Genomic DNA, 60948 nt, shown 5'->3' on the forward strand with positions numbered 1-60948 from the left:
GCGCATCTGATCACAAAGCTGCCAGGCCCTTCACCAGCAATGCCGTGTGGAAACACTGGGACGTGGGGTCCTGGGAGCCGTGACTGTGAACCCTGCCTCTGCCTCGCCCTGCCTGTGACCTTGGGCCATGATTTCACCATATCCCTCTGAGCCTCAGCACCCCCATCTGCAAACTGAGCCAGTTCTGTGTGCTGTACAGCTGGGGATGTGTGCCTTTTAGTATGTGGCTTACGTTTGTAAGCTTTTATCGTGCAGTCAGCGACCAGCCAACCAGCTGCGATTTGCCTTCATTGCAAGGGCACAAGCAGCAAATTCTGACTCACAGAAATGAGGCTGGGCTTGGATTCCTGCAACCAGAGGTGGCCACAGATTATACAGTGTTGGCCTGGACCCCCAGACCAAGCTTTCCCTCCCGCCAACCAGCTGCTCGGCCTATGTTTGTTCAAGTTAATTCAAACACTATCCAAGCCAGGGAAAAACACGGCCGCTCTTGTAAGGAAGCATGAGACTAGCGGAAAGAACGCGCTAAACAGTCCTGGCGGGTGGCTGGGCTCTGCTGTGCGTGTGGAGGGGTAAGCCTGCAGAGGCGGTGGTCCCCCGTGGGCCGGAAGGGGCCCGCCATGCCCCTGGGCGCGGGGGCAGACAAAAGACGGCTGGCTGCCCTTCTTGAAGCACAGCCCTCTAAGACCCCACTGTTAGGCCAGGTTTCCGCGGAGGACCCAGAGATGCCCCAGGCCTTTGGGGGTCATATCTGCTTTCCACGTGTCTGTGTAATGTGTCAACTATGGAAACCAGGAGACCTCAACTGCAGAGCCTGCCTGAGGGCAGATAATGAGGAAGAAGAAAAGGCCAAAGGGATCATAAAGCCCAGAGGAAAAGCCCAGAAAACTTCACAGACTAGTGAAGGGTCGTTGCGTTAAAAGATAAACTGAGGCATATTACAGATGATAAGAGTTTGTTTGAGAAAAAAAAAAGGGAAAAATCAGTCCCAGTCAAATCAAATCCCATCCAGCAGAGAGAAAGGGACTCCGAGGAGCTCTACAAAATGAAAGACCTTTATAGGCAGAAGGGAGCAGGACGAGGAAGTTCTGCTAGAAAATTATTACGCTAGGCTGTGACAACGTCACTTTCCTTTAGGAGAAGGTGGGAATTTATCAGGCTTCCCAAGTGGCATGGTGGTAAAGAATCTGCTCTGCATTGGGAAGATCCCCTAGAGTCGAAAATGGCAATCCACGCCAGTATTCTTGCCTGAGAAATCCCACAGAGGGGCCTGGTGGGCTACAGTCCCTGGGGTCACAAAGAGTGACCACTGAGCACACATGCACAGGAGTCTATCAGGCAAATGACCTCACAATTATGCTGATTCCTAATTGACTGGTTTAAGACTTCATTTCTTGGAGAGGCTGAAACTAATCAAGTTAAGTCTGGGTTTTGTCAAGTAGGATTTAGCATAAGTGACTTCATTTGGGGGTCAGTTTTCTTGTTTTTAACCATTGTCATGGAAAGATCATTTCTCACCTGGTAGAAAGCCTGCAGTCCAGTCACTAAAAAGACCGGCCCACGCAATGGGTCTCAGTGTTTCTCATACATAAAAGGCAAACCCTCAACTCTACCATCTTTTGGTTATTTTTCAGCTCTCACACCAGTTGTGTCCCTCATTCTAAGTAGAAAGAAACATACCAGTGGTAAGCAGACTAAACAAGTGAGTTTGAAATATTAATCAGTCGCGCTTTTCTTTTTTGTGACTCTTTCTTGATCAGTCACAGTCATCCGTGTGGCCCCAGGGAGAATTAGGAATGCATTCGTGTGGATGCAAAAGGAAAGAAATATCTTTTTACTTTCAAAACAAGCTTTTAGATCTCAAAGTGAAGCTCTCAGGGAAATTGGGAAGAGTCTTTGTTATAACAATGGGTTGGAAAGAGGACTAGTGGTTACTGGGTGAGGAGTTACCTGAACTGGGATAGGGATCAAGATCCGGGATCAGATGTCAGATGGGGTCAAGAGGACTGCAGGCCAGGTGGGAGGGGACAGCACCCCGGGAAAGCAGTCATTGTCATAAGTGGGGACCAGACCCACGGAGTCTCATGGAAGCCAAGTTCTCCTTGACTCCTGTCTTCACTCACACCCAACACTGACTCCATCAGGAAATCCAGACCTACCTGCAAAAAGGATCCAGGATCTGACCACCTCTCACCACCACTGCTACCACCCTGGTCCCAGCCACCAGCATCTCTCACTTGGTTTATTACATACCACCCAGGGGGCCTCCATATTTGTCTTCTTCCTCCCTTCCATCTATTCTCAGCACAGCAGCAATCAGAACCATGTACAATGTAAGTCAGATCGTGTGATGCTTCTGGGCAAATCCGCCAATGACTCTTCATCTCAAAGCCCACTTAAGACCGCCTTGGGACTCCTGTTACCTCTGTGACCTCCTGTCCTTCTTGCTGCAGCCTGAACATGATGGACACGCTCTCAGCAAGGGCCTTTGGGCCAGCCCACCCCTCTCTGGGTGCTCCTCGCATATCCTCCTGGCGCTGGCCTCACCGCCTTCAATCTCTGCTCAACTGCCTGCTCTCATCCTGCTGCCAACTGTCCCCTGAACACTCCTGACTGGGCTTGCCCTTCTCCTATTGTGGTCGTTCAGCTTCTAATGTGTCTGGCTCTCTGTGACCCCATGAACTGTGGGACACCAGGCTCCTCTGTCCTCCACTGTCTCCCAGAGTTTGCTCGAATTCATGTCAGTCGAGTTGGTGATACATCTCATCCTCTGCAGCCTCCTTCTCCTTTGCCTTCAATCTTTCCCAGCATCAGGGTCTTTTCCAGGGAGTCGGCTCTTCTCTGCTTTCCCCCCTCATGCAGCACTAATCACCTTCTAACATACTACACTATTTAAGAACTTATTATATTTGTATGGATGTTTGTCCTTTTGCTTATAGAGATCTTTTTTCAATTCACTAATGTATCTCAAGTGCCTAGAAAGTGCTTGATAAATATTTGTTGAATAAATGAAGGAATGAAGACCATCCTGTTACTCGAGCATCATCTGTGTGACCCAGGCTGAACAGCCAGGAAATCACTGTTGGTAGGAACCTTCAACAGACCCCTTCTCATAGACTAGCCAGTATGATGAGAGGCTCACCCGGATGCCGAGACTTTTCTGAACCTCGTTCAAACTTACCCTTTATGAATACTCCCCGTTTAACTGCTCAAGAGGCTATGGTAAGGAGGAAAGGAGGCAGTCTGGGGATGAAGCTCATCCCAAGGCTTCAAGTCTGATGGTGCCCTTTTGTTCTATTTATGTAGCAAAATTTTACTGAATGTGGTAACCAGTAGTGCAGTGGTCAGGACTATGGAGAAATTTTTAGTTGAGTCCACACCAGAATATATAAAGGGCTCTTGTAAACCAAAAAGGAAAATCCAATAGAACCCAATAGAAAAGAGGACAAATGACTTAAACGCTCCTCAGAATATGATGTCCAAATGGGCAATAAACATAAGGAAGGTGTCCATTAGTCATAAAGGAAGTGCTGACTACGGCTACAATGTGATACCACTAGACTCCACCAGAATGACAAAAATTAAAAGCAGGAAATTACCAAGAGTTGGCGAGAGATCAGAGCAACTGGAACTCTACAGTAACTGGGGCAATTACGTGGGAAACTGTCTGGCAGTACCCTCTAACAGCAGACACGTTCACACCCCATGGCCCAACAATCCCACGCCTACGTGTGTCTCCAGCAGAAGTGTGCCGATGTGTTTACCAACACTTAGGAAGTCAGACAGCTCACAGCGGCACTATTTGTAATATCATAAAACTGGAAACTACGTAATTACCCATCCACAGTAGAATGAATAAGTAAGTGATGGTCTATTCACACAATGAAATACAAAAAGCATGGCCTACAGCTACATAAAAATATAGAACGGATGATTCTCTCAACAGCCAGAGACAAAAGAGCATACACTAATGTGGTTTTATGAGCAAATTATGAGAGTGGGCAAAATTAATCTGTGGGAGTAAAAGTCAGAATGATGTTTATCCTGATGGGGTAGTGACCGGAAGAGAGCATGAGGGGGATTCTAGAGTACTGGTTATGCTGTTTGTTGATCTGAACACTGCTTACACAGGTGGGATGAGCTTCTTAAAGTTCATCAAAGTAGCTGCTCACACTATGTGAACTTTTTTTTGGTAAGTATACTATACTTGTTAAGAGAAAACCTCAGATCCAAAATGGTGTCATCTGCGCTAAAGCCCATGACACCAAACCAAGGCTTAATACATGACTTAACCAGAAATGTCATCTTAGTCAACCCGTCTGGAATTTTCTGGGCAGTGCCATGTGGGCCCTCTCCATTCCCTGCCCCCCACCCAGAGGAGGAAAAGCACTCTGTCTGCTGACATCCATGCCATCCCCTCCTCCCGTCTCCCCACGAAGAGATGGCCTGAGCTAAAACTAATCCTTTCTCTCTTTTTTGCTAATAGCTCTTTTGCCCCACCCTTCTTCCTATAGAAGCCTTCTATTTTGTACAAATGCCTGGAGCACCCTGCTGTTTTCTAGATGGGGTGTGTGTGTGTGTGTGTGTGTGTGTACGCATGCATGCGCACACACTCAGCCATGTCCAACTCTGTGACCCCATAGACTGTATCCCGCCAGGCTCCTCTGTCCATGGGATTCTCCAGGCAAAAATACTGGAGTGGGTTGCCATGCCCTCCTCCAGGGGATCTTTCTGACCCAAGGATTAAACCTAGGTCTCTTCCATCTCCTGCTTTGGTAGGCAGGCTCTTTACCAGCTGAGCCATCAGGAAAGCCCTTTACGAGGTTGTATGCCACCCATTCAGGAATCATTGAATAAAACCAGTTAAACCTTCAAATTTACTCAGTTCAATTTTTTTTTTAACATCAGTCAGTCAGTTCAGTCACTAAGCCGTATCTGACTCTGCAACCCCATGAATCACAGCATGCCAGGCCTCCCTGTCCATCACCAACTCCCAGAGTTCACTCAAACTCATGCCCATCAAGTCGGTGATGCCATCCAGCCATCTCATCTTCTGTCGTCCCCTTCTCCTCCTGCCCCCAATCCCTCCCAGCATCAGAGTCTTTTCCAATGAGTCAACTCTTCACATGAGGTGGCCAAAGTACTGGAGCTTCAGCTTTAGCATCATTCCTTCCAAAGAACAACCAGGGCTGATCTCCTTTAGGATGGACTGGTTGGATCTCCTTGCAGTCCAAGGGACTCTCAAGAGTCTTCTCCAACACCACAGTTCAAAAGCATCAATTCTTTGGTGCTCAGCTTTCTTCACAGTCCAACTCTCACATCCATACATGACCACAGGAAAAACCATAGCCTTGACTAGGCGGACCTTTGTTGGCAAAGTAATGTCTCTGCTTTTGAATATGCTATCTAGGTTGGTCATAACTTTTCTTCCAAGGAGTAAGCGTCTTTTAATTTCATGGCTGCAGTCACCATCTGCAGTGATTTTGGAGCCCAAAAAAATAAAGTCTGACACTGTTTCCAAGTTGCTGTTGTTTTTTAATGAATTGCATGTGGCAACTTCCTTCTGTCAACTGAAGAAAAATGCACAGTATGAGAGTTATGAGTTGTTTTGTTTGGGGGTAAAATGAAGACCATAGCTTAGGAGACAGCCTCTCAGATAGGTCTGAAGAGCTGCTCCAAAGAGGTAGGGGGTAAGTCAGTACATATGTGATTTTGATGAAGTGAGATACATGTAATCAGCACATTTTGGCCAAGAGTTGCAGCTAGCCACGAGGAGCAGACGTCTCTGGCAATGATTTCAGTGCCTTTCTAGATATGAAGAAATTCAAGAATTTGAACTTATAAAATCTTCTCTTGAAAATATCTAACTGTCTGAAGACCTGTTCTGACAGGTTTTCCCAGAACACAGAGTGCCTCATTCCTGATCTCTGCCCTGAACTCCTTTCAAGGTGTATTGAAGGTCAGAGACTGCAGTAGCTAGTGACTTAATCTCTGAAGAGGCAGATAGCAAGTATCCATTTTTACTTTAAAGAATTCAGATCTAAATAGAGCTACAGGTGCAGCAAATACACTTATGCTTACCAGGGGTAAGGGTGGGGGAGGGTTGGAGATTGGAAGGTTAGGATTGCCATACACAAACTATTTTATATAAAATAGGTATCTATCCCATGGATAGAGGAGCCTGGAAGGCTGCAGTCCATGGGGTCATCAAGAGTTGGACACTTACTGAGCGACTTCACTTTCACTTTTCACTTTCGTGCATAAGAGAAGGAAATGGCAACCCACTCCAATGTTCTTGCCTGGAGAATCCCGGGGACGGGGGAGCCTGGTGGGCTGCTGTCTATGGGGTCGCACAGAGTCGGACACGACTGAAGCGACTCAGCAGCAGCAGCAGCAGCTAACATGGACCTACTACTTATTGCCCAGGGAGTTCTCCTCAGCACTCGGTAATCACCTATGTGGAGAAAGAATCTAAGAGAGGATGGACGTCCGTGTACGGGTGACAGTTACTTTGCCATACCCCTGACACTACTGTTTGTGTGTGAGTTCAGTCGCTCAGTGGTGTCCAACTCCACATGATCCCAAGGACTGTAGCCCACCAGGCTCCTCTGTCCAGGGAATTTTCCAGGCAAGAATACTGGAGTGGGGTGCCATTGCCTTCTCTGACACTTGAAACTAACACAACATTAAATCAACTGTACTCAAAAACAAAAAAAGTTTAATAAGTTAATTAAAAAAAAAAAAGAAGTTACATCTTAGGAGAGGGACAGACACACGGGCCACGGGCCATGCTGTAAGGAGGAGCAAAGTCAGCAAAAAGCGCATGCAAGTGATGCACTGAGAAGACCAAGGATGGGGAAGGGCTGCTCTTAGAGGAGAGGCAGTTCACGCAGGAAGCTGGGCTCTAGAAAAACACAAAGAACAGACGAGCAGAGCTATGCGTGCGAGGGCCAGAAACACACCATGGAGCACAGCTCACGTGCAGACTGAGCGCAGAACGAAAAAGCTGGAGCAGAGGGTGGGCAGGGGGAAAGCGCACACAGACTACCTCCTTGGTTCTGCTCACCCCGACACTCAACACCTGCCCCTGCGCCATGTGCTAGCTCGCCCTCACTTCTACAGAACCACAACGTGCTCATAAGCGCTGAAAAAAACCCACACACGGCCAAAGACATTTACAAAACACTGTCCGCTGGATCGCGTGGAGATTCGTAGCCCATTTTAGCCTATAAAGTCGGTACCGTCCTGCAGCCAGGAAATCCGCTAAAGTCAGTGTTTCCCAAATGTAGCTGACCAGTACATCTTTTTTATTTTCTTTTTTTATTGGGTACTTACTAAGGTACTGCCCTGTCACATCTAGTACGTTTGTTAGGGTAACGTTACAGCTGCTGTAACAAGAAGCCCTAAAATTTCGGTGGTTTCCTCAATAAAAGTTTCCTCCTGACTCACACGGTGCTTTTAGCACAACACAAAGCGGTAGTCTCAGTGGGCGCCCTTCACGAGGTGACCCAGGCCCAGGCCCTCTTCCATGCTTTTAAAAAATTGAAGTACCGTCGATTTACAACGTTATCTGAGTTTCAGGTGCACAGCAAAGTGATTCAGTTATGCACATATTTTTTATACATTCATACTCTTTTTCAGATTCTTTTCCATTAGAGGTGATTACAAGATATTGAATGGAGTCACCTGCGCTATACAGTAAATCCTTGCTGCTCATCTATTTTTTTATACAGTAGCATGTATCTATTAATCCAAAGCTCCTAATTTATCCCTCCCCAGATTACTTCCATTTTATGGCTTTTCTCTTCCATAGGGTGCAGAATCCTCAGAATCCAAGTTAAACAGATGTGGAAGAAAAGAGAAGCAGACTCAGCTCTTGAACACCATGCTGCTGCTGCTGCTAAGTCGCTTCAGTCGTGTCCGACTCTGTGCAACCCCATCGGCAGCCCACCAGGCTCCCCCGTCCCTGGGATTCTCCAGGCAAGAACACTGGAGTGGGTTGCCATTTCCCTCTCCAATGCATGAAAGTGAAAAGTGAAAGTGAAGTTGCTCAGTTGTCTCCAACTCTTTGCGACCCCATGGACTGCAGCCTACCAGGCTCCTCCATCCATGGGATTTTCCAGGCAAGAGTACTGGAGTGGGGTGCCATTGCCTTCTCCGCTTGAACACCTTAACTGAGTACTAATCATGTGGTCCATCTATATGCAAAGGCTATAGGGAAATATAGTCCTTGGCTAAACTAATCTATGGTATTAAAGAGACAGCACAAATTTTAATGTCCTATCTCTACCATGTCCAGCAACTGAATACATTCCCTAAACCATCACTTCTTCTCATCCTGCCTTTAATCATGTCATTCCTCCTACCTAGATAGCCCACCCTTCATGCATGCGTGCTAAGTTGCTTCAGTCATGTCTGACACTGCGACCTTATGAACTGGAGCCCGCCAGGCTCCTCTGTCCATGGGATTCTCCCGGCAAGAATACTGGAGTGGGTTGCCATGCTCCCCTCCAGGGTATCTTCCCGACTCAGGGATCAAGCCCACATCTCTTACGTCTCCTGCATTGGCAGGCAGTTCCTTTACCACTAGTGCCACCTGGGAAGCCCAGATAGGCCTTCACCTCCCACAAATCCTCTTTCTCCAGTGGGCAAATTCTTACCCATCTCTGGGGCCAGCTGAGAGGTCAGTTACTCTGGGAGCCCTTCATTGACTTTGACTCCATTTCTCTTCTCTGTGTTCTTATAAGACTTTGGAAAGTGACCATCAAAGCTTTGCGTCTATTTCCAATCAAAACGGGACTCCCATATGCACAGGGTCTATACCTCAGTCACCTTCATATTGCCAGTGCCCAGAGCTGTGTTTGATAAACAGCAAGCCTGGAAGGAAGAAGGAAGGAAGGAAAGGAAGAACAAATGAAGAAACCTGGAAGGAGGGAGCAACCTCCTATCTGTTACTCTGTAATTAACAAGGGCAAAGCATTGTTTTAAATAAGAGTTTTGCTCTGCTTAAGAGCCCAGGAGTTAAGCATATGCCACTGTAGGAAACTTATGCTCTCATCCTTTTTTCTGTGTGTTTTTTTATAGATGGCCTTTAACAGGATGGAGATGAGTGCCCCTTTTTTCTTTTAAACTCGTGATAGATACAAATATAGTAAACAATTATTGAAGTTCCATATCTGGACGATGCCTGGGTTATTGTTTTGCTCTGAATGCAGTCAGCCTGAACCTGATGGTATGTAAATTTGAAAAGAAAAGAAAAACATAATTAAAAGAGTTTGAAAAAAATCTGGACAAGATTTACTGCTACCAAAAGAAACCTTCCAAATGCACTCTCACAATCTCTTGACTGATATTCTTGAGATAAAACATTACCCCCAGAGAGGGATGTCAGTCTCTTCCCCACTTACCAGAGAGGCACTCGACCCAGTGACCTTGCCTGCCTCAACCCAGGGTGATGTGGGAGCTGGCTGTCCCCACCCGTTCCATCCCCCAGAAGCCTTGTTCCAGATTCAGAGTGCATACAGATCAAGCAGGATTCAAACCCAAAACCACAGAGTGAGCCCTTGTCAGGGCTTACACTGAGTTAAAAATGAAAAAAAGTGCAGGTCCCAAGGCCAGGGAGGTGGGCGATGGGATTCCTGAGGGATTCTACTCAGACTGGTGGCAGGGAGAACAAATCAAGTCCCGGCCTTGGTCCTGGGCTTCCCTGGCCCTATTTTCCTCATCTTTAAAAAGGAGCTAATGTGGAATTCCCTGACAGTCCAATGGTTAGGACTCAGTGCTTTCACTGCCGGGACCTGGGTTCAATCCCTGGTCAGGGAACTAAGATCCCTCAAGTCATGTGACACAGCCAAAAAAAGAAAGCTAACCATTAATATATCGTTTCTTCCAAATCAGACTGTAAATTTACACTAAGTCAGGAGAGACCAGGGGCTTCCCAGGTGGGGCTAGTGGTAAAGAACCCACCTGCCAATACAGGAGATATAAGAGACCTGGGTTCAATCCCTGGGTCGGGAAGATCCCCCGGAGGAGGGCATGGCGCCCCACTCCAGTGTTCTTGCCTGGAGAATCGCATGGACAGAGGAGCCTGGAGGGAGTCACATGAGATCACAAAGACTGAAGCAACTTAGTACACACGCACACAAGAGAGACCAGAGAGAAGAGGCGCAATGTCCAGATAGCCTTCCAAACGGGGGTGCATGCCACTCTCACCCACCCTAGAGTGTCCCCTCTGGCATCTCTGTTTCTACCCATCCACACAGAGACAACCCATTCAGAAGTTCCACCGTGAACAAGGAGCCTGACTTGATTAATGGCCCTCAGAATTGACAGTGGCTGTGAGTCTGACCAGGTGTCATGTGGAGCACCGATGATAGTGGCATCCTTAAGGCCTGGTCCCTCATTCCCCACCTTGACCCGATTTTGAACACAGCCATCTACCAAACAAGGTCAGTTTGGTCTGATGCTTGATGCCTTGTTTTCGGCAGCTTTTCTTCCCAAGACACACTGGCTTCATTGATAAGTGTTGCTGGCTCTTTATCTACATCATTTTAGAATAGGTTGCCAAGGCAACAGGATACAGAAATGATTCTCATTACTGTACATTCCCCAACAAATGAGTGTCTGCATTTGCGTGGTCTCAGCAGGCATTAGCTCTCCCCTCTCTGAGATAGAATGCCAGCACTTACAGTTTGCAGCACACAATTCAATGTGTAATTATACATTGTCTCCTAATAATTATACATTGTTTTAGTGAACAAAACAGCTGCGGGCACCCGTGCCAGCCCACATTAACACCTCCTACATTAACACCCTCCCTCCAATGGGCCAATAATACACTATTTTTGGATGCCAAGAAGAAAAGCGAGATATTCCTAAGAGTGTATTTACAGACCGAACCTGCACTCTGATCCCTGAGCACTGCCTCAGTTTCTATTATGTGAAATGCTATGATCCCTGGTCCTGGAATGGACCAAAATTGTTATTGTTTTCTTTTACTCATTGCTTTCCCTAGAAGGAAATAACATTGCTCTTGGTGTAGCCAGGGTTTGACAAAGACCAAGGGAGCCAATTCAATCTAGGACAGATTCTTACATATTTCCTAAAAGTATGCAATGGGGCTGAAACCACAATGTCAAAACAGCCTCCAACGCCATTATAGATGCTTCACTTGAGTCACGTGCCTGCTCTGTACTCCGGACTACGAAACCCACACTAGTATCTAAGAGACGTCACTCTGCTTTTCCTTTCCTCTGGGCTGTCAGGGAAATCCATGGTGACAGTAGAGCTGAAGGGGGAAAATAAAGAATAATTTTAAATCTCTCTGTAGATTATAATACAGGTCTTTCTCTCTCCCTTACCCTCTTCCTCCCTTTAAAAGCAAGCTGTGAAGGAGATAACCAGGCTACAGAAGGTCTGGGGTTGTGAGCACTGAGTTGCATTTTAAAAGAATTAGTGGCTCCGGGTCATTTTAATCAAGTTGCATGTCAGCTTGCAAATTTTCCAAATTAGCCATAGCTGGAGGAGAGCAAGATGCTGTTCTTCTTTCCTAAAGAATAAAAACAGATTGTTGTGACATGTTCTCAGTCATAATGACAGATTGGAGCCGCTGTTTGCGGTACAAGTCAGAAAACAAAGCAACTTTTTCCTCCCAAAATCTTAACACTTGATTGATTTCTGTTGAGATTTGGGCATCTCTCAGTTTGTCAGCGGTGTTGATGAAGTTCACAAAAATCTTGCAGGGCAAGTGCAGACACAGAGGCTGCTTTAAAACGAGGTTGATTTTTCACTGGGAAAGGAAGCCCCTGGGTCTTGAGGACAAGGCTCGGGGATGCTTCTGTTGGATCGCATTGCTCCACTGAAGAGAAAGGAGGGTAGTGAAGAGGGGATCACTGACACCCCCTCATCCCAGGTGCCTCTCTGGCCCCGAAGCAGGAACACTCCTGACTTGTTCGTCAGTTTCAGCCATCCTCAGTAAGGATGGCTCTGCATACCACATAGTGGGTCACTGCCCAAACGGGGGTCTGAGAATTCTCCCCTGGCTATTCAAAGGCCAATCCTACATCACATCTAATCAACATGGCTGGGGCACAAACGATGCGTTTTCCCAAACCAAAGAGGAAAGATTTGGAACTGTCATTCAGCAGTCAGGCAACCAGTAAACAACAGAGCTTAAGACTATGGTTCCAGAAGCCAATAAAATGGAATGTTTAATCAATACTTGCATAATGTAAGACAGGAAACAGGAATCCAGGGAAGGAATAACTATGGGATACACTGGCACAATCCCTTAAAGTGCCGAGAAACTCAAATGTAAACTAGCTCTTTCGGTATTGTCAATATCTCAGTTTCCTCTACCAACTAAGTCTTCCTAAACCAACTCTGAGTCCCAGTCCAGCCCTCTTACCCACATACACCTCTTTGTCTGAAGAAAGCAAAGACCAAATCTCATGGAAAATGCAAGGATTTCCCTTCTCAACTTTTTGTATATATTCGCAGTGAATGGGAAATCTGATATTTTATTATTTGGCCAAATTGCTAACAAATCTTTTTTAAAATATATTTTCATTGAAGTATAGTTGACTTACAATGTAGTGTTAATTTCTGCTGTAAAATGATTCACTGATGCACATATACATTCTTTTTTATATTATTTTCCATTATGGTTCATCCAATAGTGAAGGCTTGAGTAAATATAGTTCCCTGGGCTATACAGTAGGACCCTGTTGTTTATCACCAACAAATCTGTATTGAGATTGTACTGGAAGTAGCATAACCTTATGCTAGATGCTCTGGGGGTATAAAGGAATGCATGACGCAGTCATTACCCTCAAGGAGCTCCCAGTCTTTGGGGAAGGCTGGGCTTCCACTGACCAGACAATTGTACATGATCAAGTCCACTAACAAAAGTCTTGGAGTGTGAGTCCTGTAGGCATTTGAGTGTTGGTGAATTACCAAGGGCTCAGAGAGATACTAGGAGCATGAGAAGGAGACCTCGTGGGTGAAAGGTGAAGATGGATATGAGCAGGGTGTATCTATAGAACACGGAGCCCACCTGGAACAGAGTGAGTAGGTGAGGGATGGGATAGCAGATGGAGAAGACAGGTGTGGATTCAGATTGTGGAAAACTTTCTCCTACAAAAAACAGTGAAGACATGAAGAGCAAATAAAACTAAGGCTTGGAGAATATTAGTCTTTCAGAAAAGTGCAGGCTAGATTGAGTGGAAGAGCCCAGAAATAAGGATACCAGTTCAAAGCCAAGTGCACCAGCCCAGCCTGAATCACCAGGTAAAGCAGAAAGGCTCAGAAAAGGAGGTGTGAGATGCGGACACAAGATGGGATGGAGGAAAGAGAAATATGTCCAGGAAACTCAAGTCTTTGGAATATATGGTCAGTAACATTGACCAGGCACTAGTCAAAGAACATTATGTGTATTTTTTCAATTAATCCTTACAACAACCCTATGAAGTCAGTTTGACTATTATTCTCATTTTACAGATAGGAAAACTGAGGCAGTGAGGGGTTCAATAATTTGGCCTCTATCACATGGTTAGAAGGGCAAGACAGTCGTAGAACATAAACAGCCTGACTCAGCGCTTACACACTCAACCATTCCTCTTCCTGCCTTGACGTGATAACTGTTTTGCAGATTAAGTCAGCTCAGCTTTGACCACACGCACCTTGTAACATGTTGGAAGCCTACCCATGTGGAAAGACTCTTGGAGTTTTTTGAGACAGAAGCCCATAACTTGGAAAATAAGTCAAACTAGAGATACAGCTTGGGCGGTCACCCTCCCACAGGGCTTGTAGACATGAGTTTTGAATGAGAGACAAAACCAGTCAGAAGTTTGGAGAGAGCTCAGAGTTGAGTGTCATAGAGGCCCATGGAGGAAAGAGTTTCAAGGAAGATGGGTTGTTAAGAGTGTTCATGTTTATAGAGCACTGAGTGATGAGCATGGGGCAGCTTGACCTTTGGAAGGACACCTCTGACCTTCAGGGGTGCCATTTGAGTAGATTCTAGGGGAGGTAGCCATTGAGGGTCTGAAGGGGTAAAGAATCCATCTACCAGTGCATGAGACATAAGAGACTTGGGTTCGATCCCTGGGTTGGGAAGATCCCTTGGGGAAGGGAATGGCATCCTACTCTAGCATTCTTGCCTGGAAAAATTCCATGGGAAGAGGACCCTGGCAGGCTACAGTCCACGGGGCCACAAAAAGTCAGACCCCACTGAGCAACTGAGCATGGACACCAAGGGGTGAGAAAGCCGTGGCGACTGATGTGGGTGACTAGTTAACCAGAGAGAAAGTGAGACTATTCAGCCTAGAGCAGAAAACCCAAGACCCAGGCCAGAGAATGGCATCAGAGGCTGCCTCTGGTGAAGAGAAGGCCTGCTTCATCATCTAAACCTGGAAACATTGGGATGGGGCGGGGGGGATTGACAAACCAGAGACGAACTGAAGTGGAAGGATGATGTCCAGGGATCACTCCAGTGAGTCTCGATCTTCTTGGGAAACCAAAGGCAAGGTCTTCTGCTGAGGTGGGACTGAGTGAGAAGTACATGGTGAGAAGGGAACAAGTCTCCAAACACCTTGGATGGAACAGAATGGAAGGTACCAGAAGAAAGTTATAGCATCAGATGGTGAGGATCAGATGAAGAATCAAAGGGAGCTGAGTAGGAAAATAAATACATTTTAAAAACTCGAAAGCTCAGCAGTTAATACTCCCGGGTTCCCCCCACCCCTCCCCCCGCCTCCCCCCACACTTCCCCACCCTTCTCACACTGGCCTCCAAGGAGGCCACCATCCAATCCTGCCTCCTCATGGCCAATAAACTCAGGCACACATGGGCGGCCCCTCCTCTGGGCTCAAGCCCTGGACTCAAGCTTTAATGAGTCACCTGCTCCATATTCTCCACTTCAGGCCCTTGGCATTCTGGGACCTCAGTCCACTCAGCTGCAAAATTGACTTAGGGGATCGTGTCAATCGCCAGCTGCGGCAGAGCAGAGCCGAAAAGGCGGATTTCTGCAGGTGAACGAACTGCCTGAAAGGAAATGAGCAATGATTTCCCAGGGAGTCTCTCCTGCAATGTCGTTATAATGTCAGCTTCTGACAGCAAAACTATTTCAGTGGAGACTCTGGAGTACCCGGGCGGGCAAGTGCTGGAGCCTTATTAAAACGTTGTCGGTGCAGGCCCCGTTTCACGGCTCACACACATCAGCATCCCAGGCTGGGAGAACTCAGCCGCTCCAGCGAACCACCGTGATGCCCAGACCCTTGTGCACATTTGGCTTTTTTGTCCCTTGTTGTCCCTCAGGAGTCTCAGGTGGAAGACCATCGACCCTAAGCTCAGAGAGTCCTCCAGCCCAGAGGGGGCGCTCTTGGCTTTAGCTCCAAACGCCGGTTTGGGAGAGTATTGTGAAGGTCTTCCGTTTTGCCGCCTCTGCATTCTTTCCGGGCAGTAGAGTATGGGCTGTGCTCCTTGCGGGATTGCTAACTTATGTTGAGGGACTTCTTGGGAGGCTCTGCTCTCAGCTTTGTCTACATGAGCTCATGTTATCTTCACCACCATCCCATGAGGTTGGTATTATCATCCCCGTTTTCACAGACGGGGAAACTGGAGCTCAGGGAGATAACCAGTGGGGGGAAGTATTGAACTGATGTCTTCCTGGCTCCAAAGTGCCTGCTCTTAGCTCCTATGCTCTGGAATCATGATACCATGGTCGGGGGTGGGTGGTAGGTCCTCTTCTTGGGTGGGGGTGTATGAAACCCAGCACCCTGTGCCCTCCGAGGACTCCGCGGCCACATCCAGGTGAAAGCTATCCGAAGATACTGTGTAAAGCTTGTCAGGTTCTCTAGGATCTTCTAGCCGGTGAAAGTGAAGTCGCTCAGTCGTGTCCGACTCTTTGCGACCCCATGGACTGCAGCCTATCAGGGTCCTCTGTCCATGGGACTTTCCAGGCAAGAGTACTGGAGTGGGTTGCCGTTTCCTTCTCCAGGGAATCCTCCCGACCCAGGGATTGAACCTGGGTCTCCTGCTTTGTAGGCAGACGCTTTACCATCTGAGCCTCCAGGGAAGTCTAGCGGGTGAGGGAGCGCCGTCTTGTAGTAGTGGGTCCGCCCACGAAAGGCCAGCCCCTGGCGGGCACCAAAGCTGTCTGCATCCCGGGTCCCCAGCGTCATAGCGTCTGCCCAAGGAGATGTCCTGGCAGTCCGAACACCGGTTGGAAAAGAATTTCCAGAGCCACAGTAATGCAGAAAAGGAGTGGGTTTTTTAAGAACAAAGAGCAGAGATAATGAGGGCACTGTGAGTACAGCTGGCCAACCTCCTGACAGACCAGGGTGTGTCCGAAGGACACTGTTAGAGTGTCTCTCAAGGGAGAGCCGATGCTTTTCATTGGGTTAGTAGCCAATTTTTATAGCCTGCTGGAAGGGTAGCATTAGGTTAGGGCCTATAGGATGAATAACAGGGTGGGCATTTTTGCCTAATATGGGGTAAGGACCTAGCCAGTGACTCTTGAGGGTGGCGGGGGGGAGCTTCTGGCAATAGTCACAAAGGGTCTCAGTCAGTTCCAGAGATGACCTTGCTTCTGGGCTCTGCTCCTGTGGCCTTGGTACAAGGCCTCGCACCTATGACCTTGGGGTGGGACTCCACAGGAAACAGATAAGGTGGACTAGACTTGAAATCTGAGCACAAGCAGGTTGCCATCCACCCCCGAGGTGTCAGCTTAACTTCCCCAGTATCCCAGGGCAGCTGTGAGCAGCCCCAGCCAGCTGGGCCTGGGCACGATGCCTCCCTGCCCAGGACTCACGTGTGCCCGCTTGGTATAAAGAGGCAGCAGTCCAGAGACGCTGCTGCAGGGCTGGGCACCGGGGTCCCCTGTCTACAGCAATCAGGAGAGAGAAGAAAAATAGCATGCGGTAACACTTGACAGTATCTGCCCGTCTACTCTCCATAGCAACCGGGAGGCTATTATGGGGATTGTAGCATTAATGATGAGGAAATGGGGGCTCAGAGAGGTGGGATCATTTGTCCAGTGTCTCCTAGCTGGTCAGTGATAGAGTCAGAGTTTAAACCCTCAATTTTCTGGCTCCAAAGCCTAGAGCCCCAGTCCCATTCTCATCCTCCCCATGTTGTTGTTCAGCCCCTCAGTCATGTCCAACTCTTTGTGACCCCATGGATTGCAGCTCGCCAGGCTTCCCTGTCCATCACCAGCTCCTGGAGCTTGCACAAACTCCTGTCCATCGAGTTGGTGAAGCCAACCAACCATCTCTATCGTCCCCTTCTCCTCCCACCTTCAATCTTTGCCAGCCTCAGGGTCTTTTCTAATGAGTCAGTTCTTCGCATCAGGTGGCCAAAGGATTGGAGCTTCAGCTTCAGCATCAGTCCTTCCAATGAATATTCAGGATTGATTTCCTTTCGGATTGACTGAGCTTCCCCATGGACTTGCCCAAAAGACAGTTCAGTTCAGAGGCTCAGTGCTTACTGCAGCCTTTACCTTAGCCCTGCAGGAAGTGGACCAGCCTAAGATTAGCTAATTCAGTATCTGCGTCAACTGCTCAACAAAAAACTGATCTTTTTTTTTTTCCAAAGCACCTTCCAGGCTATGAGGATAATCAAAAAGAAGTGATGGTGTGTTGCTTGAGTCTAAACAGGTGATGTCAGGATGGGGAGCACAGAGTGGCACGTGGAAACAAAAGAAACCAGGCTGGCACTGTTCCACGGGGCACTGTGTTCCACGGGGCTGGGTTGGAGGGGGGCCAGGCAAGTGTTGTTTGGAGAGTCAGCAGCATGTGGAGGAAGGTGGTTGGAGCAGGGCCCTGAGGCCAGGCCTTGACCTGGAGAGTCAGCAGCAAGCGGAAGTGGGTAGGTGGGACGGGGTGTCATCAGCCCTTCAATAAGGCTGTGCTCCACTTTCTTGGGGAAGGTGGCATGTCCCAGGGATGCAAATGACTCTGGGAGAAAAGAGGGTTTAGGGGCAAAAGGTAAATAGTGTAAAATAGAGGAGCAAGGAGAAGGTGGAGGCAAAGAGTGGCAGGGACAGAGGAGAGGAAGGTGAAGGAGGAAGAGAAAAAAGGCCTGCCCTGGGAAAGGCGTGGAGGGCTTGGGATACACAGTCACTGAGCTTGTGTGCTCAGTGCTTCAGCCGTGGGGAGGCGGGGAGAAGCTTTTTTCTTCAGAAAAGTGAAAGTGCAGTCACTCAGTCATGTCCAACTCTTTTCGACTCCGTGGACTATAGCCTACCAGGTTCCTCCATCCATGGAATTTTCCAGGCAAGAGAACTGGAGTGGGTTGTCATTTTTCTTCAGAAGTGGGGGTATTGTAGTTCCCTCCTTGTCTCTAGGACACCTTGAAGCCTCCCTGCTCAGAGAAGGTTCTTGTGTTGAATAATTTGCATGCCTGGGCACTGACCACTCAGGATCCATGCTGGACCTGACAGCCCTACGGCCAACCAGGGTGTGGCACCCCACATTAGCCCTGGCTGCACATGTGCCCTGCACACACATGCACACACATTCAGACACACATTCATAGCACTCATGCCAGGAAGCGCTACCCCAGCTTACTCATTGCAGAAGGACTGAATACCACTCGCATTTCCTCCAGTTTAATTAAGTGGGGCCTCGTGATTGTCTAAAATTAATGTTTCAAGTGAAGGCTCTTAATCCTCCCGCTGCATCTTTTTAGACACAGCTCCCCTGACCTTTTCAGATTCTTGCTACACAATTCGCCTCTTGCTCAAATAATTTGCAATTACAAGACACCAACTGGTTGCTGATAAAGGCTAAATGTAAAACACCCACAGTATCCAACTTCAAAGTGGGGCTTAAGATCAGAGTGGTTACTAACAGTAACTACTAGCACCAACGAGATGGAAGGAAAAACCTTGAGTTTAATGACCTGTGAGTGCATCACAGCTCTAATAATGTGCCCCAGCTCCCAGCAAAAGAACCCACTATCACCCACTCTCTGGATGGCAACTCAAATCCATAGGGTGTGTATATAATACCAGTTCTCTTAGGCTTCCCTGGTAGCTCAGACGATAAAGAATCTACCTGCAATGTGGGATGGACCCAAGTTTGATCCCTGGGTCAGGAGGATCCCCTGAAGAAGGGAATGTCTACCCACTGCAGTATTCTTGCCTGGAGAAGCCCATGGACAGAGGAGCCTGGCGGGCTACAGTCCACAGGGCCACACACAGTCATAACTGAGTGACTCACACAACACACGCAGTTCTTAGAGCCACGTTGGCAAATTGCTGTTGGACTAGTTGGAAAGAACAGGCACTGGGTGCCTGACCCATGGTTTTCTCTTTCCTCCAGCCTCCTGCCTTCCCTCCTCTCCTCCTTCCATGTTTCTCCTCCTCCTCTCAGTGTCTCTCTCTACCTCTCCCTCTTTCTCCTTAGTTTTTGCCCATGTTTATAATTAGGTGGATGCTGTACGAGACAGTAGGAATGTAAATAAGAATAGCTATTCCTGCCCTTGAGGAACTTGCAGCTACTAGGAGGAAAAGACACAGAGGAAATTCAAATACCATTTGAAGTACGGAGACCTCCAGGAACACCGAAGAAAGATACCCTAATCAGACAGTAAGGTCCAGCTTCGGCATAAGAGAAAGCCCCTGAGGAAGGCCCCAGCCTGAGAAGGCTCTGGAAGGACAAGCCTGCACTGAGTTCTCTGAGCACAGGGCTCCAGGCTCTGAAAGATCTCGGAAGCAGAGGCAGAAGGCAGAGGTATCACCAGGAAGATGCTCGGTGTCCTCAACCCAACCTCCAAGGCGAGACAAAGCCCAGTCAAAAGCAGCAGTGGGGTCTTCCATGATGGTCCAGTAACTAGAAGCTCCACGCCCCCAATGCAGGGGGCCCAGGTTCCATCCCTGGGCAGCGACCTAGATCCCATATGCCTCAACTAAAGGTCCCACATGCCGCAACTAAGACCTGGCCCAGTCAAATAAGTCAACAAACATTAAAAAAAAAATCGGCAGTGCCCAACCACTGCACCAGCCCTACCCAATACCTCTACCAGAAAGCTTCAAGGTATCCGAAGCAGCGACCTCCCGCATCTGGAAGGTGACAGCATGCTGAAAACCTGGTGGAAACTGCTGTTCCGTCTGAAGTTCCACCATTGGAATGTCATTCTTTGGAAGGGAGAAGCCTTGCTTTAATAAGAAGCCTTTAATAGAGGAAAGTTGCCTGGAAAGCCTTGGCCTCAAGTTAAGAGAGAATGCCCCTTGAAGAGGTGATCTGAGAACAGTGAGACCCCAGGGAGGTCAGAGACGCCTAGGAGGGTCCTTGGAGGAAAACAGGAAGCTGGGCAGAGTGGGTGGGGCTAGACGTGTATTGGGTTGGCCCAAAAGTTCATTGGCGTTTTCTCTTCAATCTTTATGGAAAAACGCAAAAGAACTTTTCAGCCAACTCAATTCCTTTGGAAGCCAACATGAAAAGAAAAGGCATTTTTCTTCTATAATTTCAAGAGGTGTTGCGTGGGTGGCAGTTTGTAGTTCTCCCCTTTATCTCCACCTGAAGCAAATTGTAGACACTTAAGGCTCACTGCTTCAGAGCACTTCATCCTGCAGACTTTATGCAGCGCCCACCGTGTGCCAGGCTTTGTGCCAGGGGCTGGAGGCAGGAGCAGGGGTGTCTGGAGGGCTTCTTCCTGCTCTCCCATCACTTGGGGTTGAAGGGGCCTCACGGGGACCTGGATCAAAGGTGCCGTGGCCGTGGGCGGTGCCCTGCAGACAGGCTCCCTCCAGATGACCTCTGTGAGAGACCACGCTGAGAGCACCCAGCAGAGAGGGCTGGCTGACCACAGGACGCATCTGCACTCAGCACTTTGTCAGAAGCCTCACCTGAAGCCCAGTGCCTGCAGGTTAGAAAAATAAACCAACAGGTGAAATGAACATTATAGCAGCAACCTGCCAAGCCTCTTAATCTGTCACTTAAATGTAGAGCTTTCAGCTATAATTGAACATCCTACTGAGACTATTATGAAGAGGAGGAGGAGGAGGAGGAGGTGTCGAAGTTGTGGCTTAGGAGGGCGGAGGAAAATAAATTTCACTTCAAAACTAGTCAATAACAATGCCTTTGTGTTAAAAGAATGGAGTGCTGGACTCCTGGCTGCAGAGGGAAACAATACATCCACAGCTCAGGAGGCAGCTGAGTCACTACCCAGGCTGCCGGAGGAGAGCTGAGAGCCCCCGAGACTGGAAAATTACCACTGCATCTTGAAAACCTTAGAAAGAAGCAGCTTGGGAGATGGCTATAAGCATACTGTTGTTCAGTCGCTCAGTCATGTCCGTCGCTTTTTCGACCCCATGGACTGTAGCCCGCCAGGCTCTTCTGTCTATGGAATTTCCCAGGCAAGAATACTGGAGTGGGTTGCCATTTCCTTCTCCAGGGGATCTTCTCGACCCAGGGATTGAACCCACGTCTCCTGCATTGAAGGTGAATTCTTTACCACTGAGCCACCAGGGAAGCATGTTATTAAGAAGAAAAAGAAAGAAAAGGAGGAAAGGGAAGGATGGATGGAGGGAGGAATGAAAGAAGGAAGGAAGGGTGCGCCACATCATATGTCTTCAGAGAACTGCCAATCAGAACAGCAATAAGATACCATGAATGGCCAAAATCCGGATCACTGCAAACACCAAAAGCTGGCAAGGATGTGGAGCAACAGGAACTCTGGCCCATTGCTGGTGGGAATGCAAAACGGTCCTGCCGTCTTGGAAGACCTCTTGGTGGTTTCTTATAAAACTAAAACATACTCTTAGCATACAGTCCAGCAATTGGGGTCCTTCCTGTTTACACAAAGGAGTTGAACACATATCGGCATGAAATCTGCACATAGATGTTTATAGCTACTTTATTCATAATTGCCAAAACTTGGAAGCAACCAAGATGCCCTTCAGTAGGTAAAGGGATAATGGGGTCCATCTAGATGATGGAATTTTAGTGCTGAAAGAAATGAGCTCTCAAGCCAAGAAAGACATGAAGAAATCTTAAATGCATATTGATAAGGGAAAGAAAAGCTGAAAAGGCTACATACCGTATAATTCCAACTACATGACATTCTGGAAAAGGCAAAACTATAGAGACAGTAAAAAGATTAGGGACTGGAGGGGAAGGGAACAATGAATAGGTGGAGCATAGAGGATTTGTAAAAGTATTTATCTGGCTGAGTCAGATCTTAGTTGTGGCACACAGGATCTCAGTTGCACCATGTGGGATTTTCATGGCAGCTCACTGATCTCTAGTTGTGACATGGGCTCCACAGCATGCAGGCTCAGTAGTGGCCGTGCACAGGCTTAGATGCTTAGTTGCATGTGTGATCTTAGTCCTCTGCATTGCAAGGTGCGTTCTTAACAATTAGGCACCAAAGAAGTCTCCACAGAGGATTTTTTAAAGGCAGTGAAAATACTCTGATGGCATAATGATGTCAGTATACATCTGTCCAAACCTATAGAGTGAACAACACCAAGAGTGAGCCCTAAGGTAAACTAATTAACTGGATGATTATGATGTGTCGATGTCGGTGCATCAGTTGGAACCAATGTTCCACCCTAATGGGAGAGGGTGATAATGGGGGAGGCTAAGTGTGAGGGGCAATCTCTATACCCTCCTCTCGATTTAGCTGTGAACCTAAAATTTCTCTTTTTTAAAAAGCCTCAAAAAAGAGAAATGGAAGGGAAGGAAGAGAAAAGAAAAACTCTCAATAGAAGGTAGCATCAAAAACTCCCATTTACTAGCTCCGAGAAGATCAGTGTGTGGGGATGGTTTTGTGAAGATCGAAGACCATCAGGTTAATTGCACCCAGCCTCCTGGAAATTCTCAGGTGCCTCGCCTTCTGGAATAAGAGGGAGTCTTCAAAGCATCCCATCCTTCTGGAAAGGCAGTGTGACATAAAGACAGGAGGCAGTTATGGTGCCTGTATTACTATTATTAGTGGACTGAATTGCCTTTGAGAGATTGTTCTGCTGACGAAGAGAGAAATTAGACAGGAGTGAATTGTTTCCCAGCATTTCTTCTTTAGAGAAATCGGGCCCCCGGGGTCTGAAGAGACGTAGTAGGAGGGCCTCGCAGATACCTCAGCAGGCATATTCGTTGTTTCCTAATCTTCACAGAGAACCAGCCTGAGCGCTGGATGCCTGACCTTGTGAGAAGTTGGGTGGAACTCATTTTGCTGTAACTCTCCTCAGAAAGGATCCAACAACAATGTACTCTTCTTATCAAAGCTCCCTCCAGGAGCACCAAGCAAGGGCCACTTTCCTGCCCATCCACAGTAGCTGCCTTTCAAATGACCGGATCAGATGCCGAAAAAGTCAACAATCATGGTCTGACTCAAGGCTACAGGAGAGCTGGCTTGCTTCAGCGCTCCTGTGAAGAAATGTGAGCCACTCAGAACACTGCCTTCAGTCCTCAAGACAGAAATACAACTGTCGGTGGCTTGTACACAATTCAAATCTTAATTCTCACCTCCTATAACACCTCATTGATCCCTTCATTGTCAGGGGATGAGGCCTTCTGCGGGAGTGAATGTGCCTTGTAGTTTAGGCTTACCTGTTAAAGCACTTAATCATAAAAAAATAAGAAGGTCGGCTGTACTGCATACTTCACTGCTAGAATAAACAGTACCTTTCGTACTTGAAATTTTATGACTCAGGCCATCATCTTGATTGAGAACTACATGCTGTGGTTGTAATTCATATATGGTAGGTAATAAAAGGTTAAAAGCAGTGGTGATTTCTGCCTGACTGGCTGATGCTTTCATGTAAATAACTTGATTTCTAAGGCATCACGTGTTATTAAATTCTTTTCTCTATGTCTGCTTCAGGTTTATCAGGGTTCGTGAAGCAAGTGTTAAAAAGACATAGCACAGGTAAGAGGCTCCATTACAGAGATTATAAACTGTGCTAGACATTAGTCTCCAAGGACACATGAAAAAAGTGTTCTTTTATATAATAATGGTGGTAGCCATAGTAAGGAGGGATAGTAAGTATGTGTATCAGCTAAGATTCTTTGGTGTAAGCAACAGAAACCAACTCTGAGTAACATAAACCACAAAAGGGGTGTATTGAAAGAATTCTTAGTAGGTCTCAGTGCTGGCCCCGGAAGGACTGAATCGGGGCTGGCCCAGCAAACTCTAGGGCTTAGACATTCTCTGACTCCTCCCTAGACATTTCCAGGGCCTGTCTGTCTCCACCCTGGAGACAGCTGCTGGGAGGAAATGACCTAATTGATCCATCTGGGGTCATGGGTCTATCCCTGTGGCCATGTGGGTGAATCCTGTGAATCTTATGCCTGGCAGCCCCTAAAAACCCCAGAGAATGAAGCAGGGGAATTTCCACCAAAGAAAGAAATGTGTGGACAACAACAGGAGTCCACTAGAGACAACCTCACCAACCCAATATATACATAGTCACATTCCCTAGTGTCTAGTTGCTCGTGGTTTCATAAGAGCATGGCTTCCTGTCCCAAAAGTTTGCCTATGCCTACTCTACTCTAGAGGCTGCAGGAGGCAGAATGTATCCCTCCATGTCCTAATCCCCAGGGTTTGTGAATGGGGTTCTTTGAAGATGTGATTAACAGACTATAAAATGCAGAGATTTGCATGGATTATCCAGGTGGGCCTATTTCATCACATGAATCAGGTGCAGCAGAAGAGGAAGTTGGAGAAATTCTTAACTATGGTTGGGACTTGATCCCCTGTAGTTGCAATAGGGATCACACAGAAAATACAAAAAGGAATTCCAGCAGCCTCTAGCAAGGATCTCTAGTAAAGATAGCCCTCTGGCTGACAGCCAACACAAGGACTTCAGTCCTACAACCTCAAGGAACTTAATTTAGCCAACAATCTGAATGGTCCTAGAAGAGGGTTCATACCCAGAACTTTCAAAAAGGAGCTTGCTAACTCCATGTTTCATCATTTTGAAGCTCTAAGCAGAGGACTTCGTTGAACCACACCTACAGAAACATGTAACAAATCAATAACCTCAGATATGCAGATGACACCACCCTTATGGCAGAAAGTGAAGAGGAACTCAAAAGCCTCTTGATGAAAGTGAAAGTGGAGAGTGAAAAAGTTGGCTTAAAGCCCAACATTCAGAAAACGAAGATCATGGCATCCGGTCTCATCACTTCATGGGAAATAGATGGGGAAACAGTGGAAACAGTGTCAGACTTTATTTTTCTGGGCTCCAAAATCACTATAGATGGTGACTGCAGCCATGAAATTAAAAGACGCTTACTCCTTGGAAGGAAGGTTGTGACCAACCTAGATAGCATATTCAAAAGCAGAGACATTACTTGGCCAACAAAGGTTCATCTAGTCAAGGCTATGGTTTTTCCTGTGGTCACGTATGGATATAAGAGTTGGACTGTGAAGAAGGCTGAGCGCCAAAGAATTGATGCTTTTGAACTGTGGTGTTGGAGAAGACTCTTGAGAGTCCCTTGGACTGCAAGGAGATCCAACCAGTCCATTCTGAAGGAGATCAGCCCTGGGATTTCTTTGGAAGGAATGATGCTGAAGCTGAAACTCCAGTACTTGGGCACCTCATGTGAAGAGTTGATTCATTGGAAAAGACCCTGATGCTGGGAGGGATTGGGGGCAGGAGGAGAAGGGGACGACAGAGGATGAGATGGCTGGATGGCATCACTGACTCGATGGACGTGAGTCTGAGTGAACTCTGGGAGTTGGTGATGGACAGGGAGGCCTGGCGTGCTGCGATTCATGGGGTTGCAAAGAGTCGGACATGACTGAGCGACTGATCTGATCTGATCTGATCTGAACCATTAAATTTGTGGCTATTTATTCTGGCAGCAATAGAAAATCAATACAGAGCTCTTGCAGATGTTTCACCTTCTGCAGCATTCATACTTTCATCTTATGATTTTCTTGCTGACAAGCTGGCAGGTTAAGCTCCCTGGGTTTATCAACCTGGCCATAGTTCTTTTGCATCTTTGGCAATTACAACAGTTGCCAATTTTGTTTAGTCATTAAGTCGTGTCCAACTCTTTGTGACCCCATGAACTGTAGCCCTCCAGGCTCCTCTGTCCATGGAGTTCTCCAGGCAGGAATACTGGAGTGGGTTCCCATTTCTTTTTCCAGGGGATCTTCCCAACCCAGGGATTGAACCCGTATCTCCTGCACTGGCAAGCAGATTCTTTACAGCTGAGCCACCAGGGAAGCCCTATCTTCAGCAATAACAATTTTTTAAAAAGCAATCAAAAAAGTATTTACTCAGGGCCTATCATGTGTTAAGTACTTTATAGCCTTTACCACATTAAATCATCACAAAAAAAAAAAAAAAATCTTTTTAACAGATTAAAAGGCTCTGCATATCACTGCATCCTGGAACATGGGAAGAGTGCTGATGCGTACTTCATCAGACTTTTCTAAGGATTGAATAAGATATTGATACAAATTTACACAAACAGTAAGAGGTAGAGCTATTCTGTCTGACCCAAATGCTTGCTCTTTCTACCACACCCAACAGCACCACTGTGAAAGCACCCAAGACAATCAGTTAAGTTCAGTCCCTCACCTGTGTCCAGCTCTTTGCAACCCCATGGACTGCAGCATGCCAGGCTGCCCTGTCCATCACCAACTCCTGAAGCTTACTCAAACTTATGTCCATTGAGTCTGTGAAGCCATCCAACCATCTCATCCTCTGTCATCCCCTTCTCCTCCTGCCTTCAATCTTTCCCAGCATCAGGGTCTTTTCCAATGACTCAGTCCTTCGCATCAGGTGACCAAAGTATTGAAGTTTTGGCTTCAGCATCAGTCCTTCCAGTGAATATTCAGGAATGATTTCTTTTAGGATTGACTGGTTGGATCTCCTTGCAGTCCAAGGGACTCTCAAGAGTCTTCTCCAACACCACAGTTCAAAATCATCAATTCTTTAGCACTCAGCTTTCTTTATAGTTCAGCTCTCACATCCTTACATGACTACTGGAAAAACCATACCTTTGACTAGATGGACTTTTGTTGGCAAAGTAATATCTCTGCTTTTTAATATGCTGTTTCGGTTGGTCATAGCTTTTCCTCCAGGGAGCAAGCATCTTTTAATTTTATGGCTGCAGTCATCATATGCAGTGATTTTGGAGCCCCCCAAAATAAAGTCTGTCAGTTTCCATTGTTTCCTCATCTATTTGCCGTGAAGTAATGGGACCGGATGCCATGATTTTAGTTTTCTGGATGTTGAATTTTAAGCTAGCTTTTTCATTCTCCTCTTTCACTTTCATCAAGAGGCTCTTTAGTTCTTCTTCGCTGTCTGCCGTAAGGGTGGTGTCATCTGCGTATCTGAGGTTATTGATATTTCTCTCAGCAATCTTGATTCCAGCTTGTGCTTCATCTAGCTCAGCATTTCTCATGATCTACTCTGCATATAACTTCAATAAGCAGGGTGACAGTATACAGCGTTGATGTACTCCTTTCCTGATTTGGAACCAGTCTGTTGTTCCATGTCCAGTTCTAACTGTTGCTTCTTGACCTGCACACCGATTTCTCAAGGGGCAGGTAAGGTGGTCTGGTATTCCCATCTCTTGAAGAATTTCCCACAGCCAAAGGCTTTGGTGTAGTCAATAAAGCAGAGGTAGATTTTTTTGGGGGGGGAACTCTCTTGCTTTTTCTATGATCCAGCAGATGTTGGCAATTTGATCTCTGGTTCCTCTGTCTTTTCTAAATCCACCTTGAACATCTGGAAGTTCATGGTTCACATACTGTTGAACTCTGGCTTGGAGAATTTTGAGCTTTACTTTGCTAGCATGTGAGATGAGTGCAATTGTGCGGTAGTTTGAGCATTCCTTGGCATTGACTTTCTTTGGGATTGGAATGAAAACTGACCTTCTCCAGTCCTGTGGCCACTGCTGAGTTTTCCAAATTTGCTGGCATATTGAGTGCAGCACTTTCACAGCATCATCTTCTAGGATTTGAAATAGCTCAACTGGAATTCCATCACTTCCACTAGCTCTGTTTGTAGTGATGCTTCCTAAGGCCCACTTGACTTCACATTCCAGGATATCTGGCTCTAGGTGAGTGATCACACCATGGTGACTATCTAGGTCGTGAAGATCTTTTTTGTATAGTTCTTCTGTGTATCCTTGCCACCTCTTCTTAATATCTTCTGCTTCTATTAGGTCCATACAGTTTCTGTCCTATATTGAGCCCATCTTTGCATGAAATGTTCCCTTGGGATCTCTAATTTTCTTGAAGAGATCTCTAGTCTTTCCCATTCTATTATTTTCCTCTATTTCTTTGCAATGATCACTGAGGAAGGCTTTCTTATCTCTCCTTGCTATTCTTTGGAACTCTGCATTCAGACGGATATATCTTTCCTTTTCTCCTTTGCCTTTAGCATCTCTTCTTTTCTCAGCTATTTATAAGGCCTCCTCAGACAACCATTTTGGCTTTTTGCATTTCTTTTTCTTGGGGATGGTCTTGATCACTGCCTCTGTACAATGTCATGAACCTCCATCCATAGTTCTTCGGGCACTCTGTCTATCAGATCTAATCCCTTGAATCTATTTGTCACTTCCACTGTATAATGGTAAGGGATTTGATTCAGGTCAAACCTGAATGGTTTAGTGGTTTTCCCTACAGGACCTTTTGAAGGAGGTCGCCATTATCTTCATTACCTCCACCTTGGCCTCAGGTCAAACAGAAGGGAGGGAACACAGCCCCGCCCATCAATAGAAAATTTGATTAGAGGTTTATTGAGCATGGCCTCTCCCATCAGAACAAGACCCAGTTTCCCCCTTAGTCAGTCTCTCCCATCAGGAACCTTCTATAAGCCTCTTATCCTTCTCCATCAGAGGGCAAACAGACTGAAAACCACAATCACAGAAAACTAACTGATCTCATCACATGGACCACAGCCTTGCTAACCCAAGCCAATAAGCAGCTATAACTGACAGCCAGTGTCGCATCATGGCCTCGAGATTCTCTAGGGCCTCCAGTGTGTGGGGCAGTGGGGTGAGCGCTGAACCAGGAGTCACCTGGCCATGTCCATCCCTCTACCAGTTAGATCTGTGTGGGGCTGAGAAACAAATTGGAATTACAGTCAGATCTCAGTTCTCCTTGATGTTCAGTGTTCCCTCTCCTGGATCTCCCCCGTGCCTGCATAATGGCCCAGTCCAGGAACACATGGAGAAGTCTCTGAACTTCTCTGTAGCACTCTTTCATCTCCAGGACTTCCCAGTGAAATCTCTGGCAGGGCTGCCACTCACTCCAACCAAGAGCTCAATTTGGGGTTGGCAAAATCTCAGGTTTTCCTCATTCATTCCGATTAAAGTCCTCCACTTTCAACCAGCAAAAACACAGGTTCACACACATGCTCACATACACACACACACACACACACACACACACATGCACGCACACACACACGCACGCACGCACGCACACGGACACCAAATGGAGTCTGTCCTTCCTGCAAGAAAATTGCCCGTTTCATGGCTGGCCCCGCACTTTGAAAAGCACAGTGCTCTGGCCAGTCTGGCTGGCAGAAGGACCACAGGAGCCCCGGGCCAGGAGCCCACAGTCTCCTGCTGTGCTCCCCCAAAACTCCAGCAGGTTTTCAAGAGTAAAAGCTTTTCAATTTGTCGTGTGCTTTCGGTCAATTTACAGTGCTTTGAAATAGTTCTGGACAATTTTTCCAGTTTTATGCACATTTCATAGAAAGGAGCCACCGATGCCCACGCCACTGTTTCCAGAAGTCTCTCCCCCCCAGCTTCTCTCAGAATGCAGCCACGAAGACTCAGGAACCAGCAGCACTGGGGCTCCCCGTCTGCCCCATGTGCCTCTGCATCTGCCCAGATCTGCCCCAAAACTGCTCCAAAGAGGTCCCTGCCCTTCAGAACCTTCTGCTGGGAACTCCTTCTCTCCCCACGTTTCCCAGCTCTGCCGTGGGGTAGGCAGGACTCTGTCGTTTGAATTCCTTCTGTCATATGCATATTATCCAACCTTAGAAAACACACAAGTCTGGCTGCCTAAGCTTCAGCTTTGACTGTCACTCTGTGTTTTTGACTGCAGTTAATGAACCCTAACTGCCCCCAAATACTCTGGCTTTCAGACTATCGGAGCCAGCATTCCCAACTGGATATCGATTTACCATTGCATTTATATGAAAGAACAAGAAAGAGCTTTGTGTGTGTGTTTTAGCTACTTAATCCTCATTCCTTTTGGCTGAGAGCTTCTCCTTGGACCATTTCAGAGAGAGGACCAGAGGGATTTAGCCTGCTGATCCTTTTTATTTTTATTGTATTATCTCTGTATTAGCATCTTCCTTTTGGAATGCTCAGAAAATAAGGGAAAACAGCAACAACCCCCTCCCCCAATGGCAGTGGACATGAAAGGCATCTAGCAAAGTGATGAGTTATTGCAAACTGTTCATGAATCTAAATGCCAGCCAGACATTATTTGAAGTCTGAATTAATAATATAGGTACAACTGCTTTTTGAATGCATAAGCATCTCCTTTATAAAGTGCTGGTCTGTATACAGTAGCTGGTATTATTTTACATTTTCTCTAACATTGAATATCTATACATAGTCTGCAGAATCTGTATCATCCTGGAAGTGGGGGACTGAAACTTATTGATGTTATTAATAGAAAGTATTCCTCACTCTCAAAAAGATTGGGAATCTCTACTCCCTAAAAAAAGAAAATAAAAACAGGGAATTCTCTGGTAGTGCAGTGGTTAGGACACCAAACTTTCACTGCAGGGGTCAGGGATTCAGTTGCTGGTGAGGGAACTAAGATCCCACAAGCAGCATGATGTGATAAAAAAATATATATATATTTTAATAAAATTAAAAAAGAACTTCCTAGGTGGTCCAGTGGTTAAGAATCCGCCCACCCACGCCAGGGACATGGGTTTGATCCCTGCCCTGGGAAGATTGCACATGCCGAGAGGCAGCAGCCCTTGCACCATGACTGCTGAGCCTGTGCATCCTGGAGCCTGCACCCCGTAACAGGAGGAGCCCAGCACCCCAGCCAGGAGCAGCCCCTCTCACTGCGACCAGAGAAGGCCCATGCACAGCATGAAGACCCAGAGGAGCCAAAATAATAAAAATAAATAAATAAGTAAATGGGTAAATAAAATTAAAAAATAAAAATAGAGTTACCGTACAATTCAGTAATTCCACTCCTGGGCATATATCCAAAAAAGAAAAAGATGAAAACTCTAAATCAAAAAGATACGTGACCCTAATTTTCAGAGAAGCACTATTTACAGTAGCTAACATGTGGAGGCAGCCTGAATGTCCACTGACAGATAAATAGATAAAGAAGATGTGGCATATTTGTACAATGGAATACTACTCAGCCATAAAGACAATTAAACAATGCCATGCACAGCAATAGGGATGGACCTAGAGACTATCATACTAAGTGGATCCAACAGAAAGAGACAAATATCCTCTGGTATCACTTGTATGTGGGGTCTGAAATATGACACACATGGGCTTATTTACAAACAGAGATACATTCACAGACATGGGACACAAACTTAGGATTACCAAAGAGGGGCAGAGGGAAGAGGAATAAGTTGAGAATTTACGATTAACAGATACACACTTACATAACAGATAGAAAACAAAGTTCTACTGTGTAGCACAGAGAACTATATTCAATATCTTGTAATACCCTATAATGGAAAAAAATCTGAAAAAAATATGTATGTATAACTGAATCAGTCTGCTGTACGCCTAAAACATTATAAATCAATTATAGTTCAATTTTTTTTTTTAACTGGGAATCACTGTTTCAAGGAAACTGGATCTCTAGCAAACAGCCTCTCTCCCCATCTGGGGGAAGGAAAATGCCAGGGACAACGTCCCTTCTCCACCCCGCACTGGCTCACACTCGTGTCATGGGCCTCGTGTTGGGTATGGTGCCCTCGAGGAACAGGCAAGCTACTGTCTGCACATCTGAACACTGAGCTCCTACTCTGAGGTCTGCTCTTGACTGGCTAAAATATCCTGGGTCTTTCACTTCACTTTCATGGGCCTCCGTTACTTCAACTATAAAATGATTTCACAAAAGGTGTCAAAAACTCTTGCCAGCTCAGCCATTCTTTGACTCAACACATTGTAATTCTAGGCACCTTGCACATGTGTTACTGCTCATAAATCCTAAAACGGCCACAGGTCTTTTACAGATAATTGCACTTCCCAGCTAAGGGCCAACAGGCTCTTCATTTGGCTACTGACTTTATAAAAAAAAAAAAAAAAAAGATGCAAAAGGGCTGAAAGGATTAGGGCTCAGGCTAAGGAACATGCATTGCCTCACATGTTCCAAAAACAGGCACCACCTACCCAGCACTTGCTGTGTGTCAGGCACACTGAAAACACTTTCTGTGGATTAAATTGTTTGATCCACCAGATAACCCTATGAGATATCATCTGTTACTTATCTCCCTTTACCAGTAAGGAATCCCAAACCCTTCTCTGGTCCAATTCTGTATCATCTTTGTATCTTTCAGATCATCTTCCCCTTACTGAGAAATAAGGAGTGTATTTGTTCTTAGAATGTAATTCATAAACACATAAGCCATCACCATGTGGGTCTCCATCATGAAACACAGCAAGATGCAGGAAAGAAAATAAAAGGCTCATTTAGCTAGTACCATTTAATATTTCCTTCTCTGAGACAAACATTAAGTGTCTGTGTAATTATCCTTAACTCTCACTGGGAGAAGGGAAGAATTCAATGATTCAAAGTTTGCCACTTTTTTTTAGTTAATCTTAAAGGGAGGACACATAAAACAGTGGGAAAGACTTAAATTGGGCTAAGTTCTTGGCAGCTAGAGGCTTTCAATGATGAGAGAAATCTTGACCTGCATCCAAGTCAGCCCCATCCGTAACCTTTTTGCTACCTGTCTCACCAGTATCCAAGCCAAGGAAAATTAGCAACACATTATACATCCTAATTAGAGCAAATATCTGCAAAAAATATCAACACACTAGGTTGGTGACATTGCCATAAAAAGCCACCCTCCTTATAGCATTATTGGGCATATAATATGTATATCACTAGATTGGTGCAAATTTTGGAAAGCAAAATGACAAAACTAAACAATTCTCAGCAAGGCCACTCCTGAATGTCTATCCTTAGAAAATATATCATAGCAATACATCAATAAAAGCAGGAAGAGGGCTTCCCTGGTTGTCCAGTTCACCTGCCAATCCTGGGGACACAGGTTCAATCCCTGGTCTGGGAAGATCCCACGTGCCTCGAGTCTACTGAGCCTGTGCTCCACAGCAAGAGAAGACGCGTGCGTGCCACCCTGGAAGGCAGCCCCTGCTCGCTGCAGCTAGGGAAAGGCCCCCACACAGCGATGAAGACCCAGTGCAGCCAAAACCGAATTAATTAATTTTAAAAAAACCCACAATAGGAAGAGTTATACATGTGAATGTCCATTGCAGCATTATCTACAATAGCAAAATTGTAACACAAACACAATTTTTTCAATGTTTATTGAACAGCTATTTTGCGCCAGGCACCATGCTGGACCCCAACACAGCGAACATGAGTCTCCTAAAGTATTGTGCTGAATAGGAGGCTGTTTTTCTTTCTTTTGGATCCTGTTCTTTAATAATTTTTCAGAGGAAAACCAAGAAGGGGCTTCCGGCTCAGTAGAGACATTGATTAAAGCTTGGTGAAAAATGGGCAGACGTGCAGATCCTGGGTAACACAGGTCAAATTCAACAGACCAAAGGAGTGCAAGATTTTATGATGGAGTTCTCACCACCCACTGGTTTGGGGCTGGTTTTCCATAGCCGCCCCTCCCAGCATCATAGTCCTAAGGCTACTCATCTCGTTCCTGGCTCCCAGAACTCCCACGGTCATACTGCCTGCCCTCCTTAAAGCCTGCATCCCAGTCTGTGCTAGTGATCGATCAACCAAGTAAGTTCCATTAATGTACTGCGTGGCATTTTCTGCAACTGCTCTTGAATCGTATCGCACAAAGCAGAACCCACATGCTGTCTTCTTCATTTTATCCAGGCCCAAGATGATTTTCTTTATGCCACCACTTTTGCTGAAGAGCTCGTAGGTTTGTTCTTCAGCTGTGTGAAAGGAAAGATTCCTTACATACAACGTGCAGTTTTTCCTCAGTAATTTTCCCTGTTCTTCACTGTCACCCCGGAAGGGCTGGTCTTGGTCCTGGCTCAGGTCGACATAGAAGTTGCTGGGCAGTGCCTTCAGGAGGCCACCTGACTTCAGTGCAGAGGCGGTCAAGGGTGCCACTTGGAGAATGAGGCTGTTTTGTTTTTTGTCTGTTTATTTTGAGAAATCTGTATTCACTTCTTTCTGGTTCTCCGGTGTATTACAGGGTTGGGAGGTTGGGAACTCCATGGCATATGGGCTCCTGGATGCAATGTGAATTCTGCCAACAACGTGTGTTTGTATGAGATTTGGGAGGCAGAAGGGAGGCAAGAGGACCTAGTCTCCTTTCTCCAGAGTGGACACATGGGTTTTGTCAGATGTGAGTTTTTGCAGAAACCAGTGAAGCTCTTAGCAACCACCTACCTGGGTGTTGTGGGGCAGCTGGGACCGTTAGCATTTTCTTGCAGTTTTCTGGTCTTTGCCCTAAGCAGTACCCCCTGATTCTCTGAAAGTCGGCAATAAATCTGAAAACCAAGAAAACCCATCCCCCACATCCACTTCCCTGCTGTTGATTTTTATTCCTCCAGTCTTAGCTTTGTAAGCTCCTAATTCCCTGTGTCAAATCCCTCTCTGACTCAAATACCTAGAGTGAAATATATTTTCCTTAATCCTTAACTTATTGCAGAGAAGCAACAATCTAGAACAGCTCTGCCCAGTAGGAAACTAATGTAAGTCACACATGGGAGACACTTGTAATTTGAATTTTTCCATCAGGCATATTAAAAAAAGTAAAAAGAAACAGGTGAAGTTAATTCAACAATATATTTTATTTAACCCAATATATCCAAAATATTATCTCAATGTGTAGTCAATATGAAAATATTAATTATATCACTTCCTTTTTGTACTGTCTTCAGGATACAGTGCATATTTTATATGTAAAGCACTCTTCAGACCAGCCACATTTCAAGCACTTAATAGCTACACGTGACTAGCGGCTCACCTAATTTCTAAACATAGATCTATATAAGGTATACATGCGTGCTAAGTTGCTTCAGTCATATCTGACTCTTTCCGACCCTATGGACTGTAGCTTGCCAAGCTCCTCTGCCCGTGGGGTTCTTCAGGCCAGAATACTGGAGTGGATTGCCATGCTCTCCTCCAGGGAATCTTCCCGACCGAGGGATTGAACCCACATCAATTAACTCTCCTTCCTTGGCAGGCAGGTTCTTTACCACTAGCGCCATCTAGGAAGCCCTCTGGCTCAAGATCAAATCAAGATCAGTCGCTCAGTCGTGTCCGACTCTTTGCAACCCCATGAATCGCAGCACGCCAGGCCTCCCTGTCCTTCACCAACTCCCGGAGTTCACTCAGACTCACGTCCATCGAGTCAGTGATGCCATCCAGCCATCTCATCCTCTGTCGTCCCCTTCTCCTCCTGCCCCCAATCCCTCCCAGCATCAGAGTCTTTTCCAATGAGTCAACATTTCGCATGAGGCGGCCAAAGGACTGGAGTTTCAGCTTCAGCATCATTCCTTCCAAAGAACAACCAGGGCTGATCTCCTTTAGGATGGACTGGTTGGATCTCCTTGGAGTCCAAGGGACTCTCAAGAGTCTTCTCCAACACCACAGTTCAAAAGCATCAATTCTTCAGCGCTCAGCCTTCTTCACAGTCCAACTCTCACATCCATACATGACCACAGGAAAAAGCATAGCCTTGACTAGACGAACCTTTGTTGGAAAAGTAATGTCTCTGCTTTTGAATATGCTATCTAGGTTGGTCATAACTTTTCTTCCAAGGAGTAAGCATCTTTTAATTTCATGGCTGCAGTTACCATCTGCAGTGATTTTGGAGCCCAAAATAATAAAGTCTGACACTGCTTCCACTGTTTCCCCATCTATATCCCATGAAGTGATGGGACCGGATGCCATGATCTTCATTTTCTGAATGTTGAGCTTTAAGCCAACTTTTTCAATCTCCTCTTTCACTTTCATCAAGAGGCTTTTGAGTTCCTCTTCACTTTCTGCCATAAGGGTGGTGTCATCTGCCTGTCTGAGGTTATTGATATTTCGCCCAGCAATCTTGATTCCAGCTTGTGTTTCTTCCAGTCCAGCGTTTCTCATGATGTACTCTGCATATAACTTCAATAAGCAGGGTGACAATATACAGCCTTGACATACTCCTTTTCCTATTTGGAAACAGTCTGTTGTTCCATGTCCACTTCTAACTGTTGCTTCCTGACCTGCATACAAATTTCTCAAGAGGCAGGTCAGGTGGTCTGGTATGCCCATCTCTTGAAGAATTTTCCACAGTTTATTGTGATCCACACAGTCAAAGGCTTTGACATAGTCAATAAAGCAGAAATAGATGTTTTTCTGGAACTCTCTTGCTTTTTCCATGATCCAGCGGATGTTGGCAATTTGATCTCTGGTTCCTCTGCCTTTTCTAAAACCAGCTTGAAAATCAGGAAGTTCAGAGTTCACATATTGCTGAAGCCTAGCTTGGAGAATTTCGAGCATTACTTTGCTAGCGTGTGAGATGAGTGCAATTGTGCGGTAGTTTGAGCATTCTTTGGCATTGCCTTTCTTTTACATTGGAATGAAAACTGACCTTTTCCAGTCCTGTGGCCACTGCTGAGTTTTCCAAATTTGCTGGCATATTGAGTGCAGCACTTTCACAGCATCATCTTTCAGGATTTGCTGAGTGGCTCAGTGGTAAAGAATCTGCCTGCCAATGCAGGAGACGTGGGTTCAATCCCTGATCCAGGAGGATCCTGCATGCCCCAGAGCAACTAAGCCTGTGGACCACAACTACTGAGGCTGTACTCTAGAACCTAGGAGCTGCAACTGCTGAGCCCGCCTGCAGCAATTACTGAAGCCCACTCACTCTGGAGCCTGCGTTTCACAAGAGAAGCCGCCACAAGGGAGTAGCCCCCACTCATTGCAACTAGAGAAAAGCCCATGCAGCAACAAAGACCCTCTGGCTCAGTCTGCCTGAAATGCAGGAGACCCGGGTTTGATCCCTGAGTGGGAAAGATCCCATGGAGAAGGAAATGGCAACCCACTCCAGTATTCTTGCCTGGACAATCCCATGGATGGAGGAGCCTAGTAGGATACAGTGCACGGGTCGCAAAGAGTCAGACACAACTGAACGACTTCACTATATAAGATACTAGAGTATAAATGATAGCAGATTGTTGTACTGCTATTTGCATGAACTTTGGGGCTTAGTAGAGGACTGTGTTTCTGCTGCTGGGTTTGGCTCCATCTCCCTACCCAGTCCATCAGGTGTCTGTCAAATGAGATCTGGTTCTCACCCAGGTTGAATCGAAGGCAGCCTTTTGTGTGGGGAAGGATGGGAGCACTGTAAATGCCCACAAACTGCATGAGAAACGGCATTGCACAAGAAGGAGCCAGGACCTAGGTCCAAGACGGGTTTGCCTTGGTCTGGGATGAGCTCAGTGTCCAGGTGGGAATGGGGCAGCTCCTGAGCTGGGTGGCTCTGCGCTGAGACAGCAGACGCACCGGTGTGAGGGCCTCTGTCATGCCCTCTGGGAACAGGTGGTGCAATGAGAGAAAGTCAACAAGACTTGTGCCGAGAGGTGCTGAGCTGGCCACATCCGCCCAAAGCAAGAGCCTTATTTAGAGGTAAGTCCAACTGCACGAGCAAGAGAAACTCAGCTGTGGAGGCCTCTCTTGCCAACAGTGAATCTGAATCAGAAAAAGAAAACAAAAAGGTGTGGGATGGATCCTGGAAAGAGCCACAGTTCCCTAAGGTCAGGGGCAGCCAGGATGGATGCATGTAGACGCTAGACTCCAAGAACAGGAGAACTGAAATACTGCCCGCCACGCCAGTAAACAAAGGATGTTGCAGCCATCAGGCCATTACATTACAGCCTCCCTGATGGTAAGCCCTGAGGGAACTCAGGACGAGACAAACGGGCTGCCCGCTGTCAAGCCCATCCAGCAGCAGCCGCTGCAGCCGCCCCTGACAGTGAGCCCTGAGGACACTCGGGGTACTGGCCCTGACAGCTGAGGTGCGTGCCAAAGGAATGACTTCAGCCGGCCCAGACTCTCAGGTCTTCCCATATTCATAGAAAAGCGCTCAATTCCTTAACTTGAGATATCTGGTTTTCTTTAATTAAAAGCAATCTTTTGATGTTCTGACCTCTTGGTGTTTTTGCAAAAAGGCCTATATATCCTGGCTTTCCGTCACCACCCCCCTCCCGCCCCTCTTCCTTTTGGAAGAGATTCTCAGTGTTATCTGAGATGCCACGTCCCAGGCTTAAGTCCTCAGAGTTGTCCACCGAATAAAACATAACTCTCAACTTTCAGGTTGTGCTTTTTTTTTTTTCCCACCAATAAACAGAGGAAGAGCAACTGATGATCCAGCTACTAGAAATGGGTTAGAAACCAAGGCAAGTGTGGATGGATCCGGGTATGTATGTGTATGGCCGCCCCGAGACTCGATCAGGCAAGGCGTGTGGCCGAAGGTACCTGTTTCTACCGGCTGCCTTTGTGTTGTTTCAGCCTGAAAGACCTAGCACAGCTTCTAACACATAATAATAACAATGGAGAGCTTATTTCTTACTGCAGTCCAGACACTGTGCCAAAACCTTTGCACACACAATCCCAATTGATCTCCGCTGAAGCCCTGTGAGGAAAGTACAATTATTATCCCCATTTTAGAGGTAAGAAAACAGAGGACTCAGAACATTTTGTTGTTGTTCACTCGCTCAGTCCTGTCCGACTCTTGGCAACCCCATGGACTGCAGCACGCCAGGCTTCCCTGTCCTTCACTATCCTCCGGACTTGGCTCAAACTCATGTCCATTGAGATGATGATGCCATCCAACCATCTCATCCTCTGTCACCTCCTTCTCCTGCCCTCAAACTTTCCCCGCATCAGGGTCTTTTCAGAACCTTACTTGAGGGCATCTACTTAGTGAAAACGTTGAAGCTGCAATCCAAGCACAAAACCCTGACTCTGGAAGCCTGAGCCTAACTGCTATGCCAGCGCCCCCTTGGGTGGCACATACACTAAGCCCTGTGCCACGCTGCTTCAGAGTTTACTGACTTAAACTGGAAAAGGACAGATGTAAAAAGCAGGGAGGTAAACTGCCAGAGTCTCATTTTGCAAAATTCACAAAGACTGCGTTCAGCTTGGACCTGGGCAGGGGACAGCGAGCAGCGACAGGAAGGACACTGTCCACCGGCACCGCGGCACACCCCACCCGCAACGTTCCAGAAATGACCGCCTGCAACCACAGCGACCTGGGCTGGGGGTGGGGATTGCAGGCACCGCAGGCCTCCTGAGAAAAAGGAATCCTTCTCAGGTAGGAGAAGGCGCCGTTGCCATGGCGACCACAAAACCTTGGCCCAATCCTGGGGCAGTAGCCAGAGATTTCAGAAAAATAAAATGAAATTGAAAAGAATCAGCCTCTCTCGGCCACGGCAGCCGTCCACAAAGACACAGTGTCTCCGTCGGGCCCCAAGTCTAAACAGATGAACCTCAGAGGCCCGGAGGTCGATGAGGAACCCTGCGCAGGGGTGAAGCATCCTTTCATACCGGGAAGTCCCAAGGCCCGGGCTCAGCACAGCTCTGCCAGGCGGCTGCCAGGGTAAACACAGCGCACCTCTCCGAGCGGCCCACATTCCAGCCGTGGGCCTCCCGCAGCAGCCGCCGGGCCGGCTCCTCACAATGCTGGCTTTTTCCCTACACGTCAACCCGCATTTCCCCCACCCGGCAAAGCCCTGGAGCCCCGGGTGACCCCCTCTTCAGCCCTCCCTGCAGCTCAACGCCTGCACTTTTCAACAGAAAAGTGTTAGTCGCTCAGTCGTATCCGACTCTTTGCAACCCCAAGGACTGTGGCCCGCCTGGCTCCTCTGCCCATGGGATTTCCCAGGCCCAATACTGGAGTAGGTAGCCTATCCCTCCTCCAGGGGATCTTCTTGACCCAGGAATCGAACCGGGGTCTCCCGCATTGCGGACAGATTCTTTACCGTCCGAGACACCAGGGAAGCCGGTTGTAATTCCTCTCAAGCAACGGTTCCCCGATTAAGACCCGCATGTGGAGTCCTGGGGCCACCGCCCTGTCCCCGAGGTCACCTGCTCATCGCCAGGCACAGACAGCACTGTACACACACGCGGAGGGGACTCTCAAGACTCGGACCCACACTGGAGGAACCCGCCACCCACCATGCTGCTCCAGGGCACGGCCACCTCCCAGAAACTGCATAAACCCTGCCCTGCGCTAACATCCTTTCTCCCTGCAGTGAGGTGCCCGCACAAAGTACTCAATGCCTAGACCGCAAAAAAAAGACAAAAACGATGAAAACCTACCCAAGTCCTAAAGGTTCCTGTATCTCAGAGGGGTCCAAAGGACTGACGGACGCCATCTAGTTAGAACCTGCTGATGATAGGTTTCATCATCCTTTACTTTTACATTATATTACATTCAAATTTTTTTTCATATTTATACTTATTTATTTGGCTGCACCAGGTCCTAGCTGCAGCATGCAGATCTTCTAGTTGCCTGTGGGATCTAGTTCTCTGACCAGATATCAAACCCCAGGCCTCCTGCATTGGGAGCTCAGAGTCCCAGCCACTGGAGCACCAGAGGAGTTCCTTTACATTTATAGTTTGTTTCATGCAGAAATTATGGAAGCGTTAAGCAGAATTTTTAATAGGTGAGAGAAAACTGTGTATCCCCCAAGGGGTTAAATTACTTTCATTTGTCTGCATTCCACTGTTGTTGCCTTTTTATCTTTCCAGAGAACTTTGACTATTATATCTGGGCTGAAGTTTAATTAAGCTCATCAGAAGAAAAGAATCAGCATGATTACCCCCATTCTATAAAAGAAGCCCCGATGACATAACCAAGGTCAGAGGCCCAGCTGTTCTCGCAAGATCAGGACCAGAGCACAATCTAGGTGAGTCTAGGTTTCTATCCAACTTTCCAGAATACCCTTTGTATCAGCAGGGCTCCTGTCCTGAGCTGAACTGAGACCTGAGAGGATTAGGGAGACAGGTTTCCTCTCATAAACGGTAACAGTGATTGCTGATGAAAGGGGAACTGGGGAGATGGAGCCTGGGGTGAGGGGGAGACTTTTTTCTCCGCCTTTGAATTGTGTACCATATGTACGAACCAACTCTTCAGAAAATAACTAACTTTTAATTTTAAATGTTAGCTTAAATGTAATTTAAAATTTAAATGTAATTTTAAAACTTCCTTTTATAAATCAATCTTATTCTGCCCCCAAACTAATGGAATTGAAACATACACTGTGAATATTGTGATCCTTAGGTCTGGTTAGAGCCGTGCCTGGGAGGGCCCACAGTCAGGTTCAAAGGGAAAGACTGGGACAGGAGAGCCTGGACCCAGAGGGACCCCTCTACATCCTAAAAGGTGCATACTTCAGTGAAAATAAAATAGCCAGCTCTCGATTATCTGTGTTAGCGCAGAAAAGTCCTGGCATTGGTAGTTTAAATGTTGTTGCTCAGTCGCTCAGCCTCTTTGTGGCCCCATGGACTGTGGCACCCCAGGCCTCCCTGTCCTTCACCATTTCCCAGAGTCTGCTCAAATTCATGTCTACTGAGACAGTGATGCCATCCAACCATCTCATCCTCTGTCATCCCCTTCTCCTCCTGCCCTCCATCTTTCCGAGCATCAGGGTCTTTTCAAATGAGCCAGCTCTTCCCATCAGGTGGCCAGAGTATTCAAGCTTCAGCTTCAGCATCAGTCCTTCCAATGAATGCAGATTAAAAGTTATATTTAATTTATGTTCTGCACTGGGATGTCTCTGTACACCTTGGAATATGCATCTGTTTCATGCCTTGAACTTAAAACATTGCAAACTAAAAAAAAAAAAGAAAAAACCCACCCAAACACTGAAATACTGGAACACTGTCCATATTTTTCCTTTGTATTCATCAAAATGCTCTTGGCTACAGGAAACAAAACTCCTGACAGAAGCTGACTTAGGCAATGGGGATATTTACTGTCTCACAAAACAGAGAGAACACAGGTCAGGGTCTCGGTTTGCTGAAGTAGCAGCTCCGCAACGTCAAGGCCCATCCCTCTGCTCTGCTGTCCTTGGGCCGCCTCCTCCTCAGGCTTCGACAGGACTTCCCGGCATCTTCTCCAGACGTGATGGGTTCAAGGGGAAAAAGTGGAGCCGTCTTTCTGTAGAACAAGGAGAAATCCCATCTTTCCAGAGAACAGGGAAGCCTCTGCCAGAATGTTCCCGCCCCCACATTACCCCAGACGTCCCCGCAGGCCTCGTTTCCTCATGCGCCAGAGCCAATCACTAGTGGGGGAATGGGGTCACTGTGATGGGTTTAGACTAATCAAAGGGAGGAGAATGGATGCTGGCCTGTAAAACACAGCATCTGCTGCCTACACCGTCCGTCATTCCCCCAAGAAACCCCTGCCTACAGCCACGTCAGGAGAGGTGTCACATGGGAACAGGCTGAGGTTTTTGCATAACAATAAGTATCAGTTTCGGAGAAGGCGATGGCACCCTACTCCAGTACTCTTGCCTGGAAAATCCCATGGATGGAGGAGCCTGGTAGGCTGCAGTCCATGGGGTCGCTAAGAGTCGGACACGACTGGGTGACTTCACTTTCACTTTCCACTTTCCACTTTCATGCATTGGAGAAGGAAATGGCAGCCCACTCCAGTGTTCTTGCCTGGAGAATCCCAGGGACAGAGGAGCCTGGTGGGCTGCCGTCTATGGGGTCACACAGAGTCGGACACGACTGAAGCGACTTAGCAGCAGTAGCAGCAAGTATCAGTTTAGATTGAAATGCCTCCCTCCCACGTCCTTCTGAGATGGGTTGGGACCTGGGACCCTTTGCTGCAGTGCCTGCACCTAGACAAACATCTCCTCAAGCAACAAAGTACAACGAAACTATAAGAGACTGAAAAATAACCTCGAACTTCCCTGGTAGTTGAGTGATAAGAATCCACCTGCCAATGCAGGGGACATGGGTTTGATCTCTGGTTGGGAAGATCCCACATGCCCTGGGGCAACCACGCCCGTGGGCCACAGCTGCTGAGCCTGTGTTCAAGTCCCTTCTACCTGTGTGCTCCATGTGATAGGTAGGTCTGGTCGCTCAGTCATGTCCAACTCTAGTGACCCCATGGACTGTAGCCCGCCAGGCTCCTCTGTCCATGGGATTCTCCAGGCAAGAATACTGGAGTGGGTTGCCATGCATGTCCTTCTCCAGGGGATCTTCCAGGATTGAACCCAGGTCTCCTGCATTGCAGGCAGACTTTACCAACTGAGCCACCAGGGAAATCTGCAAAAAGAAAGACAAAGCTCACATCACTTGAAAAAAGCAACTTAGATGGAAAAAGTGGAAGTTTAGTAAGCCATTAAAAGCAAGATTCACCATGAGGGAACACAGAAGGCTGCCCGCCCATGTTCAAGGTGAATGTGTCTATTAAGATGGGTACCATGTTCATTATTGTCATTTCCCAGAAATCTACCTGAGCCAAAGATATCTTTCAAGGCTACTGAAATGTGTCAGATGAAATGTGTAGGATTCAGGTGTCAGAAAAGAGTCTCATTGACTCAAAGGTTCATTGTACCAAAGGTCTCGCCCTTAGCAACTGCACCCTCCCTAGCAGCTCAGAAGTGGACGCTTAGGGAGTGCTCTCATTAAAGGCATACAGTCCCCTGGGAGAGGGGATGGATTGATGGCTGGCTGAGATAACAACCACCTCTGCCACACAGAGCCCCAGTTAGAGGTTAAGAAGAGAATTGCCTACAAGCAATTTACAAGGAGCAGCTAGGAAATAAAACATGATGTCAGATGGGCCTTTGAAAACCAATGTGGGAATCTGTTCCTTTATTTTTTTTCTGGAAAGAAACAGAAGGTACAGCCACTGGCTACATTTATTTTTGGAGCAGGGAGAAGGGGAAAGAAAGGGAATATATAGAAAAAGATGTAGAATATGGATTGATCTGATTCAACCCTGGAGAAAAACATTCATCTCCATGTGTCACGGTTAAGAAGGGTCACATACTCGTGACCTTGCTATCAGAAATGCATGGCTTAGTCTTGCTTTTTAATAGCAGAAAGAGCAAGAATGCTGGCATGAGGTCATTCTGGAATCAAAAACGGAAACATACGAATGCCTGGTTCATCTTCCACCTTACACAGCCACATTGTGTTCTGGAGCAGTATTCCTCAAGATTTAATGTATAAATCACCCAGGGACCTTGTTCACATGCAGATTCCAACTCAGATGTGGAGCAAGACCCAGGATTTTGCCTTTGTAGCTGTTCCCAGGGAATTCCCTAGCAGTCCAATAGTTGGACTCTGCACTCTCACTGCTGAGGGCCTGGGCTCGGTCCCTGGTCAGGGAGCTAAGATCCCACAAGCCAGACTGTGAGGTCAGAAAGAAACTGAAAGGTTGTTGTTGAATCACACAAAGACGCTGGGATTCTTGGCCCCCAGATGAGAAGAATTCAATCTGGGGCCAGAGACGAGGCTTGATCGCTCTGAGCTTTGTGTAATAAAGCTTTATTAAAGTATAAAGGAGATAGAGAAAGCTTCCGACATGGGCATCAGAAGGGAGCAGAAAGAGTACCCCCCTGCAAGTCTTCAGCTGGATGTTATATAGTCACTAGCAGTCTGTTAATAAAAGAAAGGAATGTCTTAAAACTCAGAATGGCACCAGGCCCCTCACCCATTTTGGGATAATCTTGCATTTTCCCTCATGCATTTTGGGATAATCTTGGCATCAAATGGTTTATCCTGGGCCATAAAATGATTAACTTGAATCTTGAAGAAGGGCAGATCACCATATAAATAGTTTTATTTACATAGATTAGGGGAACAATATCTGAGTATAACATGCTGGTTTGTCAAGTAGGTTCTGAGCCAAGAGGCGGAACCGACTTGAAGACAGAGTCTGGGGTAAATGCATAGCACATTAGCATAGCTTAAGACAAACATTTCCATGAGAGAAATGCATTGGTTATCTCTAGGTTTGAGAATAGTTAACTTCAGGTGAAACCAGGTGTCATTATGGCAACACAGTATTTTAAGAGAAACCTCTTTTTAAATTTGTATAGAGAAGGAAAAAAATATCACTAGCTTGTTTCCTCCTGCCGCTTAAGAGAGAGAAAAATGTCTGACGCTTGCAGGCTATTTCCTCTGTTTGGAGACCCCTGGCCTTTCTGCCTGTTACCCTCCCAAAACCAGGTTTCCTGGGGATGCCAATGCCGCCAGTCCAGGACCACATTTTGAGTAGCCAGGTTCTCGGGTATCTGTGATTGAGCACACTGCTACTGCTGCTATGTCGCTTCAGTCGTGTCCGACTCTGTGCGACCCCAGAGACGGCAACCCACCAGGTTCTGCCGTCCCTGGGATTCTCCAGGCAAGAACACTGGAGTGGGTTGCCATTTCCTTCTCCAATATGATTGAGCATAAGGTTTATTGAATTAAGAGTAGGTGTGATTTTAAAATGCCTGAAGGTTAAAACAGAGAGGAACCTTTAAGAAAGATAAGTCAGGTTACTACCCAGCGTATGTAAATAACTCCTACAGCTCAACAGCAGTAACAACAAAAATTTTTAAATGGGTTAAAACTTGAACAGTTATCACCAATCGTTAGGAAAATGCAAATCAAACCACAGTGAGACACCATTTCATATATGTTAGAGGGTATGTTATTTAAAAAAAAAAAAAAACAGAAAATAACAAATACTTGGAAGGATGTGGAGAAACTGGAACTCTTGCACTTTGCTGTCAGGAATTTAAAATGGTATGGCTTCTATGAAAAACATTCTGTAGTTTCTCAAAAAATTAAACATAGAGGATTTGGGGGAAATGGAGAGATAAGAGGCACCTGATATGAAGAACTAACTCATTGGAAAAGACCCTGATGCTGGAAAAGATTGAGAGCAGGAGAGGGTGGCAGAGGATGAGATGGTTGGATGACATCACTGACTCAATGGACATGAGTTTGAACAAACTCCGGGAGATAGTGAAGAATAAGGAAGCCTGGCGTGCTGCAGTGCATGAGGTCACAGAGTGGGGCACAACTTAGCGACTGAATGATGACAAAGAGGCATCAGGAGAAAATAATCTGAAAAAAGAACATACAGATTCTTTTTTAGATTCTTTTATATAGATCGATAGATATCTGAATCATCTTGCTGTACACTTGAAACTAACGCAACGTTGTAAATTAACTATATTTCAATTTTTTTTAATCAAATTTAAAAAAAAAAGAAGCACCAGGAATATTTCTCTTCACCTAGACAACAACAGCACTGGCAGAATCTATCTGATATAACTAATTTGGAGCTCTGGAGTCTATTGAAGGCTTGCAAATTCTGGGGGCAGACTTGGGTGGTAAATTGCAGTTAATTGCAGTCAATTTCAGTTTTCAGCAGCAGTAGCAGCTACCTATCCGCCAACCCCAGCCATGAGGCAGGCAGCTGTGCATGTGTTCCTGGCAGAGCTTGGACACAACTTCCTAGAGCCAGGGTGGGCAAAAAGGAGCCTGTCCTCCGAATATCAGTGCTCTGTGCTCTGGTCACTGACTGCTGCTTCTGATCACAGAGGTGCAGGTAAGAGACAGGCAGCCATAGTTGTACCTCCCCACCCCCACTGTTGCAAGCCCCTCCCTCTCCAGTTAAAGTAACCAGGGAATTTAAAGGGCCAAGGCTCTTTCCCCATGTCCTTCATTTCTCTCTTTTTTCGTGTTTGGGAGCCAGCCATTAAAGAGTAGGATGTTCAAAAACAACTGTATATATGAGGAAAATTAGAAAGTAAACTCCACAAGAGGCTCAGAAAAGACGTAAGAAGGTTTTTAGTTTACACCTCAGGCTGCTTCTCCCCACAGAGACAACCTGCAATAATAAAAAGCAATAACAAAGCCTGGAGAAAGGGGAGAATTTGACTTCTAGAATTACCTCATTATTAGATTCAAATGTCCAGTTTAAAAAAAAAAAAAAACCCACAATGCATGCAAAGAAACACAAATACATGGTCCATTCAAAGAGGTAAAAAAATCAACAGAAATTGTTCTTGAGACAGACCTGATAACTAATCAACTAAAACAATTACCTTAAAAATGCTCAAAGTTCAGAAAATGATGTAAGAATAAAATGGAAATATCAAAAAATAAATAGTAAACCTAAAAAGAAACCAAAAAGAAATCCCAAAGCTGAATAATACAATAATTGAAAAAATCACCTGGGGGCTTATCTGGTGGCTCAGATGGTAAACAATCTGACTACAATGCAGGAGACCTGGGTTTGATCCCTGGGTTGGGAAGATCCCCTGGAGAAGGGAAAGGCTACCTGGGAATGGCTATTCTTGCCTGGAGAATTCCATGGACAGAGGAAGCTGAAGGGCCACAGTCCATGGGATCGTAAAGAGTTGGACATGACTGTCTTTCACTCACGCAGAGGTAATTCAAAGGCGGGTTTAAACAGACAGAAGAAGGAAGCAGCAAACTTAAAGAGAGGATGCGAAACTGAGGAACATAAAAAGTGAACAGAGCCTAAGGAACCTGTGGAATGTCAGCAACCAGATCAATATACGCACTGTGGGAGTTCCTGAAGGAAGAAAAGAGAAAGGGGCAGAGAAAAATATGGGAAGAAATAATGACTGAGAACTGCCCAAATCTGATGAAAGACAGTACGTACTTACAGTGGAGTACTGCTCAGCTTTTCAAAGCTAGGAAGTTCTGCAATATGCTACGACATGGATAAACCGTCAGAACATTACACTAAGTGAAATACACCAGTCACAAAAAGACATAAACTGCATGATTCCAATTGTATGAGGTACATAGAGTAGTCAAAGGCATAGACAGAAAGTATGGTGGTAGTTGCCAGGGGCTACAGCAGTGGGCGATGGAAGTTAGAGGTCAGTGGGCATAGAGCTTCACTTTGGGAAGACGGTAGAGTTCTGGAGATGGATGATAATAGCAGTTGTAGAATATACTTAATGCCACTGGAACTAAAAATTGTTAAAAAGGTGAGTTTTCTGTTCTTTAAATTTTACCACAGGGAAAAAAAGAAGGTTAGCCAATTTAATCCCCCAGTTTCATGTGTGAAGCAGGAAAGACAAAGGATTATTGTGAATGACAAAGAAGATGGCTTAGATCAGTTAATAGGCATAGCTGGCTGGTGATGGAACCCTGAGACCTAACTCCCAAGTCCAAGGTCTGACCTCAGAATTCTGATGCTATGCTGGTCTCGAATGGTGCACAGACGCAAGCTTGTGTAGTGAAGAGAGAAAATGAAGTCTAGAGTCCAGGTATAATTCTGCCATTGTTGACTGTGACACATTAGATGAACCCTGGACTTTGCTGGGAGAGTCCTCTTCTCGGTAAAATACAGAGACCGATGACATTCTCATCAGCAAAGTGAAGAGAATGTCTTCCAAAATATTTTGCTGGAGATACTGGTCTCAAGAGATATCTGTGAGGGGGGGGCAGGGAATATGGTTTCGTAGTCAATATTTGGGAAATTCTGCAGACTGAATCTCTTTCTTGGATAGTCACAAAGTACATTAGCATGTTAAAGACTCTGAAAAGTTCTGTAGTAAAGAAATCTGTTGGTTTTTTTCTTTACCCAGCAATTTTAGTTGGGGCTCCGAAAGCAGATGAAGAGACAAAGATTTGAGTGAAAGTATTTGATTTGGGAAGAGAAGGTAAACAAGGAAAGGAAATTGAGAAGCAAATAGGGAAGGGAGGGCATCCTTGAAGGAGGCATTATTAAGCCAGTTGCCACTGGGGGCAACTGGACCTGAGTCCCACTGGGACTTTACTGGTGGTTCAGTGGTTAGGACTCTGTACTTCCAATGCAGAGGGCCTGGGTTCAATCCCTGGTCAGGGAACTAAGATCCCACACACCACACATTGTAGCAAAAAGAAAGAAAAGAAAGAAAGAAACTTATGTGATGCCTGTTCATAGCTAAATTATCCTCTAGTCCTAAACACTGGCCCTCCTCTTGCATGCTACAGAAGGCTGACCTCCTTCAAGGGCCCGTGGAACGACAGACTCCATCCAGGCTTGGCAGGTGGGAAGTCTCAGAGACAGGCCCCGAACTCCCATCACTTCATCCCTGGGAAGTGTGGGTATCTGTTTCTCAGGCTTTCCTCCCAGAGGTGACCTGAGAAAGCAGGCCATCTCATCTTTCACCACATTCATCCTTTGAAATGGAGAGGTTTCATCTAGGTTCTCAAGTTTGCAGGTTTGATTTTTTTTTTTCCAGTTGTATATGGACCACCTTAATTATTTGCTTGTGTTGACAGAGAGAATTCTTACCTGAGCCTGTGGAAAATCTGAGGTCAGAGATCAGTAACTCAGGGCTAACATCATAGCTGTCGGTATCAAAGAAAAAAAAGAAGGACCGATGCTTCATGAAGAAATGTGGTCAGCTCTCCAGACAGATGCACGGTCCCTAATGAAGCATCTGCTGAACAGTCAGTCCGTCCAACACCGCTGTCAGCATCCAGCCTCACAGCAAGGCAGCCAGAGCCTCGCTTTGGGTGGAAAAAATTACACTGGCCTTCGTTCAAGCCTCCTCACTCTCTTTAGCTGAGAATTTTAAAAGAAATCAAAAACCAGAAAGAATTAGAGGTTTGCCGACTTTTTTCCTCACATCCAGAGGCTTTCCTGCTCCTAGGAAACATGAGGTTCCTCCTGAAGCTCTGTTTACACCCTGCACAAACATATCAATAATCGTCCAATGATACACACACCTCGACTGTATTTACAAAATGTGAATATAAATTATCTGGCACGTCATATTAATGTAAATACACTTAAGGATGTTTGAGTGAGACAATAAATGGACCTGTTTGTAAATACCAGATGCCAATGCGCAATCACTTCAGTGGGTTCATCCGAGAGCCTGGTGCTGTGCTGAGGGGTAAGGAGACAGTAGATTAGCTTCCTTAGAACTGCTGTTTCTGCAGCAAAACAGGGTCAGACATCGGCCATTTAATACGTTTCAACTTCACACAAAAGCGAATGACACAAACCCTGGGTTCAAGGAGTCAGTGGCTCAGGAGAAAAGATTCAGTTCAGTTCAGTCACTAAGTCGTGTCCGACTCTTTGCGACCCCATGAATCGCAGCACACCAGGCCTCCCTGTCCATCACCAACTCCCGGAGTTCACTCAAACTCACGCCCATCGAGTCGGTGATGCCATCCAGCCATCTCATCCTCTGTCATCCCCCTTCTCCTCCTGCCCCCAATCCCTCCCAGCATCAGAGTCTTTTCCAATGAGTCAACTCTTCGCATGAGGTGGCCAAAGGACTGGAGTTTCAGCTTCAGCATCATTCCTTCCAAAGAAATCCCAGGACTGATCTCCTTTAGGATGGACTGGTTGGATCTCCTTGCAGTCCAAGGGACTCTCAAGAGTCTTCTCCAACACCACAGCTCAAAAGCATCAATTCTTCGGCACTCAAGCCTTCTTCACAGTCCAACTCTCACATACATACATGACCACAGGAAAAACCATAGCCTTGACTAGACGGACCTTTGTTGGCAAAGTAATGTCTCTGCTTTTGAATATGTTATCTAGGTTGGTCCTAACTTTCCTTCCAAGGAGTAAGCGTCTTTTAATTTCATGGCTGCAGTCACCATCTGCAGTGATTTTGGAGTCCAGAAAAATTAAGTCTGACACTGTTTCCACTGTTTCCCCATCTATTTCCCATGAAGTGATGGGACCGGATGCCATGATCTTCGTTTTCTGAATGTTGAGCTTTAAGCCAACTTTTTCAATCTCCTCTTTCACTTTCATCAAGAGGCTTTTGAGTTCCACTTCACTTTCTGCCATAAGGGTGGTGTCATCTGCATATCTGAGGTTATCGGTATTTCTCCTGGCAATCTTGATTCCAGCTTGTGTTTCTTCCAGTCCAGCGTTTCTCATGATGCATTCTACATATAAGTTAAATAAGCAGGGTGACAATATACAGCCTTGACGTACTCCTTTTCCTATTTGGAACCAGTCTGTTGTTCCATGTCCAGTTCTAAGTGTTGCTTCCCGACCTGCATACAGCTTTCTCAAAAGGCAGGTCAGGTGGTCTGATATTCCCATCTCTTTCAGAATTTTCCACAGTTTTTTGTGATCCACACAGTCAAAGGCTTTGGCATAGTCAATAAAGCAGAAATAGATGTTTTACTGGAACTCTCTTGCTTTTTCCATGATCCAGCGGATGTTGGCAATTTGATCTCTGGTTCCTCTGCCTTTTCTAAAACCAGCTTGAACATCTGGAAGTTCACAGTTCATGTACTGCTGAAGCCTGGCTTGGAGAATTTTGAGCATTACTTTGCTAGTGTGTGAGATGAGTGCACTTGTGCGGTAGTTTGAGCATTCATTGGCATTGCCTTTCTTTAGGATTGAAATGAAAACTGACCTTTTCCAGTCTTGTGGCCACTGCTGAGTTTTCCAAATTTGCTGGCATACTGAGTGCAGCACTTTCACAGCATCATCTTTCAGGATTTGAAATAGCTCACCTGGAATTCCATCACCTCCACTAGCTTTGTTCGTAGTGATGCTTTCTAAGGCCCACTTGACTTCACATTCCAGGATGTCTGGCTCTAGGTCAGTGATCACAGCATCCTGGTTATCTGGGTCATGAAGCTCTTTTTTGTACAGTTCTTCTGTGTATTCTTGCCACCTCTTCTTAATATCTTCTGCTTCTGTTAGGTCCATACAGTTTCTGTCCTTTATTGAGCCCATCTTTGCATGAAATGTTCCCTTGGTATCTCTAATTTTCTTGAAGAGATCTCTAGTCTTTCCCATTCTATTGTTTTCCTCTATTTCTTTGCAGTGATCACTGAGGAAGGCTTTCTTATCTCTCCTTGCTATTTTTTGGAACTCTGCACTCAGAAGCTTATATCTTTCCTTTTCTCCTTTGCTTTTTGCTTCTCTTCTTTTCACAGCTATTTGTAAGGACTCCTCAGACAGCCATTTTGCTTTTTGCATTTCTTTTGCATGGGGATGGTCTTGATCCCTGTTAAAAAGCCAAATTTGGGACTTCCTTGGTGGCTCAGTGAATAAGAATTCACCTGCCAATTCTGGGGACACAGATCTGATCCCTAGGAAGATCCCACATGCCTTGGAGCAGCTAAGCCCGTGCACCACAGCTACTGAGCCCGTGGTGTGGCAACTACTGAAGCCCGTGTGCCTAGAGCCTGTGCTCCGCAACAAGAGAAGCCACCGCAGTGAGAAGCCCGCACACTGCGGTGAAGAGTAGCCCCTGCTCGCCGCAACTAGAGAAAGCCTGCACAAAGCAATGAAGACCCAGCACAGCCAAAAATAAATAACATTATTTTTAAAAAGAAGTTAAGGACATAAACAAGAAAAAAATTTTTGATGTAAGACCTTAGGTACAGGCAGCATGCTGAGGGTCTGGGGAGTTGATGGAGATGCCCTAAGGAAGTAAAATTTTTGCCTTTTTGTAAAAAAAAAATCAAATATTACACAAATATTGAGAAAAGAAAAAGCTTGCCAGTCTTAACCTCCAAAGATGATTCATGTTACCAATAGTTTAGTGCATTCTAGACTTTGCCTATGCTTTTATTCTTTAAGAAAATTTGTTCTTATAGCCCATCTTGTTTTATAGCGTGTTTTTATTTCACTTGACCATACATCTTGAACATTTGTCTCTTCTGTAGCAATCTCATTTTTCTCTGACTGTGCGTGGTCTTCCGTTGTGAGAAGGTGCCGTAACTTATTTCACTCTCCCCTAGGGATGGATATTAAGGTTGTTCCCACTTCTTGACATTTCCAACAAAGTTGACGTGAACGCCCTTGAAAGGACGTGTCTTTTTCTAGTTCAAAATCCTAAAAGTAGGTTTGCTAGATCAAAAGATACAGACATTTTATGTGTAACTAACATTGTCAGACTAGAGGAAATAAATTTTAAGTTGGTCTTGAGGATCAGAAGAAATAGGGGAATCAGATTTTTCAGACTTAGGTCAGCGTATGAGAAAGGACAGAGCTGAAAGATGAAGCAACAAGCCAACTCCTGTGACCTATGCTTTAGGGCAGTGGCTGATGAGAACAAAACTGTAGTTTGGGGGTTAATTGTATGTGGAAGGACTGGGACCCTTACAGCTCCTCACTGGACATTTCCATCCCTGCCTTTTCCTCGAAACTCACACCCACCATCACAGCTCATACCCACTAAGCTGTGATCACTCTGAGGACAGTGGACGTGGAGAGGTGCTAGATGCATGATGGCTAATTTTATGTGTCTGTTTGGCTGAGCTCAGGGCTATCCAGACAGCTGGTAAAAGCATTACTTCTGAGAGTATGTGTCGGTGTCTCCAGAAGAGACTGACATTTGAATTGGTAGACGCATCACCATCCCCAGTGCCAGGGGACATCATCTAATCCATTGAGGGTTTCAGTAAAACAAAACAAAACAAAAAATGGGGAAAGGGAGAATTTGCTGTCTGTACTTGAGCTGAGATATCCATCTTTCGCCCTTGGACGTCAGACAGTAGCCCTCCTAGTTCATCCGGCATTCAGACTCACACTGGGATTCTCAAGTTTGTGGACCTGAACTTAAACCATTGGTTTTCTTGGTTCTCCAGCTTGCACAAAGCAGACTGTAGGACTTCTCAGCCTCCATAATCCCATGAGCCAATTCCTCTAAGTCTCCTATTGTTGCTGTTGTTTAGTCACTGAGTTGTGTCCAACTCTTTCACGACCCCATGAACTGAAGCCCACCTGGCTCCTCTGTCCATGGGACTCTCCAGGCAAGAATATCGGAGTGGGTTGCCATTTCCTCCTCCTGAGGATATTCTCAACTCAGGGATTAAACTTGCATGTCTTCCGCCTCCTGCATTGGCAGGCAGGCTCTTTTCCACTAGCCACCTTGGAAGCCCACATTCACCTGTATCTCTACCATGCTGGTTCTGCTCCGCTGGAGAACCCTGTCTGTCACAGGAGATGTAGGCCATGGTGAAGGGTTAATGAGACAGATGGAAGCTTACCTAGCCCCCTTGTTTTGCTTGAGGGCTGTGGAAAGGGTCTTTCCTTAAATGTGAAGGAGGAGAAGGTATTGAGAGAAAAGGGAAAGTACTTAGAGACAGAGAATTTGAGAGACAAGGTGTAAGTGATGATATGAATGCTTGGGAGCATATGGTCTCTGAGCAGAGGGACTTTGAAGATAGGGTGTGTGCAGAGAGCCCTCTTTACCATGGAGCCTGAGTCTTGGGTGAAACAAAGACTTCCAGAGGGCACGTGGGCACAGATGGTTTAGATGGAATGCAGTTCTGTGCTGGCCACTGCTGTGCAAACTCTTTCCTGGAACTAGTCTGCCCAAATTTGTTTCTGCAGCTAAATACCCCGGAGGTTTTCACTCCCCACCTCTCCTTTCCCAAGCGCCCATCTCCCATTTTTAGCTCTTATTTTGTCGTTGTTAACCACTCTCTAAGTGCTTGTATTTTCTATGTTGGGGCACGATTTTGCACAGAGGGGAAGTCTTGCAAGATTGCCATAGGGAGAACGAGAAATGAATGTGTTCATAAATGTCAAGAAGCCAGGAGAGGTTTTCTGACATCCTGGGTGTGGTGAAAAATAGCCAGATCAGGCTTTCATTACACTCCGTCTGATCAGTGTATCAGAAGGGATCCTTACACACAATGGGCTGTATTCTGTGATCCATGGGAAGTTGTCAAAAATGATTTTTTAAATGAATTGCTTAAGCTACCTTGTGCCTTGAGAAAAATGGCCCTGTATTCAGAAAAATCTCATTATTTAAAGAGGCAATTTCAGTAGCTAAATATTTGAACGTGGTTAAATATTTATAGATTCACAGCGTTAAATATTCAGGTTCCCTCTGGTAGGCAGATGACTTTTATCCTCCGTCATAGTCTCACAAACTCACGTATCTCTCATTACCTGCTTCCTTAGCTATTCTTGCTAGCCCTTTTGAGTCATCTAATTGCTCCAGCAACCAAGACATTTCTATCAACTCCTGCTCATTAAAAGGCTTGGCTTCCAATGATCCATGCCTCGAGCCAGAATCAAAGCTACAATGAAGTATCACCAATGGCCATCATCAAAAAGTCTACAAACAATAAATGATGGAGAGGGTATGGAGAAAAGGGGACCCTCCTACACTGTTAGTGAGAATGCAAATTGGTGCAGCCACTATAGAGAACAGTACGGAGATTCCTTAAAAAACTGAAAAATAGAACTACAGCAATCTCACTTCTGTCTGGAGAAAACCATAATTTAAAACAGTACATGCACCCCAGTGTTCATTGAAACACTATTTACGGTAGCCAAGACATGGAAGCAACCGAAATGTCCGTCAACACAGGGATGGGAAAAGATGTCATACATACATAGAATGGAATATCACTCAGCCACAAAAAAGTATGAAATAATGCCGCCTGCTGCAACGTGGATACACCTGGAGATTATCATTCTCAGTGAAGTAAGTCAGACAAAGACTAATATCACATGAGATCACTTATATGTGGAATCTATTATTTTTTTAATGACTTTCCTAGCAGTCCAGTGGTTAAAACCCTGCACTTCCACTTCAGGTGGGCGAGGGTCCATCTCTGTTGGGGACCTAAGATCATGTGTGTTTTATGGCATGGCAAGATTTTTTTTATTTTAAATACAAATAAATGCTATAAATGAACTTATTTGCAAAACAGAAACAGACTCACAGAATTCGAAAACAAGCTTACGGTGACCAAAGGGGGTGGAGGGATAAATCAGGAGCTTAGGATTAATATGCACATGCTGCTGCATAGAAGGTAGATAACGAACAAGGACCACTGTGTAGCACAGGGAACTCTACTCAGTACTCTGTAAGAACTGTATGGGGGAAAGACTCTGAAAAAGAATGGATATATGCATAACTAACTCACATTGCTCCATGCCTAGACCCGGAGTTAGCTCTGAACTGGAACCTTCCCTTCCGCTTTGCCCTTCATCCGCCCCCACTCCCTGCTTCCACCATCACCGTGGCCACCAGCCAGCTCCAGCTCCCTCCCCAGCTCTCTGCTGCCCGTTCCTTCTGAAGCTCCTACACTCCTCTCCATCTGAAAAAGGAAGGGACAGGCTGCCCTATGGGCTTGCTTCCTCCCCAGAAGCCCGAAGACATGATTAAGGACTCTGAGGAATGTCAAATAAATCTTGAAGTTTGGGCCAAAAGTAATAGGATTGAGATTTGGCATCAATTTAATCACCTTAGGTGACCATGTGTGACCCCGATGAGTTCCCACGCACTCTTTCATCCTTCTCTTTACTCAGCCTCCCATCTTTTCTTTAAAAAGTTATCTCCCAAAGAGACACAAGATGAATGGCCACAAGGGTCTGCCCAGCATAGAGACATGTTGAGCCCAAGTCAAGAGGTCCCTGAAACTACCTGCTTCATTCAACCTCCTCTTCCATTCTGCAGGGCTTCCTTGGTGGCTCAGCTGGTAAAGAATCAACCTGCAATGTGGGAGACCTGAGTTGAACCCTTGGGTTGGGAAGATCCCCTGGAGAAGGGAATGGCTACCCACTCCAGTATTCTGGCCTGGAGAATTCCATAGGCTGTATAGCCCATGGGTTCGCAAAGAGTCGGACATGACTGAGTGACTTTCACTTCATTTCACTTCCATTCTGAAAACCCATGTCCTTCCAATAAGTCCCTTTTTTTTGTCTAGCTGGGTTGAGCTAGATTTCTGTTCATACTCCACATGCCCTAATAATCCATGAACGTGTGTGCAGTTTAGAAACCTCTATTCTTGGGCGCTGTATTCAGTGTCATTGTTCAGTTGCTCAGTCGTGTCCGATTCTTTGAAACCCCATGGATTGCAGCACTCCAGGCTTCCCAGAGTATTCAATATCTTATGATAAACCATAATGGAACAGAATATATATATATATATATTTGTATATGTATATATATATACATACATATATATGTATAACTGAATCTCTTTGCTGTACAGCAGAAAGTAACACAATATTGTAAATCAACATACTCTTTAAAAATTTCTATTCCTCTATAATCACACTGGTAGAAGATTTAAGAGGGCCTCAGTTTTGTTTTCCCACAAAACAGTAAGGTACTCATGAGATGCAGTATATGCCAGGAATGCAGATGTGAATGGTACTCGCTCGGTGGCGCTAGTGGTAAAGAACCCAGCTGCCGATGCAGGAGACATAGGAGACGTGGGTTCAGTCCCTAGGTCAGGAAGACCCACAAGAGGAGGAAATGACAACCCACTCCAGTATTCTTGCCTGGAGAATCCCATGGACAGAGGAGGCTGGTGGGCTACAGTCCACGGGGTCACAAAGAGTCAGACACGACTGAACGACTTAGCACGCACGCAGCACGCACCAGAATCCACAGACTTTTTTTTGAGGGTCTGGTGAAAGTCACTGCCCTCATGAGCTTACTTGCCAAAGAGGACTCTCACTGTGAAATGATATATACAATGAGAGAGGAGCAAAAGATTTGCCATGCTAGTTCAAAACAGGAATGATGATATCCCACTGTGGAGACAGGAAAGGCTTAGGGAAGGAGAAGCCATTTTTAGCCAGGTCCTAAAGATAGCTAGAAGGTTCCAAAAGGTGAAGTGAAGTGAAGAGAAGTGAAGTGGTCGTTCAGTCATGTCCAACTCTTTGCGACCCCGTGGACTGTAGCCTACCAGGTTCCTCCATCCATGGGATTCTCCAGGCAAGAATACTGGAGCGGGTTGCCATTTCTTCTCCAGGGGATCTTCCCGACCCAGGGGTTGAACCCGGGTCTCCCACATCATGAGCAGACGCTTTAACCTCTGAGCCACCAGGTAAGCCCCCCAGAAGAAGACCATGAGAAAAAACATTCCAGCCAGAGGACTCAAAGAAGCAATTAAATGCAAGACAAGCTTCCAAAACAGTGAGTACCCCAGTGGGCTGAAATGTTGGGTGTGTCACAGTGAGCTGCAAAATAAAATGTAGGCAATGGATAGAGTGCAGGGGCCTGCCTTGCATCAGGCCAAGAGTGTTTGCTTCATTTAATAAGCAATTTAATAGACGTCACAGAATGTTTCTGAGCCAGGGAATAACGTGGTCCGAGCTGCACTTAAAGAAGATATGTCGGGCAGCATTATAAGGGACGATTTCAAAGGCAGAGAGAAACTAGTAAAAAAAGCAGATGCCATCATCTTAGGTGGGAGACAATAAGGGGATGAACTGGGGTGGCAGAGAGGGGAAGGGAGGAAGCAATGGATGGGAGAGAAACTGCAGAGGGCGAAAACCAATAGGATCTGACACCTCTGATTTGGAAATCCTTCACAGATGTGTGGGTCATTTGTATTTGGTGTTACTTAGGGTAGCCAAGTGGAAAAGGCCATGGCACCCCACTCCAGTACTCTTGCCTGGAAAATCCCATGGATGGAGGAGCCTGGTGGGCTGCAGTCCATGAGTGACTTCACTTTCACTTTTCACTTTCATGCATTGGAGAAGGAAATGGCAACCCTCTCCAGTATTCTTGCCTGGAGAATCCCAGGGACGGGAGAGCCTGGTGGGCTGCCGTCTATGGGGTCGCTAAGAGTCAGACACGACTGAGCGACTTCACTTTCACTTTTCACTTTCATGCATTGGAGAAGGAAATGGCAACCCTCTCCAGTATTCTTGCCTGGAGAATCCCAGGGACGGGAGAGCCTGGTGGGCTGCCGTCTATGGGGTCGCACAGAGTCGGACACGACTGAAGCGACTTAGCAGCAGCAGCAGCAGCAGCAGGGTAGCCAAGATCTGCAGACCATCTGTCATTGATGCAAAGAAGAAAACCAACTTTTATCCTTCTGAAAGCAGGTTGTCAAAAACCAGGGGACCCAAGGCTCACAGGATCGTGCGGCAGGGAGAAGTGGCAGAGGACCTGTCACGTTCTCAGTGCAATGCCTGGACCACGTTGGACTTTCTGGACCTTCAACACACCCCTAAGTGGAACATCTCCCTAGGTACCAGAGCTATCCCGGTGTTCATGAATTGTCCAGGGTCCTGTAGGGCTGCATTGCACTCAGACACAAAACTGCTTCAGAGCCCTGCTTGGGAGCAGATCCAGGGCTCTGGGCAGACAGAATATAAAAGCCTTAGGAGATGGGAAGTAGGGCTGTCTGTATGTTACCCCCTCCCCATCACCTAGCACAGAGCCTGGCATACCACAGGTGCGTGGTCAACGGATACAGCAAGGATCCTGTGACCAAATGACTGAAGGATTCCTGAAATGTGCAAGCATCCTATGGAGGCTTCAGCGGCCCCACCAGTAGGGTGGCAGCCCCCCGTCCTCTCTGAAGCTCCCCAGAAAAGCTGAGCTCTCCGTGGCTTCAGCCACACCCCAAGAGGTGGCAGAGGGGGACCCCAACTCTGGGGGAGAGGAGAGGCAGGTGGTGGGTGAGCCTGACAGACTCGCATCCAACACTCTACCAACTGGGAAGGTCACAGCACTGGTTCTCTCAGGAGTAGACAGAGGAGCGAAGCACATTAAATAATCATTTTTTAATTTCAGTCGGTAAAGCAATGGGGAATAGCTGTAGCATGAACCATTCTCACAACCAAATAACATCCCAGGCGCCCACCACGGTAACTGCTGCTGTCTCAACACTTGTTTCCTTCCTTCTCATCTCTCTATTGCTTCCAGCCACGATTTGATGAATCTCTGCACCAGAGAAAAACAAAACTTATTAAAATTATGCTGTCAAACTGTTGTAATTTTACTTCGTCTTGCTTTCAGCTGTTCTTAAAAAAAAGAAAAATGCTCCCTCCTCAACCCTAGAGCTTTAAGCTTAGAAATGACACCTGCCTCAGGTCCTTCTGCTTCTTTCTTGCACAAACAGAAGTGTCTCCTAGATACTGGGGTCTATGAGGGTCCAGAGGGAGAAAGCTCTTTTCTCCCCCATACTCTGACTCCATGGGGGTTTTTGTTACCATTTGTGTGAGGCATTTTAAGATTGAGAAATTACAGAGGTCAGAATTCTGCCACACACACTCCAAAGGTGTGTGTCTCTGTGTGTAAATATATATATATTTATATAGATGTGTATGGTGGTGGTTTAGTCACTAAGTCATGTCCAACTCTTTTGAACCCATGGACTGTAGCCTGCCAGGTTCTTCTGTCCATGGGATTTTCCAGCCAAGAATATTGGAGTGGGTTGCCATCTTCTCCAAGGGATCTTTCCCACCCAGGAATTGAACCCAGGTCTATTGCATTGCAGGCAGATTCTTTATTAACTGAGCCACAAGGGAATCCCTAAAGTGAAAGTGTTAGTGACTCAGTCGTGTCTGACTGTTTGTGACACCATGGACTGTAGCCCACCAGGCTCCAAGCAAGCAAGAATGTTGGAGGGGGTAGCCATTCCCTTCTCCAGGGGATCTTCCCAACTCAGGGATTGAACCCAGGTCTCCTGCACTGCAGGCAGATTCTTTACTGTCTGAGCCACCAGGGAGTCAAATAGATGTGTATACCCCAGACAAAATGAGATTCTCAGGTGGCATTAGTGATAAAGAATCCACCTGCCAATTCAGGAGACACAGGAGACACAAGTTGGATCCCAGGGTCAGAAAGATCGCCTGGAGAGGGAAATGGCAACCCACTCCAGTATTCTTGCCTGGAGAATCCCATGGACTGGGGAGCCTGTGGGCTACAGTCCATAGAGCTGCAAGGAGTTGGACATGATTGAAGCTACTTAGCACATAAGACAAAAGTCCAAAAGCCTTAACCTCTATTGGGTCGTGGCCATGTCAATGACCTTGGTCCTGCAGATGAGCTGAATGGATTCAGTAACAAGCAAGGTGATCCTACTGGAAATGGACAGTGGAAGGTATGGGGCCTGCCAGTCCCTTGCAGGTAAGAGGGGACC

General features: G+C 46.2%; 1 pseudogene; it reads right to left on the minus strand.

Moving 5' to 3' along the window:
• Positions 1-33721: 33721 nt before the first annotated feature.
• LOC113902079 lies at positions 33722-37497 on the minus strand (annotated as a pseudogene).
• Between the last annotated feature and the right edge of the window lie 23451 nt (positions 37498-60948).

Source organism: Bos indicus x Bos taurus, chromosome 12, assembly GCF_003369695.1.
Source record: "Bos indicus x Bos taurus breed Angus x Brahman F1 hybrid chromosome 12, Bos_hybrid_MaternalHap_v2.0, whole genome shotgun sequence".
Lineage (NCBI taxonomy): Eukaryota > Metazoa > Chordata > Mammalia > Artiodactyla > Bovidae > Bos > Bos indicus x Bos taurus.